The 70,642-nt window shown below is 39.6% G+C and overlaps 7 protein-coding genes across 7 annotated transcripts; 5 read left to right on the top strand and 2 right to left on the bottom strand.

Annotated features, from left to right (window-relative positions):
• Positions 1–1,409: 1,409 nt before the first annotated feature.
• On the bottom strand, positions 1,410–1,820 carry K441DRAFT_659306 (uncharacterized protein; the record flags this gene model as incomplete). The annotated part of the gene is made up of 2 exons (XM_067648504.1): positions 1,410–1,430; positions 1,641–1,820. A coding segment is annotated over one exon (180 nt), but the record flags the coding sequence as incomplete, so codon positions are not given.
• A 30,575-nt stretch (positions 1,821–32,395) lies between these two features.
• On the top strand, positions 32,396–34,202 carry K441DRAFT_659303 (uncharacterized protein). Its single transcript, XM_067648503.1, has 3 exons — positions 32,396–32,744; positions 32,918–33,443; positions 33,550–34,202. Exons 1-3 carry the CDS (start codon positions 32,432–32,434, stop codon positions 33,743–33,745), a joined length of 1,035 nt encoding a protein of 344 aa, XP_067504366.1. The 5' UTR covers positions 32,396–32,431; the 3' UTR covers positions 33,746–34,202.
• A 2,293-nt stretch (positions 34,203–36,495) lies between these two features.
• K441DRAFT_659299 (GroES-like protein) lies at positions 36,496–38,169 on the top strand. The gene is made up of 3 exons (XM_067648502.1): positions 36,496–37,167; positions 37,263–37,442; positions 37,504–38,169. The coding sequence occupies exons 1-3, from the start codon at positions 36,802–36,804 to the stop codon at positions 37,981–37,983; spliced, it is 1,026 nt and encodes a 341-aa protein (XP_067504365.1). The 5' UTR covers positions 36,496–36,801; the 3' UTR covers positions 37,984–38,169.
• A 248-nt stretch (positions 38,170–38,417) lies between these two features.
• Positions 38,418–39,794, top strand: K441DRAFT_659298 (EBDP4, emopamil-binding protein). Its single transcript, XM_067648501.1, has 5 exons — positions 38,418–38,772; positions 38,829–38,855; positions 38,912–39,048; positions 39,129–39,363; positions 39,416–39,794. The coding sequence occupies exons 1-5, from the start codon at positions 38,556–38,558 to the stop codon at positions 39,517–39,519; spliced, it is 720 nt and encodes a 239-aa protein (XP_067504364.1). The 5' UTR covers positions 38,418–38,555; the 3' UTR covers positions 39,520–39,794.
• Positions 39,795–40,205: 411 nt separating this feature from the next.
• On the top strand, positions 40,206–46,252 carry K441DRAFT_90216 (uncharacterized protein). The gene is made up of 4 exons (XM_067654526.1): positions 40,206–40,289; positions 40,372–42,972; positions 43,021–46,086; positions 46,147–46,252. The coding sequence occupies exons 2-4, from the start codon at positions 40,378–40,380 to the stop codon at positions 46,204–46,206; spliced, it is 5,721 nt and encodes a 1,906-aa protein (XP_067504363.1). The 5' UTR covers positions 40,206–40,289; positions 40,372–40,377; the 3' UTR covers positions 46,207–46,252.
• Positions 46,253–47,546: 1,294 nt separating this feature from the next.
• On the bottom strand, positions 47,547–49,359 carry K441DRAFT_610408 (alpha-ketoglutarate-dependent sulfonate dioxygenase; the record flags this gene model as incomplete). The annotated part of the gene is made up of 9 exons (XM_067645536.1): positions 49,135–49,359; positions 48,671–49,059; positions 48,591–48,619; positions 48,473–48,541; positions 48,382–48,424; positions 48,272–48,333; positions 47,971–48,220; positions 47,724–47,903; positions 47,547–47,659 (listed from the first exon to the last, which is right to left on the bottom strand). Exons 2-9 carry the CDS (start codon positions 49,029–49,031, stop codon positions 47,547–47,549), a joined length of 1,107 nt encoding a protein of 368 aa, XP_067504362.1. The 5' UTR covers positions 49,032–49,059; positions 49,135–49,359.
• Positions 49,360–68,468: 19,109 nt separating this feature from the next.
• K441DRAFT_558906 (uncharacterized protein) lies at positions 68,469–69,665 on the top strand (the record flags this gene model as incomplete). Its single annotated transcript, XM_067643425.1, has 5 exons — positions 68,469–68,536; positions 69,049–69,106; positions 69,131–69,186; positions 69,209–69,272; positions 69,405–69,665. Coding segments are annotated over 5 exons (507 nt in total), but the record flags the coding sequence as incomplete, so codon positions are not given.
• Positions 69,666–70,642: the final 977 nt, after the last annotated feature.

Raw genomic sequence — 70,642 nt, 5'->3', positions numbered from 1 at the left:
CCTATACCCTATAAAGCAACGCCCTTACCGTAGAAGGCTTAGAGAGTCTCCTTAGAGGAGCGCATTCCCTCTACTTATAAAAGAGTAGACTAGGAAGCCACGGCTAGTCTATCTAACTTTATAAGACCTTTAAAAATAATTACTACTAGGGAGTTATTAGAGTGGTTACTATATAAGACCCTATAAAAAATAAAAGAGTTAGAGATATAATTAAGATAAGTATATTAAAACTACTAAGAATAATTATAAGGACAGTTAGGAGAAGTATAAATACCCTAGACACAAAGCAGACTTAAAGGGGCAACGCCACACTACGCTATAATATTAGAAAAACCTAGATTCCGTACAAAGGAGCCTAATAAGTATAATAGTAATAGTCTTTAGAACTATAATCGTTTTATCTATTAATGCAAAACTAAGTTTCGGCTAAATCTGAAATATTACTGTCGGAACACATAACCTAAGGCTAATATCACGTAATGTCGTAATCGTAGTCTTGTTAGGTTGTATAATAATTGTTGCAGAGGATCGTAAGGATCGCGGTGCCTAAGTAGGGGGTTGATTAGTCACTATAAGGATAACTAATCAAAGACACGACGACGACACATTAACGACACGTAACTATGTAACTTCTGTCCATATATTCCGACACTGGCAGTTCTTTCTTTATGCGTAAAACAGCTATCCTAAGACACGTGACCACGTAACCTTTGTCCATATATTCCAACGCTAGCAGTACGGTGCCAGCGACGGGGTTGTATTCCAGGGAGTAAAGCTCTACCTGGTCGTGTTTAGGTCGCAGGCGTATTAGCGCGANAGTTGTNAGATTTAGGTAGCGGTACGGTGCGAGCATNGGGTGGTAATAGTGGTTNAACGTAGAGCTCGTCTATCGGTCGGTNGGTAGATCGCAGGCGCATNGGCACNATCGTTCGGTNGGGTNGTNATAGCAGGCGTATTNGCGCTATCGGTTGGTNAATNTATNGTATGCATATCGGCACGATTATTGTCTNTGTAGGTAGTAGTACGGTACCAGCGATAGGGTCGTTCGGGTGGCAGTATAATGCCAGCAACGGGGTCGTATTCGTAGGCGTATTGGCACGAATTCTTGTCTGTCCGTAGGCGTACTAGCGCGGCAGTTGTCTTATTCGTAGGTTACGGGCGTTTAGGGGCGTACGTGACCACGTAACCTTTATCGATATATTCTAACACTGGCAGTTCTTTCTTTGTGGCGCTGTAGGAAGGCAGTCAGGTGTTGGTTTAGCTATAGGTGGAAGCAGTAGATGTCGGTTGGTAATGGAGGGCAGGCTAGTAGGGCCGTCGATTGAGGTATGGTAGGCTGGCAGGGCCGTCGATTGAGGTATAAGATAGGGCAGGCTAGCAGGGCCGTCGATTAAGGTGTGGTAGGCTGGCAGGGCCGTCGATTGAGGTATAAGATAGGGCAGGCTAGCAGGGCCGTTGATTAAGGTGTGGTAGGCTGGCAGGGCCGTCGATTGACTGTATAGGGAAGGGCAGGCTAGCAGGGCCGTCGATTGACTGTATGTGGCAGGCTAGTAGGGCCGTCGATTGACTGTATGTAGTAGGCTGGCAGGGCCGTCGATTGGTAGAAGCCTAGCTTGTGGTGTTCCTGACACCAGAATTGATTAGTTCGCTGCCGTACGCTCTAAAGATCGACAGGGAGGTAGTAATAGTAAAAAGAGAGCTGCCGAACGCTCTAAAAGCTGCCGAACGCTTTTTGCCTTTCTACTACTCTTTACGACAAAGCAAGTAGCTGACTGCCGAACGTCGTACAACTTGCTCAATCCACAAGACTGCCGAACGTCTTCTTAAATTATAATCGCAGAATGCCCTAGGTCAAGTGCTTGATCTATGCGCATTTATTAATTAATGTCGGAACACATGACCTAAGGCTAATATCACGTAATGTCGTAATTGTAGTCTTGTTAGGTTGTATGATGATTATTGCAGAGGATCGTAAGGATCGCGGTGCCTAAGTAGGGGGTTGATTAGTCACCATAAGGATAACTAATTAAAGACACGACGACGACACATCAACGACACGTAACCACGTAACTTCTGTCCATATATTCCGACAATTACTCTAACGAGTATAATTAGATATTAATTACTTCTACCTTTTTATATGGCACCGTTAAGAGTTTATAAATACGCTATAAGAAGAAACTTATTATACCCCTTAAATTTAGCAAACTTAGGACCTAGTTAGTTAATTAGGTCTAAAACCCTACTAATTAAGGGATAGACTATAACTAGCGATACTACAACGCTAAATAGCAGGATAGTTAGACTATGGTCTAGTTTATAAACTACTTAGAAAAACTAGAAGACAATATACCCTACTTAAATCTATAGGATAACGCTATATAACTTTACTAGCTACTTACTAAGCTATAACCTAAGATTTAATAGGCCATATAAAAGAAGGGCGAAATTCCTACCTTTTAAGAAAAGCTTATCTTTAAAGCTATTCGGATTAAGAATACTAAAAGAGACTATCTAGGTAAGTAAAAGGAATAAGACGCTAATAATAAAGAGCGTAGAACTAGACCTAGCTTTAATAATAGGGGCAGATTCTAACCTAACTGCTCTGTAAAAGGATAACGTAAGTAGGCCTCGCAGCCCTAGAGTAACGCTAGTTAACCCTAAAATAATAATAGGTAGAGACCTAATCCGTAAAAGGGGAACTAGGAGACACATACCTATTATAACTGCGGTAAGAAGGGCTATATAAGCCGCTTCTGCCGGCAGAAGAAGTAAGAGTTAGCCTAATTAGGAAAAGAGATAACCTAGTAGATCTTTACTCCCTTACACTAGGCTAGTAAAAAAAGGAGGGAGTAAACTACTATATAGTTATTCCTATCTCTATTTAAGTTAATAATAAATAGGTAACGCGAGACTGCCTTATAGATAGCGGCGCGAGTATAGGGTTTATTTATTAATTACTAGTAAAAGAATTAGATTTGGACCTTAGCGGCTTATAGGTACGCACTATTTAAAGTATTAGAGACTACTAGATTCCGTATTACGGGAAATAGATATTTTCCGTTACCAGCTAAGACCGCGACGGTCTATAAGATACGTAGGAGATACGCTTCTACGCTATAAAAATTAAGGGGTATAACCTTATTTTAGGATACCTATAGCTTCGCTAAGTTAACCTAGACATTAATTAGCCTTTAACCTTATATTAACACTAGAAGTCTTAATCGCGTATTATAGTTAAGAATTAAGAGACTTTCCTAAGCTATATATAAAAAGAAGGGTGGGTATATACTATATATGCCACTCTTAACCCCAAGAATAAAGATATAGGGTATTTATTTTTGGATGTCCAGCTATACGCAGTTAAAAAACTAGAGATTCCATAGAAATATACAGACTTAGAAGAGGTTTTTAATAAATAGGCTGCATAAACCTTACCTAACCCTATATTAGTTAAGTATAAGATAAATATAGGGGACAAGCAACCTCCTTTTAGACTACTATATAACTTATTAGAAAATAAGCTAGCCGTATTACGTTAGTATATAGTAGACAATCTTTAGAAAGGATGGATTTGGCCCTCTATAAGCCTAGTAGGGGCACCGATTATATTTATACTAAAGAAGAACGGGACCCTTCGCCTTTATATTAACTATTAGGCGCTTAATAGGATTACTATAAAGAATTACTACCCGCTACCCTTAATAGGGGAGCTTATTAATAGGCTGTTAGGCGTAAAGATATTTATAAAACTAGATCTAAAAGATATATACTATTAAATCCGGATTAAAGCCGGCGATAAGTAAAAAATAGCGTTCTAAATATGGTACGGCCACTTTAAGTACCTAGTAATACTATTTAGGCTCACTAACGTACTAGTGACATTTTAGGCCTATATTAATAAGGCATTATTAGGCCTGTTGGATATAATATATATAGTCTACCTTAATAACATTATAGTCTACTCTAATAACTACGAAGCATATACGTACTATATGTAAATAGTACTAGAAAGACTGCGGGAATACAAGCTCTATATAAACCTAAAAAAATGCTCTTTTTATATCACTAGTATTAATTTTCTAAGCTTTATTGTTAGCGTTAATAGAGTATTAATAAAGAAAAGCTGGGTAGACGCTATTAGGGAATAGCCATACCCCACAATATTTAGAGAAGTATAGGTTTTTTTAGGCACGGCGAACTTCTACTAAAGCTTTATTGTTTACTATTTATAAATAATACTCCTAATTACTAATCTACTAAAAAGATCTAAAAATAGTAAGAAGTTAGGACCCTTTATATTTAGGGAAGCTGCTAAATAGGTAATAGACTAGTTAAAGGATTTGTTTATATTGGCGCCTATCCTAATATACTTCTACTAGGAGCTATATATATACCTTAAAACGGATATATCTAGCTTTACCCTAGGGGCAATTATATCTTAATTAAAAGACAGAGAATAGCATCCTATAGCGTTTTAGTTAAGGAAAATAACCCCTATAGAGTAGCGTTATATAACGCACGACTAGAAGCTGCTTATAATAATTACAGTAATAAAGTACTAGCGATATTATTGTATAGGAAGCAATTATCTTATTAAAGTCCTTATAGACCATAATAACCTAGAATACTTTATAACTATAAAGGTATTAAGCAGTTAATAAGCGAGATAGGTAGAGGCACTATTATAGTATAACCTTAAAATTACGTACTACCTAGGGAAGATAAATCCTACTAATAGGTTATTAAGACGTCTAGATTATAAGATAGGGAGGATCTAGGATAGTATAGGGGAAATAATCCCTATATTGTAAAATTTGCTTAAGAAGAAAGAAGACTCTTTCCCTAAAACTATAGAATTTCGCAGTAAGGTAGAGGTCCTAGTAATATAGCTATAAAGTAATATAATTATAAAGCTATAAAATATAGTTATAGACTAGGTTATAGACTAAGCAGATATTATAAAGTTAACGTACCCTAGAATTAGCGAGAATTCTATAGGATATACTAGAGGTATTACAGCACCTTTAACTTAACGGCGCATTAGCTGTAAGTTTTTGGATCTAAGGGGAATAGGCAAGATGCCTATCCGTAGCGTGGCATACTATATAATAGTAGGAGAATCTACTAGCACTAATAGTTTAAAACGTCTTATGCCACGCCTTAAGTCTATAATAGCGGTAGGCGAAATAGAAGTAAGTAATCTATACAAAACCTTTTTAGATCTTCTTCTTTAAGCTTAATAAAGGGACACCTTCGCCTTTAGGGAGAGGTAGAAAGATATAGTAGAGACTAACTTAGCTAGAGTTATTAAGAAGCTATAGTAGTAAGACTAAAGGGTTTATTGTGCTTTAAGGGTACTATTAGCGACTTAGTTAATCGAGGCATAGGCACGGCAAGAGGGACGCGCAAGCCTATACGATTGGATTGTTTATAAACGAGAATCTAAAGCTAGAGAAAGGAAAGGAGAAGAAGAGTAGCGCCGTTCGGTGTTTTATAAGACCTTTGCGTCACGTGATCGCAATATACGGCAATCTGTGGCAATCTGTAGCAATTTGTGGTAACTTGCCAGTGCGAAGTTCTGCCAAGTTCTGCCAGTGCCGTAATATTACCCCCCCCTCTAAAAAAGCCTACCCTTAGGCTTTGTCTCTAAAAGTCTTAGCAAGAGAATTTAACTAATTAGACAACTTTAACCGCCGGTTAAAGTTCCTAGATATCTTAACACCTTATATAACTAAGAAATTTCTAGGGNNTTNTTATCCTTATATTCTTNTAGTAGCTTATTATCTTTNTTATACTAGNATTCTATCTACTTATNTAGGTACTTTAGNGGTCTAGGTTTNNTAGGGTAACGGCTATAGAACTNCTANAGCTTATAGGGACTANNTATAAAGTTCTATATAGGGTACTAAGTAGGGTCTAAGTTATATCCTTTCTAACTAATATAATACTTTAATGTTCCCTTTATAAGTTTATAGGCTAGCACTTCTTTAATTTCCTATTTATTATCGCTATTAACTTAAATTAGTAGGGGAGGTTTATTCTTTTATCTAGGTAGTAGGTTATTTATAGCTTTCTATAGCTTATCCGGTAAGAAAATAGGGTAAACTTTAATTAAGTCTGGGAGCTTAACCTTGTATAAGTTGCCTACTTTATTAAAAATCTTATACGGTCCTGCTATCTTATAGTCTAGCTTATAGCTAGGCCGTTCTATCTTCTAGTTCTTTATTATAACCTAGACTATATCGCTTATAGTAAAGTTAGGCTTACGCCTATACTTATTCGCCTGCTATTCTATTAATTTTTAGGCCTTTTTTAGGTTTATACGGGCTACTTTCTAGGCTTCTTCTAAGCGCTTAGCGTACTGCTAGGCTTCCTTATAAGATAGTTTTTCGTATATAGTCTGGGGCCCTTTTAGTCTTTCCTAATTAAAGCTTGTGTGGGGTAGGTAACCTATTTCTAGTTAAATAGGGGCAAATCCGGTAGAGTTGTGGGGTAGGGTCGCTTAGGCGTAGTCTATTAAGGACAATAGTTTAGCCTAATTATCTTAGAAGTAGTTAATAAAAGGCCGGAGTCTCTAGTCTAAGTATTAATTTATAATCTCCGTTTAACCGTCTGTCTGGGGGTAATATGCTATAGAAAGCTTTAGCTTAATGCCTAAGATCTAGGTAAACTTATTCTAAAAGGCTGATATAAACTACGGCCCGCGGTCGGATATAATAGTGTTTAATAGTCCGTAAATTTAGTAGACGTAGTGGATATACAGTTGGGCTGCCTCTTTAGTATTAATATTTTTATAATAGGGAATTAAGAACGGGCGCTTGCTAAAGCGGTTAACTAGGATTATAACTATATTATATCCGTTATGGTCTAGAGGTAGCTTATAAAAGTCTATAGAGATATATTGCTAGGGGCAGTTGGGTATTAGGAGGGGTTTTAATAGTCCTAGGGTCTTATCTTGTAGAATTATGGACCTACGGCAGTTATTGTAGTTCCGTATATAGCGGTTAATATCTATAATTATTTTAGGCTAGTAGTAGCGGTCGCTAATAATCCTGCGGGTCTTATTTTTTCTAAAATGGGCTGTAGAGACCTAGGTATGTGCTTTAGTAATAAGCTAAGTCCGTAAGTTCTGTTCCTCTACTACTACTAGCCGTTTATGGTGCTTAAGTAGTCTGCTTTTAAGGGACTATAGGCTAGAAATGTTCTTTGCCTTTTCGCGGTACTCCTATAGAGAGGGGGCCGTACGGTTTACCTATAGTAGTTTATTAATAAGGGTATATCTTAGTATTTAAAGAGTCTATATTTAGTTCTGCCTATATCTAGGAGTTAAGGTGCTCTAATTATAGTAGCGCTTGGGTTTATAATAAGATCTTTACGGCTGTTTAATTATTTATATCCTGTTTACGCCTTATAAAAGCATCTACACGGTTAGTAGCGCTTAGCCTATATATAATTAGGAAGTTAAACTAAGATAAGGTATCTGCCTAGCGCGCCTATTAGGCTATAAGGGCCTTTATTATTATAAAATATTTTAAGGCCTTATAATTAGAAACTACCTAGATAGACTTAGGGGTGCCTTTTAGTTGGGCTCGCTAGTGCTAAAAGCTAGAGATAATAGCTAGTATTTCTTTATCGTAAATTGGGTAGTTTAGCTTAGCATCTACTATAGTCTTTAAATAGTAAGCAATAGGGTGCCATTCTCCGTTTATCTGCTTTTAGGAGTAAACGCTAGCTATAACACTATTTAAGGCATTGGTTTCTAGCATTAAGGGCCATTTTAGGTTAAAGTGGGCGAGTAAGGGAGTAGAGACTAGTCGTTTCTTAAGCTCGTTAAAGGCCTGCCTATATATAGTGTTAAAGTAAAAGGGCCAGTCCTTATAGGTAAGTAGGCTTAGTGGCTGGGTAATTCTACTGTAGTTCTTAATAAAGCGTTAGTAGAAGTTATAGAACCCTAAGAATAACTGCACCCCCTTTACGGCCCTTGGGGGTACCTATTAGTTAATTATAGTCGTCTTTTTTAGGTCTACCTTAATCCCGTTTATACTAATAATAAACCCTAAGTACTTTATATGCTTAACACTAAATTCTAACTTCTTAATATTGGCTTAGAGGCCAGCTTCCTAAAGCCGTTATAGGACTTTATAGATATGCTCTTTATATTCTAGTTTATTTTTAGAGTAGATTATAATATTATCTAGGTATACTGTATAGAAGTTATTAAGGTAGTTAAATAGTACGTTATTTATGTATTATTAGTATATAGCCAGTCCGTTAATTAGTCTAAAAGGCAGTACTTTATATTTATACGTTCTATAATGGGTCTAAAATATAGTAAGGTTTTCTAATTTAGGGTTTATCCTAATTTAGTAAAAAGCCTAACGGATATTAAGCTTTATAAAGATCTTAGCTCTACTTATTTAGGCTAAAGTCTTATTAAGTAAAGGCAGTAGGTAGCGGTTTTTAAGGGTTAAATTATTAAGCTTATAGTAGTTAATATAGAAACGAAGTCCTTTATTTAGCTTTTTGGTAAAGAGAATAGGTAAGTTAAAAGGGGCTTAACTAGGCTTAATAAAGCCCTTATCTAGGTTATTAATAAGATACTGCTTTATGGCCTATAATTTAGTAGTAGATTACTATTAGAGGGGGCTATAGCTAAGGGTAACTACCTTATCCGGCTTAATTTTAATTTTATAGTTATATAGTTAGTAAGGCGGGAGTATATTAGACGCTGCTTTAAAGAAGGTATCTTTAAATTTCTAGTATTAATAGGGCAGTTTTTATTCTACTAGCTCTTTATCTATAAGCTCGCCTTTTTCTTAGGCTAGAGTTTCTTTCTCTTTAATTATTTAATTAATTTCGTATAAGCTAGTTATAAAGGTAATAGTATTAGGCTAAACTAGGTTTTAGTAGAATCCTATAGCGCTAATATAGTAGATATTAACTAACGGGAGGTCTGTAGGTTTTTTTTACGGATATTTATTAGGCCGTATTTTACAGTATAGGGTTTATAGTCTTCCTTAGCTTACGTTTTATTTTCCGCAAGTTATCCTTCTAGTCTATTAGTTTAGTATATTGTTTAATATCCCTAGCCTTTCTTTATGGCTGTATAGGGCCTAAGTTCTCTATTAGGGACTTAGTTAGGCTATTACTAACTTCCTAAATCTCTGGTGCGGGTAGTGTAATATAGGTAGTCTAGGGGCGGCGTAGTATATAGATCCGTTGCGGATTAAGCTATATATTCTTCTTAAAAGCTTAGTCCCTACGTGTTGTATCGGCCTAGTAAACGGTGTTTATCTACGGCCGTATAAGGTTTTCTATTATAATACTAATCTCTTTTATAAAGGAAGGCGTTAGGGGTATAGTTTTGGGCTAGATAAGCTGCCTATTCTATATATTAAGCTATAAGCCTAAATAGGCTAGCCATTTTCTCCTTAAGATTATATTATAGCTTCTAAGGTCCGTAATAAGGAAGGGGACGTTATACTACCTTTGTCTATTAACGCGGAGGTAGATCCGCAAGATAGTTATAATAGGTAGTCCTATTTATCCGTTATAACCGTAAATAGGAACTAGTTTAGGCAGTTCTTTAAGGGGTATATTTAAAAAGTTAGCCAGTTTTATAGCGCACTTTATATTAATTAAGGTAAAGGCATTTGCTCCTAAGTTAGCTAAAGTAGAGGTTAAAACTTAATATTTATTACGAAATAAAGTATAAGGGATAGTGCAGCTTCTTCTACTAACTAGCCGACCTAGATTAATATATAATATATTAATCCCTTTTAATCCTAAAAAGGAGTCTTCCTTTAGAGTTCCTCTTTTTCCAGCTCTATACTATCCTCCTAAATTAATAGGACCTTATTTGTCTTTACCTTTATTAGGTAGTTCCTTATAGGGTAGCCTATTTAACTATATAAGAAGTAAGCTCCTTAATTGCTAAGGGCCTATATATAGGGATCGCTATATATAGGCTGGGTGTATACCGGGCCCGCAATAGGGGTAGCTACGCGGCTAGCTACCGGGTTAACTATAGGAGTTGCCGATTATGCTAGGGCACTATAGGCTATACTTATAGTACTTACGGCCTAGTTTATAAGGTTTCTAGTTTTTAGCTAGTTAGCGTGTATCTTAATTTAATAAAGGCCTTAGTTAATAGCTAGGTAATAGTCCGTAAGTTCCTTTAATATCTATACCGTAGTATAAGCTAGTAATACGGCCCGCTATAGGTCCAGGGTAAGCTTATTAAAGAGGTTTAGTAGTAGGTCTTCCTAGGGGATCTAGGCCTATCTGGCTAGGTATAGAAAGCGGGTTTAAAAGGCCGAAAAGGTCTTTGTTATTTTTATATTTAGGCTTTTATAGTTAAGGCGGGCGTTTTATACTTTAAAAGGGTCTTTATAAATAGAAGACAAGTATTTAATTATTTCTTCTTTAGAGATAAAGGGGTTTGCTAAGTCTTTAGTATATTATGGGCGTAAATACGTCTAGGCGTCTTTACTAGTACAGCCAAAAATATAGACTATTCTGGCTTAGGTGTTAGGGAAGTAGTCTATATTAACTTTAAGCTTATCCCGTAATTAAAGCTTCTAATTATTAAATATAGGGTTGGTTCCGTCTATAAGTAGTAGGGGATCCGCAACCTTTGCCGACCGCTTTAGTACTATATAGGCCTTAGTAGATCTACTAAGGCGCTAGGATAGGGCCTAAAGGACTATAGCAAGTCTTTAGTTGTCTAATAATGACTTATTATTAGATATAGGGGTATCTCTAGCTTTAAGCAGCTCTCGTAGTTATTTAATTTTGGTATTAGCAGCCGCAAGCTCTGCCTAGGGGGTTAAAACGTTAATTATTTCGTTGTCTGAAGTATTTAAGGGTCCTACAGCTGCTTTACCTGCTACTATAGTTTGTGGCATAGTAGTAGGGGTATTAGGTAATTCTAGGTAATTTCTTTAGGGGTTCTGGTCTATGTATATCTTATAGGTCCTTTCTTTAGGGTTCTATTCTTTTCTTTTAGGTCCTGTCCTTATAGTTCTAGTTATGTCCTTAAGGTCCTATTCTATGTTCTCGTAGATATATTTAAGTTCCTTCTTAGAAAGAAAGAGTAGAGTAAGCTTTATGTAACGGAACCTTGTAGTAAGAACTACGATGGGCTCGTTATTAGGCTAGGTGTGTAGGAAATGCAAGTATAAAAGTTAACAACGTAATAACAACTGGTGGAGTGGTTGCCTAACAGATTAACTCTAATTATATTCTAAGAATTACTATAAGGAAAGAACTATTTAGGTAGGGACTAAGGGTCCTTAAATACACAACTGTACTCCTATAAAATCCTTCTTATACGTAATATACGTATGCTTTATCTACTTTGTTATAGATCCCATAGATTACATAGATCACACAGATTATATTATGTGACCTTAGTTACTATTCCTCGTTACATAGTTCTATCGGCTCTATTTTGGACCGTGCCTATATTAACCAACTAGCTTCTTCCATCTCTTTTCTAAGTAGTCATAATATCGTACTTAAAGCGTCCGTAATACCATCTCCCTCCTCTTTATCTTTGTCCTTAAAGATTTGAAATATCTCTAAGTCGTTCACTAGAGGTGTAATATCCGTTTAATTAATTTGGTTAATATTGTTACTTATTATACCTAAAGCAATTTTTTCTTCCTTGACTGCTTATCGTGCTTACACTATTGCTGCAATACTATCTCTTAGTAAGATTATGCCGTCTCCGTATTCTCGCTGTTTAAGAGAGGGGTTGGTTTATATTACGTTGGTAAACCCATCTTTGTGATAACTATCCTCTTGCTTAGAGTGTACTAAAGCGAATATTCGTTTATTTTATGATGTTTGCTCTACTTCTGACGCTAAATATACGCGACCTATTACTCTTAATAGTCGTCTAGTTCCCTAATTAATTTGTCTTAGGGTCTCGTGTTTAATCTACTGCTATACGGCTAGATGATAAACTGTCTATTACTCTTACTAAATTGCGCTAATCTCGGGACGCTGAACAGGAGGCTGCCGATGCTCAGCAATAGGCTCTTAAGTCTCGTTTAGCGGCGTCCGCTTAACTAATCCGTCTTAAGAAGGTACGCAAGAAGGTCCGTTTTAAGGAGTGGAAACTTATAAAATAAGGTCTATAGGAACTTGGCAATAAAAGAACGGATTCTCTTCTAATAGAGAAGGAAATAAATCCAAGTAGTTTAGTAACTGCTCTTCTTAGGTCCCCCTTAGGTGACTTATTCTTTAGTGATCCTTCTTTATTAATGCTACTTAACCTAATTTCTTCCGATACTCCTATACCTTTCCTATAGCGTTCTTTAAATTTTCTAGTAGCTCCTAGGTAGTCTTAGTGTAGCCTATCCACTTAACCTTATACTATATTTTATTGTTAATATCCTTATAATTAATAATCTTTAAAACTTGCCATTTGTCTTTTTTTTGTCCTCTATACGTGTCTGCCTTGTAGACTAGTGGTTTAATATTCCTATATGCCGGCTCTAGCATTACGATGTGCTGTATAGGGTAGATCTTTATTTTGGCTGGTAGGTTTAACTTAAACATAACCGGTGAAATCCTCTATATAATTTTGAAAGGTCCTAGTTTAACGTAGTCTAATTTCTTACTTAGTCGTCGACTCTTAAAATTTTTGTGTAGTAGCTATACTTTATCTCCCTCCTTAAGATCTAGTCCCTTAGATCTCTTAGCATTATAGTACTTTTCTATTCTTTGCTGTACTACCTTAGCTGTCTTTATAAGGTTTGCATGAAGATTTATTAAATCCTTTATCCTTTCTTTAGCTATACTACTCGTTTTCTTTACTTGCTATAGTAACAACGATATTCTTAGCTTATATCTATAATTTGCCTTAAATAGTAATATGCCTATTTCTTCTTAAGGTGTTGTATTATATGCAAATTATATAACTGGTAATAGCGATACCTAATTATTCTGTGCATAATTAATATAATGCCTTAGATATTGTTCTAGTGTCTAGTTTAATCTTTCCGTTTAACCGTCTATTTGTGGATAATATGCGGTGGAAGTTACTACTTGAACTCCTTACTCCGCTAAGAACACTTCCCAAAATACTGCTACGAATCTTAGATCTCTATCTAATATGATTTTACTTAGTACTCCATGTCTTATAAACACTTCTTTAACGTAGATTTTAGCGACATCTTCTGCTGAGATTTCTTCTGTATATGCTATAAAGTATCCCTACTTTATAAGCTTATCCACTATTACTAAGATCGCGTCATAATCTTATCCGGTGATTAGGTCCTTTAATTTTAGCAACTTAATAATAAAGTCCTATAATATAACCTCCTATAGTCTTTCTGGTATTTCAATAGGTTATAGCCCTCTATATAGCTTATGCCTTATTAGTTTATTTCTTTAACAATCTAAATATTCCTTTATAATTTTTCTAGCTATCCTCTAAATTCCGTCGATAATGTATTCCTCCTAAAGTCTTAACACTAAGCCCGTAGCCCCATTATATCCTTAAGTTAGTCCCTTATAGAAGTCTTCTATAAACTGCTCTGCTATACTTCTTAGGATATATTTCGCTTCTTAATTTTCGTATATATCCGTCTATAGATCTTCTAGCTGTGCTTCTAGAATTCTTTATACCTAAAAGCTTTCCGGCGTCTTGTAAACTTTCTCTAATTTATTATCTTCTTAAGTTACTATAATTTCCGGATAATTATACCTAATTAATCCGTCTATATCCTTTTGTAATAAAGCCCCTAATAGCTTTTTCTTATTTTATAGTTTAGCTTTACGGCTTAGAGCATCTACCTATATATTGTCTGTTCCCTTAGTATACTAAATCTTAAAATAGTATTTTGTAAGCATCTCTGCCTATCTAACCTATTTTTAATTAAGTTCCTTTGTCGTTAGGAATCCTATTAGGTTTTTATAATCCGTCTTAACTACAAATGGTTTCTCTATGCCTTATAAGAATGCTCTTTATTCTTTTAATGCTGTAACTATACCTAATAACTCCTTGTTATAGATGTTATAGTTTAACTCTAGTGGTGTTATCTTTTAACTATAGTATGCCACTAGGTGCTATCTATCTTAATGCCTTTATATAAAGCACGCCCCTAGTGCATAGTCTAATATATCTGTCTCTACAACCGTCTCTAGTCCTAGTTAATAGATTTTAAGAACTGGCTCTTAGGTGAACAACTCTTTGACCTTTTTAAAGAGTTCTCTTTACTCTTCTCCCTATGCCTATAGTTCTTCTTTCTTTATTAACTATGTAAATAGCTTAATATCCTTTAACTACTGCGCTATAAACCTTTTACAGTAATTGCAAAACCTTAGAAATAATCTTAACTGTATAACGTTCTCTAGTTCCTACCAATTTACTATAGCCTTGATCTTCTTTAGATCTATACTAAGTTAGCCTAGTTCGATAATAAATTTAATAAAATCAGTCTTCCTAGTAAAGAACTCGCATTTCTTAATTGCTACTAGCATTTATTCTTCTTATAGTCTCTTTAAGACCCATTTAACGTGTTCCCTATGTTCTTCCTTAGTTATTAAGTAGATAATAATATCGTTAAGGTATACCATAACAAATTCGTCTAAGTGTTCTCCTAATACATTATTAATACGTTTTTGGAATGTTGCTAGTGCGTTTATAAGTCCGAACTGCATAACTAATGGTTTATATAGTCCTTCCTTTAACCTAAAGGCTGCCTTCTATTTATCGCCTTCCTTAATCTTAATCTAATGGTATACCCATCTTAGATCTATTTTTGTGAAGATTTGCGCATTACCTATCCTGTCTTAGATTTCGCTAATTAAGGGTAAAGGATACCTATCCTTCCTAGTAATGCTGTTTAACTGTCTATAGTTAATATACAACCTTAGTTTACTATTTTTTTTTAGTATAAACAGTACTAGATAACCCGCTAACGACTGCGATGGTCTAATATATCCCTTTTATAGATTTTCCTAGATAAACTCTTTTAGCGCTCTACCTTCTTCTTTAGTAAGCTTATAGATTAGAAAGAACCTTAGGCTTATTCCTGGTTTTAATTCTATCTTATAGTCCTATACTGTATATTCTAATAGCTTTTTACTTTTTAGTAACCATAGTTTTTTGCTATACTTATAGTATCTCTTTAGTATATAACTTAGTCCTTTTTCTATTTCTTTATAGGTTGCTCCTACTTGGTACTATACTAACTTAGCTTATTATTATATCTTATGGCGTTAAGTATCTCTAATATTAACCTAACCTGTAATCTAATTGATCCTTAGATTGTATTCCTATAACTAAGGCATGCCTAACACTGCCTTATCCCGTCCCAATAGTAGGATATTAAAAGATATCTTAATTTGTCTCCCTTTAATAGTTATCTAAATAGGTCCTGTTTTAAGATTAATAATCCCTCCTCTATAGGTTATTAGATCCCCTAAAATTGTAACTAATAGGTAAGGTTACTTCTTCTGTCTATAAGGTAGTCCTATTCTCTTAACTACTACTAGTAAGATATAGTTTCACGTTACTCTACTATCTATTAGCGCTTCGAACTGCTAATCCTACTAATTAATTTATGAATTTAGGTGTTGTCCTTAAATTCCTTTAAGGGTCTAAGGCTCTACCACTAGCTCCCTCTAGTCTTGTGGGCCTCTACTTTTCCCAACTATTAGCTGCTTAATCCTAGTGCACTTGGCTTACTCTTCAGCCAATGCCTAGTTTGCTTTTTGTCTTTAATATACTATAGATACGTGTTTTCTAAGTATTCCCACTACTATTGTCCATCTAAGCATTCTTCTATAAGAAATCTTCCTAGTTAAAGTATTACACTTCCTTCCTCTTAAACCTCTGCTAGATGCCATCTATACATATATTTAGCATTTCTGTACTATTATTTATCCGTTATCCAGTATATTCTTATAGGGTATTTCCAATTCTTTTCCTTCGGATTCTTATATATTTCGCATATATTGTCCACGCACGCAATCTATAATAACGTATAGTGTGCTAGGTGCTTTAGGTTAACTCTTAGCTTGTCTTTATCCCTAAGTTTAAACCTTTATCGTGCTAATCTAAACGTTATGACTTTATTTATAGGTACTAAGATGCGTCTTTCGCTTCTTTAGTCCTCTAAACATTCCTCTAGATCCTTTAACGTTATAATTAAGGCTTCTTTAATATGCGTTATGGCCTTCTCTATAATTGGGTGGTTCTAGATAACTTTTTTATCCAGCTATATATAGAAATCTTCCCACTTATTATTGTGTCTTTGCCTATACCACTTTTAGTACAGCTACTAGAGTGTATACGGTTTATCTATAAGGAAGTATCTTCTTATTACTGTATTGTGACAGCCTTTTATATATTATTCTTTAAACCTAGTTAAAATCCCTAGATCCTCTTCATTTTCTAGTTTAGTAAGCCACTTAGCTCTTAGTATGCCTGCTCTTAGCCTATTGGTGATTCTTTATACTAGTGCTCTGTCCTTTGTACGTCCCAATATGCTAGATCTCTTATCTAGTTTCTGTTCTTACTATGCGATAATTCTTTATCTAAATTCTTCTATGGTTTCTTTTGGTTTGCGCCTTACGCCCTAATCCTTAAAGTCGTCTTACTTTTTAATCCTGGTATTAAACTTTCGATCTTTAGGCTAAATACTGTGTTCCCCTAGTAAGTCTTCTAGGTTTATATATCTATCTCCTAGTTTAACTACTGTTTGTATTATAGATTCTCTAATCTATAAAGAAGCTCCTTACCTCTTATCTATGGGTGTCCTCATTCGTACTCCAAAATCTTAATCCTTTGGATTCTTTAATCCTAAGCTTACTCCTAACTTAAGCTTAGCTCCTGCCTTAGTCCAACTAGGCGTCTATAATATTCTTATCTCGTCTTAAGAGTCTTAAATCTTACTCATCTTATCTTAAGAGTCTTGTGTCTGTGGGAAACTTTGTCCCAAGCTCATTTATATGTTTTTAAACTGAGCTACTGCCCTGTTTCATTGGTTTTCGTCCGTTATAGGTCCTAGGGTGCGCCTTATCTCGTCCTAAGAATCTTAAGCCTTTGGCCTTTTGCCTTTATTAAGTGCCGAAGTGGTTTACTATCCTACTTCTCTTACGTCTCGCGAGGCGATAGACATTGTATCTAGTAGGGTTTCGATCCCTACTGATGTTCCCTATTCTATAATAGAATTATCCTCTACCTCTAGTATAACATCTTCAAGGTCTACTTACTCCTAGTAAGCGGCCCTTATTGCCTTATTGTTACGGAATGTTTCGTTTAGGTTGAATTTATTGTCCTTAATATCCAATCTGTAAACTGGTTTATTAGTTCCTCTGTATCCTACAGGTGCTGGCTCTTATAGCTAATAGCTTACGCCATACTTAGCGTCCTTATAAATTTAGTATGCGTTATTATAACAAAATGCAAAGCTTTTAATTAAACATTCCTTTGTTCCTCGCAGTATATTATTGTCCCTCTATACGTATATATTGTTTACTGGTCTTATGCCTTTTACTACGTGGTAACTCTGCCCGCTTTTACAGTCTTTAATATAATAACCCTATTTTCCGCAATTTATGTAAGCTCCTTCTTTAAACCATTTTTCTTGCTATAGAGTCCGCCTGAATGTCTTCTGCTATTAAGATCCCTAATTCGGCCTTTGCTTTTTAGACCTTTAATCGCTTAATCCTTGTCCTCTGGGTTTCTATAGTTTACTCCATCTCTTATAGGCTTCTTTAGTACTACTTAGGTCCATTAGCTCTGCGCCATACTATAGTTTCTAACTTAGCTTTTGTTATTGCGTACTTTGCGCCTTATACAACTATAGAACTCTATCCTAGCCTCTCTTAGCCTATTCCCTTTGGTAGATCCGATTATTAATCTTAATTACCTAATCTATTAGTTCCCTTAGGGTGTCCGCATCTTCTATTAGNATAATTANNTNNTAGACTTTAGCCTTAAGTCCCTNTTTATACTNTGCNNTAAGCGCCNTATTATTCNACTNTACTTATATTACTAGTGTCTGGAACTATATTATATACTTAATTACTAAAGTTCGTTGCACGAGGTTCTAAAGTTTTCTTTTTGTTATAGTTATTTCTTCTAGGTCTTTAAATATCTGCGTAAGTCGTTTTATAAATCCTTTCTAACTTAAGAATATAAACCGCATATCTTAGTTAGTGGTCGTTATTCCATTTGCCTATATCTTTATAAGATAAGGTTTAAACCACTTAAGTGCTTTCCCTAATAAGAATAGTCCTGTATAGGTTATCCGATCTACGGGTATAGGTAACTTTACTTCTTCCTATAAGACCTTAAAGTGCATTTGCGTAAGGAATCCTTTAAGCTTTAACCTCTCTCCTGTGAATCTCTTAATTAATAGTAGCTTAATCTTTACTGCTCCTATCCCGTTAAGTCTTTTTTCCAACATTATATTATTAGCTGTTAGCTAGTCGACTATTTCCTGTAGCTGTCCGACCGTTATAGGTTGCTATAAGTTAGTATCTACTATACTGGTATCACCTCCTGTTCCTAAAGTAGTTGCTGCCGTTAATAGCATTATAGTGGCTGCTTTTAGTGGCATGTTATTTAACTTCTTATATTAATACCGTAACTAGGTAGTAATTATGTAACGGAACCTTATAGCAAGAACTACAATGGGCTCGTTATTGGGCTAGGTATATAGGAAATGTAAGTATAAAAGTCAACAACGTAATAATAACTGGTGGAGTGGTTGCCCAATAGATTAACTCTAATTATATTCTAAGAATTACTATAAGGAAGGAACTATTTAGGTAGGGACTAAGGGTCCTTAAATACACAACCGTACTCCTATGAAATCCTTCTTGTACGTAATATACGTGTGCTCTATCTACTCTGTTACAGATCCTATAGATCACACAGATTATACAGATCACATTATATGACCTTGGTTACTATTCCTCGTCACATGGTTCTATCGGCTCTATCCTGGACCGTGCCTGTATCAACCAACTAGCTTCTTCCGTCTCTTCTCCAAGTAGTCGTAACATCGTACTTAAAGCGTCCGTAACACTTTAGATAATATTAGCGACTTAGTTAATTAAGGTATAGGCACGGCAAGAGGGACGCGCAAGCCTATATGATTGGATTGTCTATAAACGAGAATCTAAAGCTAGGGAAAGGAAAGGAGAAGAAGAGTAGCGCCGTTTAGTATTTTATAAGACCTTTGCGTTATATAATCGCAATATATAGCAATCTGTGGCAATCTGTGGCAATCTATAGCAACTTGCTAGTGCGAAGTTCTGCCAAGTTCTACCAGTGCCGTAATAGGTACTATATATATATCCCAAAGAACTAAGCAATTTAAGATAAAATTCTAAAGGTCTTTTATAATAACCCTTTTAAGAGTTACTATAGTGCTAATAAAACCCTTAAGGCCGTTTAAAGGAAATACTTTTAGAATGGAATATTTAAAGTGTTATAGAGTAAGTATAAGCGACGATAATATATAGTAAGGTAGATATTATTAAGCTATATATATAAACTGTATAAGGAGGTTAAGACGTTATATAAGGAAAGAAGGTAGGAAAACGGGAAGAAAGGGCATATATTATTAACTTAGTTACTTAGTTAATATGTGTATAGGGCAGAATAGGGTTTAGGTTATAGTCCTAGCAGAACTTAGCAGAATTTAGTAAAACTTAGCAGAATATAGCAGAATGCCGTAGATTGCCGTTAGATTACTATTAGATTGCCATTAGATTGCTATTTTATAGTTGGTCTCTAATTACTAAGTTAGTAGAAATAGGTGGACGTGTATAAGGTATTACGAGGGTGTCCCATAATAGTACCCCCCCCTTTAAATTTAAGCTTCTGCGAGATAGGGCTGTAGTAGTTCTAGGTAGAGTTTATAAAAGTCTTCTACGGCTTATATAAGTCCTATAGAGTTAACGGGTTCCTATAAGGACTTAGTAAAGCCTTTCTATTTTATAAGATATATATATTAGCGTTTCCGTTTATTGTACTTAATATTATTAATTCTTTTAATAAAGTACTCGTTCTCACCATCTACTTTAACTAGTAGGGGAGGGTCCTATATCTATTTAGGCAGGGCGTTTAATACGGGGGTAGTAGGATAGAGGACTGACGTATAGAATACGGGGTGGATTTTAACCGTATTAGGGAGCTTTAATTAGTAGGAGTAAAAGGAGACGACCTTCTTAACCTTATAAGGGCCAGTGTTCTTCTAATTAAGTTTCTTAGCAGGTTGTTTTGTGTTTAGATTTCTTATATCTAGCCAAATAAAGTTACTAATTTAGTAGGCCGGTGCTAGGGTTTGTTTCTTATTTACTGCGGCTTTATAGACAGATTAGGCCTATATTATTTCGTTAGTAAGGAACTATTATAGTTCCTCTATCTTTTTTACAAATTTATTTGCTTCTATAACTTATAAAGCTTAATAAGCGGGGCGAGGAACATTGCTAAAGGGTTTAAAACCTATTTATAGATGCTAGCCGTAGTTAGCTAAGAATAGGGAGACCTTTATAGTTTCTAAAACGGAATTATTTACTGTAAACTCGGCGAATACAAGCCAGTTAATCCAGTTATCTTATAAGTACGACGTGTATATCCGAATATACTACTCTATTATAGTATTTACACGTTCTGTTTAACTATCTATTTCTAGGTAGTATACTATAGATAATAGTGCTTTAATACGGAGTTGGATAGTTAGTTCTTCCTAAAATATAGAAATAAACTAGCTGCCTCTATTAGAGATAATTATTTTAGGGAGTTTATAGAGTTTTTATATATAATCTAGGAATAGCTAGGCGACGGTAAGTGTTAATATATTAGAGTAGGCGATTAAGTATCTTATTTTGGACAGTTGGTCTATAACTACTATAATATTTATGCAGCCTTTACTTACAGGGAGATTAACAACAAAGTTAATTAAGATATCCTTCCATCTTCGGTCTGGAGTAGGTAGTGGCTTTAAAAGGCCGTTATACGTCTTACATAAAGCTTTAGCTCGTCGGCAGATATAGCAGCTAGAGATATACCTTTATATTATATTATATATATTCGGCTAATAGTATTCTTATTAGAGTAGTTCTAGGGTTTTTTCTTAGCCTAAGTGGCTGGATACCGGTAGATTGTATACGTGTTTAAGGAGCTTAAGCTTAAGCTTATTATAATTAGGGATAATTAGATGGTTCTAGTAATATAGGCGGTTTTTATAGGTTTTATATTTACTTAGAGAAATCTTTCTAGAGCGTCTAATACTATTTTACATTAGTTTAAGCGTCTCTTAGATAAACTTGTTATTTAGGTATTTATTAACTATAATCTATTTAATCGATTAATTAGTTATTTTAAGGACGTATACTATAAGATCTTTAGTAGGAGGGTTAAATAGTTTAGGGCGAAGTAGGGTCTAATTTTGGTAAAAGCATACTTCTTCTAGGGCTAGCGCGTCTTGCGAGCGTCGGGTTAAGGTATTAGGCTTCTAACTTTAGACGCCTAGGCGGTACGTAATTAAGAATTAGAAGCGTAATAGATATTCTAACTAGTAAGCCTAATAATAACTTAACTATTTTATGGTTATAAAGTACTGTAGGTTCTTATGGTCGCTAAGGACCTTAATTAAAAATCCGGCGCCTTCTAGTTTGGGTCGCCATTGCTTAAAGCATTTAATAATAGCTAGTAATTCTTTATCATAAATCTTATAATTATATTTGGTAGGGCTTAGTTACTTTAAGAAGTATACTACAGGGTGTAATACTCCTTCTTTATTGTATTAAGACAGAATGCCTCTAGTAACGTAATTGGATGAGTCGGCTTCTATAACACTTATTCGCTCTAGGTTAGAGTATTAGAGTATAGGTGCAATAGTAAATATAACCTTTAGATAAGTAAAGGCCTTCTTATATTCTTTATTAAAGATAAAGGTCTTATCCTTTTAGGTTAGAGTAATAAGGGGTAAGACTAGGGCGGAGAAGTTATTAATAAACCATTAGTAGAAATTGGCAAATTCTATAAAGGCTCTTACATCCTTAACGTTCTTAGGTTCCTGCTAGTTTATAATTACTTCGACTTTCTTTAGGTCCTTTTATATACCGTTTATAAAAATAAGGAGTTTAAGGTATAGGACTTCCGTTTTATAGAACTTATATTTATCTATATCTAATTATAGACCAGCTTTATACAGGGCTTATAAAATAAGATTAACGTATTTCCAATGTTCGGTTAGGTTATTACTATATATTAGGATGTTATTAATATAAGCAGTACAGAAGATGTCTAGGTAGGGACGTAGGGTATTATTTATATAATGTTAGAATAAGCTTAGGGCATTTACAAGGCCGAATAGCGTTACTAAATATTTAAATAATCTATACCGAGTACGGAATGCAGTAAGCTATTTATCTCCTTTTGCTATATAGAGGCGGTTAAATATAGAGATAATATTAAGCTTTATATAGTAGCGAGCCTTACTTAGTTAGTTTAGTGTCTCCTATATTAATGGGATCGGATATTAGTTTTTAACAGTAACGGCGTTAAAAGCTTAGTAGTCTATATAGAAGCGTAGACCGCCGTTAGGTTTCTTAACGAAGATCACTAGTATAGCTATAGGCGATAAGCTCGCTCTAATAAATCCTTTATTTAGGTTCTTATCTAGATACTTCTATAGTACTTAGAGTTTATTTTAAGACATTCCGTATAGGGGTCCAAATCTAGGCTACTTTCCGTCTTTAAGTACAATCTTATAGTCGTACGATCGGTGTTTCGGTAGCTTATTAGCTTCCTTCTATAAAAATGCCTCTAGGCGGTTATAGTACTCTACTAGTACCTTTATAGTAGGGTCGGTGTGCTTTTTCAATGCTAAGGCCTTCTTAATATTAGCTGTAGTAATAGTAAAGATTATATATTTAGGTTTCTTAGCAAGTTATACTAATAGAGTAGCTTTAATTATGCGGATATCTAGGGTGCCGAGCTTGCTTAGATTGTCTATAGTTTCTTATTTAGGTTTAGGTTCGGTATTAGGTATAAAGTTAGTATTAGATTTAGGTTCGGGTTCTTTAAAAATCCTTTTTATAGTAGAATACCAGTCCTTCTAGTATTTTCGCGTATTAAGCTTAAGCTTCTACTTAGCTTAGGGCGGTATAGTACTTAGTAATAGCTTATAGAATTTAGTGGAGTTTTCGGATCCTTAGTGGATGTCGGTGGAATTCTTATATTAGTGGAATTTAGTGGAATTCCTAGGTTGGTGGAATCTGGTAAATTCCTTAGGTATAGGGTGGATAGTCGTGGAAATTTTAGACTAGTGGATCCTGGTAGATTTTTTAGATTTTAGTTCTAGGTCTAAGCAGCGAGTAATAAGGCACTTTTGCTTATAACGGGAGGCGGTAAATAGAAGCTTAAGGTTGTCCTAATTAATAGTTACCTTATATAGCTTTATCCAGGGCTGTTTAAGGATTACTAGGTAACCCAGGGTAGTAATAAAAAGCTTAATTAGTTCTTTGTGGTTTAGGTATTAGAGTCTTAGGGCTACTACGTAGGTGATACGGCCTAAGATAATGCGTTTGCCATTAAATCCAAATACGTTAATATGCCGGTTAAAAGGGGTTAGGGTAAAACTATTATCTTACATAAAGATCTTATTAATAAATCCTATGCCGCTGGCTCCTGTATTAATTAGGATTTAAGCGTTAGCCTATTAACCATTCTGCTAAAGATAATAGTTAACGGTTATGCTATAATCCTAAGAGTTAGAGTTTATAATATCTAAAGCATTTAATATAATCCTAAGGTAGAGCTGTCCTAGAGAGCGACTTAACTCTAAGATATACCTTTTAGTGGCGAGCGGGAAGGGGTTCTTATAGAATATCGGTTGTAGCTTTACCCTTATAAGTAGTGCTTACTAGATATAGGGCTAGAACTAGGTAAAGATTAGAGGCGGTAACCGGAAGATTAATACGGTAAACAGTTACTAGTATTAGCCGTTTATAAATTATTTTAGGGCGTAGGTAAGGGGACGAGATAGTATTTTAAGATATGGTTCTTACTTCCGTACTTAAAGTAAAGGCTTAGCTTAATGCGTCTTTCTTATTTAGGGGACCCTAGTAGGGCGTACTCTAGGGTTCTAGTGTTAATATCTATGGCGTTAGAGTGCTTAGGCTAAGATAATAACTTAGTAAACGTTTATGGGGTTACGGTATTATATTAGGGGGCGGACTTTAGTATTAGGCGTAGTATATTATTATACCATTTATTAATGACGTTTGCGTAGGCATTAAGGGCTCCTAGTAAGTCTACGCCTATTAGGGAGGTTTTTAGTTTAGGGCTTAGAGACTTAATAAGGCTATTAATTAGTGCGGAGTTATTCTAGCCTATTTCTCTTACGTAACGGTTAAATTTAGAGAAGTATACTAGGAAACTTTTCGTTCCTTAAGCTATGTGGTTTATCTTTCTTTAGATAGTAGCTTAGCGGTTTAGGTTACTATATAAGGCTTTAAGAAGTATAACTAGGCTTTATACTAAGGTTGGCTAAAGAGGTTTAATAAGGTTAGCTGCCTCTTTTTCTAGTTAACTTAGGGCATAATAGAGTTAGTTAGCTTTAGTTAGGTAACGGTCAGCGTTACTAGTTAGCTTGTTTTTAAGCTAGCTTAGGAATAATTGGAGTTCTTATTATTTACTAGTAAATATTAGGGGATCTAGTAGTCGTTTGGATCGTTTTAGTATAGTAGTTAGTTTAAGGTAGATAGTTACTATAGGTTTAGGGCTCGCGTTCCGCGTGTTTATCTCTAGAGATAGTGTTTGGTCTTAAGGTCCTATCGTAGGCATCTTAAGTGTACGGATTTCTTCTTAGAGGTCCTTAATTAATCGCTAGTGTTATACTTCTTATTCGGCTTATTATTAATTTAAAGTAGCTTAGTTTTATACAAGGGCGTCTATAAAAGACTTTTATATTTCTACTAGTTATTCTTAGAGTGTGGATATAATACTAGCGGCCGTTATAGGGGCTTTAGGGTCGTTCTGTATTTCGGAGGTAGTATATAAAGTTAACGCAACGTAGTGTTACGGAGTAAGTATAAGCGACGATAATATATAGCAAGGTAGATATTATTAAGCTATATATATAAACTATATAAGGAGGTTAAAACGTTGCATAAGGAAAGAAGGTAGGAAAATGGGAAAAAAGGGCATATATTGTTAACTTGGTTACTTAGTTAATACGTATATAGGGCAGAATAGGGTTTAGGTCGTGGTCCTAGCAGAACTTAGTAAAATTTAGTAGAACTTAGTAGAATATAGCAGAATGCCGTAGATTGCCGTTAGATTACCATCAGATTGCCGTTAAATTGCTATTTTACGGTTAGTCTCTAATTGCTAAGTCGGTGGAAACAGGTGGACGTGTGTAAGGTATTATAAGGGTATCCCGTAATATAAAGAGGTTAAGGACTATATATTAAGGTATAATATATACTAAAGGATATAGATATCTAGGCATCGCCTATATGGCGAGTTATTAGTGCTTCCTATTCTATAGGGACCTATATTAGAATTAATAATAGATTTTATTATAGGCTTAACCCCCACTAAGATAAGAACTAGAGAGGTTACTAACGCTATTTTAGTAATTATTAACAGGTATATAAAGTTTTTAGGATACTTTACTATTATAATAATAATTATAGTAGTAGAACTGGCAGACCTATTTTTAGAACGGTGGCTCTCGTTTAGTATACTAAGGGGAATTATATCTAATAAAGGTACCATATTTAATAGTGCATTTTAGTCTTTATTCTATCTCTTATTAAAAATATAGCAAAGAATAAGTACTGCCTTCTACCTATAAATAGATAGGCTAATAAAGCGTTTAAATATATTATTAGAATACTACCTCCGCTGCTATATTAATTATTAACAAGATAATTAGATATTATAGTTAGCTCTAGCGTAGTATGTGTATAATATAAGCATCTATAGTAGTATAAAAATAACCCCTTATAAAGCATTGTTTGGGGTAAAAGTAAATAACCCCTAAAATATTAAGGATATTATTCCTAAAAAAAAAGGCACTAGTAGTGTTTAAAAGAATTAAGCAAATAAGAATTTACAAAGAGAAACTTAAAAAGTACTTACTAGACGCCTAGGCTATATAAAAAAGGTACTATAATAAAAAATATATACTAAAAGAATTTAAGATAGGAGACGAAGTCTTACTATTTATAAAAAATATCCAAATAAAATGTATTAAGAAGAAGCTGGATCACTAGTAGCTTAGACCCTTTAAGATAGTTAAGAAAACCAAAGAAAACTAAGCCTATAAATTGGAATTACCAAAATCTTATCTAATATATCCTATATTTTATGTTTCCTTACTAAAGCTATACTAGAGAAGAAATAATGCGGAACCGCCCCTACCTAGCGAAATTAATAGGGAACTAGAATGGAATATAGAAGACATTTTAGACTAAAGATGGCGCTAAAAAAAGCGTAAATTTTTAGTTTATTAGGAAGAATACTCTTAGGCGTATAATAGTTAGGAACTTAAGGAGTACCTTTAGCTAAGATACGATACTATAATTAAAACCTTCCTAAGAACTAAAGGTAAAGATTTAGAAATAGTTCCGGATATACTATAGGTAAAGCAATAGGGAAAACCCTATAAATTAAAACTATAGGATTAAGTATAGGCACATCGGGAAAATATTCGCAGGATGAGATTCAAGTAGACTTTGATTTTCGCGTTTCACGTAATTGACATGCAATTTAACTAACTCGACACGCAATTAACCAACTTGACACGCATTTAACTAACTTAACACGCAATTTAACTAACTTAACACGCAATTGACTAACTTAACACGCAATTCGACCAACTTAATACGTAATTAACCAACTTAATACGCAATTCGACCAACTTAATACGCAATTAACTAACTTAACATATTTAAAAGTTAAATAATACGCAGTTGACCTACTTAGCAACTTTAAAAGGTAACTATATATTTCTTGACATGCAATTAAGGTAAAAGTTATATGCTATATATTTAACTATTATATATTATCTAATATATCTTATACAATCTTTATATAGTCTTATTACTTAGAGGCCTCTGCATGAGGCTCTGCACGAGGCTCTACACGAAGCTCTACACGAAGCTCTGCGTACAGAGGCTCTGCACGAAGCTCTGCGCATAGAGGCTCTGGCACGAAGCTCTGCGCATAGAGGCTCTGCACGAAGCTCTGCACGAAGCTCTGCACGAAGCTCTACATACAGGAGGCTCTGCACCGAGTCTCTGCGCGAGGCTCTGCGTACGGAGGCTCTGCACGAAGCTCTGCACGAAGCTCTGCACGAAGCTCTGCACGAGGCTCTGCGCGAAGGCTCTGCGTACGGAGGCTCTACACGAAGCTCTGCACGAGGGCTCTGCGCGAAAGCTCTGCATACGGAGGCTCTACACGAAGCTCTACACGAAGCTCTATACGAAGCTCTACGTACAGAGGCTCTGCACAAGGCTCTGCGCGAAGCTCTGCGTACGGAGGCTCTACACGAAGCTCTGCATCGGGTCCCCGCTATATTCCCGATAGCGTCTACACGTGTCTCTGCCTATGTAGCGCCTTATTTTTTACCCTTTCCTTCCTTCCTTACATCCTCCCTACCCTAGGGAGGCACTAGAACGGCAGCCAGCCAGAGGACCGTTGCTAGAACTAGATGACTATCGCTAGAACCAGACGACCGTCGCCAGAACCAGACGACGACCGTTACCAGAACCAGACGACCGTTACCAGAACAGACGACCGTCGCCAGAGCCAGACGACCGTCGCCAGAACCAGACGACCGTCGTCAGAGCCAGACGACTATCGCCAGAGCCAGACAACTGTCGCTAGAACCAGACGACCGTCGCCAGAACCAGACGACTATCGCCAGAGCCAGACAACTGTCGCTAGAACCAGACGACCGTCGCCAGAACCAGACGACCGTTACCAGAACCAGACGACCGTTACCAGAACCAGACGACCGTTACCAGAACCAGACGACCGTCGCCAGAACCAGACGACCGTCTCCAGAGTCAGACGACTGTCGCCAAAACCAGACGACTGTCGCCAGAGCCAGACGACCGTCGCTAGAACCAGACGACCGTCTCCAGAGTCAGACGACCATCGCCAGAACCAGACGACTGTCGCCAGAGCCAGACGACAACGACTAGCCAGCGAACACTATAAACGATTCGATCGATTGATCGAATCAAGGTAGCACAGACAGGTAGGCACAAACAGGGAGATGCTGACGGGTAGGCAGATGCAGACAGGTAGGCAGATGCAGACAGGCAAGCAGATGCAGACAGGTAGGTAGATACAGACAGGTAAGCAGATACAGATAGGTAAGCAGATGCAGACAGGTAGGCAGATACAGATAGGTAAGCAGATGCAGACAGGCAAGCAGATGCAGACAGGTAGGCGATACAGACGGGTAGGCAATGCAGATAGGTAGGTAGATACAGACAGGTAAGCAGATATAGATAGGTAAGCAGATGCAGACAGGCAAGCAGATGCAGATAGGTAGGCGATGCAGACAGGTAGGCAATNTAGANAGGTAGGCAATGTAGGCAGGTAGGTAAGTCAATAGGTAGATAGGTAGAAGAGAACCATCGCTATATTATATTAAATTATCTAAAATAATAATATTTATTTTGCTAGCCTTATAAATAGCTTTAAAGTAGCTTTTATTTATTTAAAATATGCTATTAGTATAAAAGAGGTAAATATAATTATAGTTACCAAATGCGCAGATTGCTGGCAGGTTGCGCGCAGGCTGCGCGCAGGCTGCGTGTCAAAAAAACACGACATAGGCTAGTCGGTCGAGTTGCCAAATGACCTTAACTGCGCGCCAATTGCGTCAACCACCAACCATTGAGGCCATTGAAAGGGTACCATATTTTCCCGATGCATTAAGAACAGAAACATTTCGCTATTATAATAAGGATCCTAAAATCTTATAAGAGGAAGCCTATAGGGATCTATAGGAGAACCACTAGGGATACTGTTTAAAGGAGATACTGTTTAAGAAGGAGCAGTAGCACTATAAAAAGTGGCCTTAGGGATTTAGAAAAATCCCCTAGGGATAAAAAGAGAGTATTTGGCCTAGCACTAGAGATATATAGTAAAGTTAATAGTATAAAGAGGAGCAAAAGGACAGCCTATAAAGAATTAGAAATTTTAAGGAATTATAAGGCACCTATAGGAATACTACCCGTTTATTATATATAGAGATTATAGTAGTGCACTACGTTTATATAGATTGTCACTAAAGCTTAGAATAAAGGCATCCCTAAAGTATAAAGTTAATTCCTAATAATAGGGCATCCTAAAGGCACCCGAGAAGCACTATATAAAGCTATTCTATAAAAAGAAGAAAAGAGCTAAGTAATAACTTAAATACTAGCAGCAGTAATAGGAGCCTCCTCTTCTATCTTAACGTTATTATTAATAGTATTATTAGCTTCTCTATCCCTAGAAGCATTAGCACTTCTACTAATATTCTTCTTAGAACAACAGGTACTAAAAAAACTAGTATAGGCGGGAGACTAGCAAGGAGAACGTTTATCTTAACCTTTATTACTATCCTTAGTATCCCTAAGTTCTAAATTGGCGTCTAAGCAAGAATTAGAGAGACGTTAGCTATAAAAGTTAGTATAGTTCCTAAGTAAGTCACTAGAGAAACTTACTTAGCTAAAGTAGCTTATATAAAAGTACGAATATTATTATTAATAAGGACGAGCTATTCGTATATACGCTCCTAGACACTATATATCTAAGATTATTATATCTCTATAGTAGTAGAAACCCTTATTAAATTAAAGAGTCTATAAGTAAGGGAAGATACCTTCTATTCCCACCTATTACTATTAGGATATTAGCGGAAATCTTAGATAGCGCGTTAGAGCCTACAAGTCTTATATATATAAATAGCGGGAATCTAGTATAATTAGCAAAATCTAGAATAGGACGGAATGGGAAATACTAGGATATAGGTCTTTCTCCTACTGCGGTAATAGGAGCACTTAGATTTATTTTCGCTGGAGTAAAGCATCTTATAGACGTGGAAAGGATCCTATATAAGAGCATAAACGTAGTAATAATAGTATTTTAGGGAAACTACTATAGAAGTAATAGACGCTGTCTAGGGCGTTACTAAGAGAGGAATGATACTATTGCCAGTTTAGGGACGCGTAGAAGGACTATAAGCCATTATAAGAGAATACTTTAAGAAGTTAGCATTATTATAAGAAGATAAGGTGGGGATTCTATTACTTATAGATGCGTTAAAAAAAGATAATAAGGTAGTAATAGAAGTACGGCTAGAGATATAGAAGCTAAAAGGCAAGATATAATAAAAATAGCCTATTTAAGAACGAGATAAATAGTGTTATTAATAGAAGAATAAGGGAGAGATAATAACTTATAAATAGAAAGAAATTAAAATAAAAGACGTTATTATTAAAGCCTATTTAGGTAAATAGGGATAGTAGTTAGTCAACGCGTCGCACTAAATAACCTCTAGATCTATTTACAACAAATTCCCAAAATTAGAGAGGTAAATCCCACTAAATTTTTATTACTATTATTAAAATCCTATTATAAAAGCACTATAAAAAGCTAGGGTAGGAGAAGAGTAAAAAAATAAAAGATAAAGTAAAGTTCCGCGCTAGTAAAGAGCTGGCAATAAGTTATATTATAGAGTACCTTTCTACTAAGGGTTTCCTTAGTGGTTTTAGCCGGAACTCTATAAAAGCTTAGTAAAGGTAAAGTCTTAAAGGACTAAGACCCTAAAAGGGGAGGTAATTATAACGGAATCCCCTAGAAGGTATATATCTAATAAGATAGTAGGAGGTTTTATTTATATCCTATCTATATTCTAGAAGATATAGTTAAATAGGTTAGGGGCAAAAGGTTTTACTAGCGTTTTAAAAGAAATATATAGGAAGCTAGTTCCCCTCTAAAGAAGAACTAGCGATTAGTCTCTAAATAGAAGTAGTTAGAAGTATTTGTCCTTTAATATATAAAACTTATTATACCTTTAACTTACCTTCTACCTACCTTTAACGTACCTCTAACTTACCTTCTACTTACTGGTAACACTATTAATTAGATAATTATACGTTTTAGTTAGGCTGGCCTCTTATAGAATTAGATATTAAAGAGTAAAATACTAAAACTAGAACTTCCCTAGCATTTTAAAAACGGGCTAGAGTGTCCACTTAGTTACTAGTATATATTAAGCTGCCTTAGAAGGATTTATATATATAGGACTATAGCGCTATAGCCTAGAGCCTATATATGTAATATTATACGTAATATAATATAATGGATATATATATATATATATATATATAATAAAATATTGCGACTATTATAGTAGTGGAAAATATTGTAAGTATTATAGTCGTAGGAAATATTGCAACTATTATAGTTATAGGAAATATTATAACTATTACAGTCGTATAAAATATTGCGACTGCAGTTATATGTCACGGGACTGCCGTTCCATGCGCTACGCCGTGCGCGTAGCTGGCGTCATAGGATTCCCTTCTTTGTTAATTTGTTTGTTTGCATCGTTCGGCAAATAGTTTATCCGCCCTATTGCCCCTATATAGATTCAGTTGCGGCTGCATTCCTGTTGAGTTCTCCAGCAATCCTCTTGAATCTCCACGACAGCCGTGCGTAGCTATCAATTCTTCGAATCCGATGCTTGTTCATCTAGCGTTCGCACGTGATACATCGTCCTCGTGACAGTAGTTTAGCTAGGTAGGTAGCTTAACTAGGTAGCCAATACGTTTTAACTATTATAGTTATAAAATATATTATAATTTTATAATATAAGACTGTTAAAGTAGCCCCAGGCTGGTGTAAAGAAGTATATATAAGTAGATTAGCGGATCTAGCTAAAATAACCCCGGGCTAGTCCTGGGCTAATCTCTACTACTTTCCCTTTTTCCTAACAAAGTTTATATAAAAATTATATATAAATTAGCCGCGAGGGATTAACAATTTTCCGAACCGTATACTAGACGATTATTATATAAGCTAGTTAATCTATTATGCAAGCAGCTTATGATTGGATAATCGTCTGGAACCGAGATAAAACGGAATCACGTCTAAGCTTGCTGAGGTAATGAGCCTGCTGAGGTAATTCTTTTGGAGCAACCGGGTCTTGGCATCGGGCTTTCCGATCTCCGGAAACGGCAGCCTCAAACAGTCTCACCACAATCAAGAGCTCCATCCCCATCCACGCGACCTTCTTGGACCCGTGCCTACACCATCAGGCTCCCATCTTCTTGTCATTCTTTCAAAGGACTACACCTTAATTATTCTTCTACTTCATCCACCTCCACTTCTATATCTCGCCCCCTCAATCCTCCATCCGTATTAGTCAATATGCGGTTACGTCGATCATATTCCGCTACAAGCTCTCCATCTTCGTTCAATCTACCTCTTTCCACATTTACTACGCTACTCTTAGCCTTTCCGTCCCTGATATCGGCATCCCTAGATTGTGGGAGCATAGTCGTCAAAGACAAGCACTTCGATTTATCGCCGCTCGATGGCGCCCATCAGGTGCACTGGGTACGGGAACCAGAAGACACGCCAGGGATGGAGTTCAATACAACATTCACCATCGATCTCTGCAAGAAGCTTAAGTGGACAAAGGGTGTTCCGCGTGAGCAGGAGTGTCCGCACGGGACAAGGAGTGAGTAGTTCTATCGATCCGTTCGTTTACTTTAACTAGTAGCTAAACCAATAATATTTCCTCCATCGCTTTCCAAACCTAGAGGCTTCGAAACTGTTTTGAGGGGGTTACTAATAATTCGACGAGATGTGAGACTGGGAGTTTCACACATGCTGACTTACGTTGATTTACAGTATGCGGCGTCGATTTCGAAAGAGACATCCCATCCAACACATCTAAATTCCTAGCTGCTAGGCCTATCGCCGGGGACTACACTCTCCAGAACCACCGCACTATCCAGGCGACGTGGACTCTACTCCGTGATTCAAAATCTAATCTGGACGCCGGCAGAGAAGGCATACGCGGCGAGCTCCACGGTGGAAGATATCCCGATAAAAAGGATGGTACGGATCAGATGGCGATAATAGAGTTCGTCTGTGATAAGGAGAGAACTGGTTTAGAGGGTGATGAAAAAGACGATCGAGACAAGGATGAGGACGATACAGAAGACGAGAAGTTTAGGAGGGAAGAGGGTGATGATATGGATAGTTCAAAGGGAAAGAGTTTGAAATTCAATAGCTATAAGGAAGAGGAGCTAGATAAAAAGACGATTGGGGTATTGAGGCTGGAGTGGCGGACAAAGTACGCATGCGAAGATGCAAACGAAGGCCCTGGAGAGTCATCAGGGCGGTGGGGTTTTTTCACTTGGTTTATTATCATGTGAGTATTCGCTGTCATCAATGCAGTCTCTCTGAGATGCATATGGTCTTTCTGTTAGGAGAAACGAAATTCTGGAGTGTAACACTGACACGTGAGTGCTGCACAGCCTCTTTCTTGCAACGGCCGCCTACCTAATCTTTGGTTCTTGGCTCAACTACAATCGATACGGTGCCCGCGGTTGGGACCTGCTTCCTCACGGCGACACCATTCGCGACCTACCATACCTAATCAAAGACTGGGCGCGGAGAGTAGTTAACACAATACAAGGGCCAGGAAGCAGGGGGGGTTACAGTGCGGTGTAAGCATATACGTGGGTTCATGCATGATACTTTCCCTGTTGTTATTGGATAGGAGTCCGAATCAAATTCTTTCGTGTCATACTAGAAGCTTGCGAAAATATTGAGGTAAGATTTATTGAATCTAGAGACTCGATTCTCCTTATTCGAAACACGTCTATCTTCATATGCCAGGCATGGCCGCTGTGGTTCGTCATTAATCGTCGTACGTCATCAAAAACCCGTCTTTTCATTCTGTCGCCGCCGAGCTTTCGTACAGTGATCTCCCACCTTTCTCCATCCTGCAGCTCAGAAATCATACAGAAAGGAAACAAATCTAAACATAAATCCCAATCGCCGCACTAATGCAATCGTAAAATCTCACTCCGCCTCGGCCCTTGTCGCCACCACCGCCTTTCCCGCCGCGTCACTACTTTCCTTTGCCACCCCCTGACCCCTGACCTTGCTGCGACCCAACGCCGCGCACGTTGGCGTTGTCAGGCATGCGGAAGGGGAATGGCGCGTACGGCAGGTGATAGTACGGCTGCCCTCCTGCTGACGCAGATGCGCTGCCAGCTGGACCCGCTGTGCCACTTGTGTTACACGGCGAGGAGTTGGATGACATGGTGTACGGCTGCGTGGTCAATGCGGCTTGCTGGTGGGATTCTGAGTGTAGGGGATCGTCTGTGGGATCTGAGAGCGGTTGGGGGTTGCTGGTGGACTCTGAGGTGAGCTGCGGTTTGCTGGTATTGCTTGGGTCGACTTCGCGAGACTCGCTGGGGTTATTGCAGTTACTAGGGCCTGTTTTACTCAGATCCGAATTACTGAGATTGCTGGTGGAGTTGGGATCGGGGTTACGGTTGTGGAGGCGGAAGAGTGTTCCCAGAGGTGTGGTAGAATGACGGAGCGGGCTTGCTGGAGAGTGTGGCGTCTGTGGCGTTGCAGTTGGTTGATGGTTTGGGTGGAGTGCTTGATGAATTGAAAACAAATTGCGGGTGAGTGATGTATACTTTGGCAATGGAAGGTAGTGTTGCTGAGTGTGTTTCTCAAGGTCAAGTTGATTTGTTTGATGCCGTGGATACTGATACTGGACAGGTCTTTATACCGAACAGCCAGGATCCAACACACCCAGACGTGGCCCTGACCCGAAACCAATGTGACGGTAATAGCACTCGTGGCCAGCAAGCAGACGATTGCATAAGCGTGAATGTAAATGTGCTAATCGCGTAGTGGGCCGTCGGTGGAATCAAGCCACTTGGCCCAGAGTGGAAATACCGTAACGATTTCCAACGCTTCGGTCAGGCTCGCGTAAAGCTTGACTCGCGGACGGACCGCCTTTTTTAGGCCAGTTGGAGATCAAAGAGAGGCCGGGAAAGGCGTGAATCTGGCAGCGGGATGGCTGCTGCTATCGTCAGATGCTTATAGGGAGCCGCATCTGCCGCAAAGGCCGTCGGGGAATACGAGCAATTTCTGCTTTGGGATTGGCAGTGGGAGGGATATTTGGTCTGAATTATAGTGGGGGGTGAAACGAGGATTGGACTGGGCTTATGCGTTTTCAGGGTTTGAATGGGTGATTGGTGAAGGGCATCCGGATGGTATGTTGTTTCTGATTTACGATTGGAACGGGGACAAAAACTCAATTAACTAGCGTGGTACGTCTTGGCTCAGGGAGAATATTTATTTGAATTGGTGCTAGCTAACTTGAGATGGATTTGATAACTAAACTAATCGTTTTCTCTGACGCCAGCTTTTCGTATAGGAGATAATCAAAACGCCAACCTACACCAACGCTTACACCCAGGTGGATATTCGGTCCCAAACGGCGGGCCGAATTATGGCTGTTTTGTGATGTAGCAGAGCAGTGTTTCTGCCAGTGTAACAACACCATATTTGATTAAACTCACCGCTGCAAAAGGTTGAGGGCATAATGAAAATTGTCATCTTCGCGAATAGTTGAATGTTAGAATAGAGTTTCTGTGCCCAGTCTAAACTTAGCGGAATTTACGGACATTGTTCGGAAGTGGGCGTTACTCAGCTATAGTGCGCACTGATAGGGTGAGCCAAAGATGGCACACAGACGACTAAAAGAGAGCTGATGAAGCCATGCGTAGTGTACATTCCCGATTCTGGCAGCATCACTTTTAGAGTTGAAGATCGGGTTTGTCAGCTGCGATTTCTCGGATAGCCGGTTGCCCTACCAGGTTTTCCCCTTACTAAAATCATGGGTCTCGACTGCAGCCCTATAAAAATATTTCTAGAATATTGCGGAATCCGGCGACGCTGAGGTCAGACTGCATATGCAACTTCCCGTGCCTCTAGAAGGCCCAGCAGACTGGGAACCGCTGTGGGTACACTTTTCTATTGTTGTTCATGGGCTGAGGCTGTGCAGTGTAGTAAGCAGGGAAATGAGAAGTAATTAGCGGAAATAGCACTGTATTTAACGGCCTTAGGAATAAATTAGCGGATACCAGAAGTATTTAGCGGCAAGGCTGCATGGCACTAGACAATACTAAGGAAAATAGCATCGCTACAAGAAGAGATTTATGGGATACCGGTGCTTGCGTGCGTTTGCGATACGAACCCGATGCAGGTTTTGGAGCCCCATTTGTGCTATTTTCCGCTCCTTCGCTCGTCCCGGTCGCTTACTCCACGCTTACCCCGGCCATGTCACGATGCATGGCGTAAAGCGCGGAAGTCGGCTCTGAGAACGGTTGCTTACGCAGCACCTGACAGATAGCTTATATACCACTTCACTCGTGCCTTCACTGGCTACTCTTCTCTGCACGGTTCGCAGCTTCTTGTCTACCAGTGAGCTTTCGTTCCGTTTTCGGCTAAATTAATCGTATCCACCTTGAGTCTGCATATAATTCTTTAAATATCGCAATGTCCAGACAAAAGAGTAACCTCACCTGCGTTTTGTCCCTCACCCTCTTCTTGCACGCTTTCATTGCTTTTGAAAGCCCACTGCCCTCCAGACCAAAGAAATTATCTAAGACGCACCAGAGCCCTAAAGGCTTTTGGAAATCTGGGCCTCCTATTTTAAACCTGCATTCAAAAGACGGATGGTTGAATTATTACCCATTATGTCAGAAAACGTGGCTGCTCTAGTCCCCGGTCCCGCGATGGCCCTCACTCTTACTCCCGTGCCAGTTAAACGCCCAGCAGCCGGTGAGATTTTGATCCGCAATTACTGTATTGCGATTCAGCCATTAGATGCCAAGATGCTGATCTCAGGGTATGCGGGTGCCGGGGGCATAAAGACGTACCCAAGTCTTCTCGGAGCTAGCGCTGCCGGTGTTGTAGAAGAAGTTGGTGAAGGTGTAGACGAATTTAAGATTGGGGACAGGGTGGTTGCCGATACGGGTGCCTACGTCAAAGGTGGAGACGCAAATTTAAGAGAGGGTACATGGCAGCGATTCGTAATATGTGCTGTTGAAACCGTTGCCAAGGTAAGTGAGAGATGTCACGTTTCTCCCTGATGCAACAACGGACTTCTTACTGCTTCTGTCTGGTAGAATATGGTGGTCTGACAAGTAGCCAATAGATTGGCGAATCTCAATTTGAGCAAGCGGTCCTACTGGAATTCCCCCTTCAGACCGCGGTTGTGGCGCTGCAACTCTTCCTCGGTATGGGCAAACCCAATACCGGGAATGCAGACGAGAAAGTCCTCGTGTGGGGCGCTGGAGGTGCTGTTGGAACTTACGCTGTACAATATGCTAAGAGCGTGAGTGGTTTTACAGTGTCAAATGGTAACTGTGACTTTATGAAAGCTCATTTGCCAGCAGGTTGGTCATACTATTATTGTAACCGCGTCACCTCGTGATACAGAGCGCCAAAAATCCATCGGTGCATCTGAGGTTTTGGATTACAAGGCACCTGACACCTTGGAACGACTTCAAGCCCTTGGCCCTTATAAATATCTCATTACTGCTAGCGGGGATCCAGCTTCACAAAAGGCACTTGCGAGCCTGCTTCAACCGGAAGGTGGTAGTTATGTGTCCGTCCTAGGAGGAGATTTTGAGCTGCCAGCAAATGTGAAGCGGGTATATGCGGCATTCTCCCAAGCGGCACAGAGTGACGAAAATGCCGAGTTCCGGACGTGGTGGTATAAAGAATACGTGCCAAAGGTGCTAAACGAAGGGTCGGTCCAACCGGTGAGCTTTACGAAAAGGAGCGGCGGCCTCGCTGCGTTGCAAGAAGCTAGTAAAGATGTAGTTGACGGAAAGGTTAGGGGAAAGATTGTCGTCAATCCACAAGAGGGCTAGAATTATATTAACTTGAAGAATAGAATTCTAGCACAACTCAATCCAAAAATGAAGGAATATGTTCCTTTCACATTCCACGTGCCGATGGTAAATGGTACATGCAAAGTACTATTCGTTTAGCTCTCGCCACACTAAGCCAGTTTTAGATAATTGCCTGAAATCTCTAGAAATAAAAATACAAAGAGGCTTTCTTAAGATGCACCTAAATGACGCGTGAAGTTAGGAAATCTATCCCCACACTTGCCTAGCAGTGTAAAAAAAGCGAGATTCTGACAATCAAGGTTAAAATCATGGAGATAAACTCTCCTCTGCTTTTCATGCAGCTTAAGTGGTGGTGTGGTGACTTTTCGTTTAGCGGAGATTCTCCGCCTTGGCAAACCCTAGGATTCCGCCCGTGAATGTTTGCCAAGAAAATCAGGAGAGAGAGCTCCCGTGTCAGGTTGACACAAGGGGCACACCACAAACATTCGTTTGTTCCTCATTTTTGCTCGCGCACACTTTAGTGTCTTTAAATGGATGCGATATTGAAGCAATTCGAGTCTTTCTTTCCGCCTTCGCATACCGTTTCAGAAATGGCCTCCAACGCGCCGAAATTTCCTGCACATCCCTACTATCCGGAGAAAGTAGAGATTTTGGGATACCTGGGAAATGAATGGAACACCCTAGAACTACTCTCAATGTTTAGCGGAGGCTGCGCTGTCATATTTGCCGTTACTTACATACTTGTGAAGAGGGTGCGGCCAAATATTTCTACAGCGGATTTGTCCACCGTCTTATGGTTTGTTCTATGTACGGACTCCCTCTAGGCTTCTCCATTTTAAGCCAATTGCTGATGCGACGTATAGGCGGGTTCATACACCTGTTCTTTGAAGGTACAGGATTCCTGGCGTGTCCGCAAACCACAGTCGATCGTTTCTGACTTCGTTAGGGTACTATTCCTACAACTTTCGACGCATGGGCGGAATGCAGGATTTGTTTGGACAACTCTGGAAGGAATACTCTTTATCGGATTCTAGATACCAAACACAAAACGCGTTTGTACTGTGCATGGAAACGATTACTGCTGTAAGGCTCCGGTTTGGAAACAGGTTATGGACGACCCTTCATGTTCATATCTGGCTAAATGTTCTCCTGCGTGTTTGTAGGTGTGTTGGGGACCACTATCATTTATCGTTGCCTCTATGATCGCAACTGACCACCCCTTCCGGCACCCCCTTCAAGCCGTTGTTTCCCTTGGGCAGCTCTACGGCGATGTGCTATACTACGCCACCAGCATGTTCGATCACTACATTCTGAATCTCTCGTACTCGAGACCGGAGGCATTCTATTTCTGGGGATACTTCGTATTCATGAATTCGTTCTGGATAATAATTCCGCTGAGTGGGTTTTTGGAACACTGGCATATGCATATCCTTGTACTAATTGATTGCAGAACTTCTATATGACAGCATCGTGAAAAGTGGCAGGGCTTTTGCTGCGTTAGATAAGATGGAAAGAGCGTTGAAGGCGAACGGCAATGCAAAGAAAGCGTTATAGAGGATGAGACGGTTCCATTGAAGAGGCAACCAACACACAGACACTAATCGGTCCACATTGTGCGCCGGGAAGCCCCGTATCAAGGACTGTGAGCGCTGTTATTAGAGTTGTTTGGAGAATTGGTCCAAGCGGCCTTAGCGTATCTGCAGGCGTCCAAGGTTTAGAGCTAGATGCGTGGCGATCCATGAATTGACCAGTTAGAGTTATTAATAGTAATGTCTAACCAGACGCTCCGAGTATCCAGAGTTTGTTTTGGGTTGACTGAAGCTTCGAGTAAGGTTTCTACAGCACATGCCGGCAGACGTAAAAGTGAATTAATGAAGCCTAATGGCCAAAAATCAATACCAATAGTGTATCATCCAGGCTGTGGCGCAGCGATCGGCTCTTGACGGCCTGGGCGGAGTGTCAGTGCTTTAGAATGGGTTGTGCCCAATCGTCAACAAACCGGATAACGACAAAACAGAACTCCCGGATATCTCCCAGCTGCACCACATTCCCTCTCGATATTCGATTTTGCATGTCGGGGAGGATCCAGGCCTCTTAATATTTGCCGATTGCGCAAAAATTGACTTAGTTGTCGTCCTGCGAGCCATCATCCGTTGTCCCACAATTCATTCACCACCTCTACTCAGCCCACTAACAATACAGCTAGCCTACCTTCAATTCACGTTCATGGACGAATTCTTGACAGCTCTGTTTCAGAGATCATCCTACACCACTCCATAAACATATTATACTGCTGCAGCGGGGCTGAATGTAGCTGTTCAAAGGTACTGTCGTAAACAAAAACAAATTGCAATATGCCGCCAAATTTCCATAGAACGCCTTTCTGACCTTTTATTTGTCCTGCAGACACTCATGCCAGCTCCGCCGACTCCGCAGAATCGCCGCACTTCAAATAGACGCGACAAGGACGGATCGCCAGTCAAGTCCAAAGCTGCAGAAGGCAAGACAACCCCGGGAAAACGGCAGCCCAAGGCAAAGCCTCTGGATTTCGGCAAGGCCATCGGCATAAATGAACCTGTAGATATCCGTGGGAAGATTCAGAAATGGCAGACGCAGGATGGTGGCATAATAACACTAGATGATGTTGTCGCGGCTGCTCCAGAGGAGGAAGTCGAAGCACCGCCGTCACCAAAACCACGGACAACGCCGAAGCCCAACCCCGCCGAGGCGAGCCCGAGTCCGAAACCTACAAGTAAACTAGGGGAGGCTATACAATCGCCAGCAGAAAAGCCGAAGGTCACGAAGCCAATCGCGCGTAACGTGCTGGATGATGACGTACGCATTGCAAGCGCGCCCAAGAAGAGAGTGGTCAGTGATTCACATTGGCGAAAGAATAGGTCTCCACCGAAGGGTGATACTCCACGTGCGGAGGTGAAACCTCTCCCTACTGCGTGGGTGAGACCCGCGAAAAATCCTTCTCATTCGAAATCAAAAGGCCCAGCTGAGACAAAAACTACACCCAAAGCTATCAATAAATCTGCGCCAATTGGGGCCGCCCCAAGAGTAAATACTTCCACGAGGAAGAAATCAAGGCCATCTAGCTCCGGAAATGATGAACGGCCAAGCACAAGAGAATCAGAGAGCGCTCCCGCGGAAAGGAGTGAGGATGAAGCCAGCTCGCCAACGCCGTCTAACCCAGTTATCAAAAATGAGAGAGTTCGTAAGCGTGGTAGACGTGTCAGGGGCAACTCTCCAAGGGCTTATCTATCAGCAGAAGATGCAACACCGTTGAAAAGGAGATCAGCAAGCACGCTTGACGACATCGTAAGAGGCGAGCCAGCTGAAGAGCAAGACTTAAAGGAAAAATCATCACCACTTGAGGTTTTCCTCGATGATGGAAAGCACAAAAAACGAAGGTCGGGCCACACAAGAGAACATGCAGAGATCTCTCTAGAGCCAGAACAAGAACCAGTGCCTGCGGACCCATCGCTAGCAGATCGACGGCACTTAAGGCATAAATCCTACCAGCAAGCAATTCCCGGTGCCTCAGACCCTCAAGAGCCTTCAGTGATACCTGAGACACCTCCAAAAGTGTATGGGAGTCGTATCGAGGCATGGCTCACAAATACTCCGGATCCGTTCGTCGGGTCAGAAACTCGGTCACGGCGAACTTCAAAGGGCTCCGTATCGGTATCAGATCTATCACAAACAAAGCCAGAGAAATCACCTCATACTGAGAGCGTCGGCGTAAAGGATGAATCCCTCCACAATGCACCAGATCGCAAAAGCGGGAGTCGAAATCGAACGCGTAACCAAAGTGTGAATATACGTGTGGCCACAGAAGACCTAGAAGATAAGGAGTCTTCGCCTCCTGCCACTGAATCAATTGAGATTTCTAAGCCATCTATCGGGGAGGACGGATCCCCAACACTTTCGCTCAAACGCCGTGGCGCCAAACGGAATCAGCATTCGCCCACCAAAGACCAGATAAGGTCATTACCACTACGAGATCTCGTGCAAGATGACGATGTGGCATCGTCAGCGCCCTCATCTTCTGTAGATGCTTCAACTATTGATCTACCCAGTCTTACTATCAGATCACGCCCAGACGGCTTTCCCATGAGGCGGGCGTTCCCATCGACTGGCAAACGTCTTTCGACCATTGCATCAGTGGAAACATTTGCAACGAAGATGCAAGCTGCGCCACCGTCCATTGCTGAGGGCTCTGAAATCGCAACGCAAACCGAAGCTGGACCGGAAGATGCTCCCGCTTCGGTATCTGAGGACACTTTTGATCCAAATACTAGCCTTACCCTTAGCCGGAGAGGACCTAGCGCTAAACGGAAACTTGCTAGTCATGCCGACCTCATATCAGTGCTTTCAATGCCCAGAGGCGGCTCTAAGAGCATTATGTCAGCTCGAAGCATTCGTACTAACCGAAGTCGGCTTGCAACTGCTACCATTGGAGATCTAATGAGAGAGCTGACGTCCGATGAAGCAAAATACATGCGCGAACTTCGAACTTTAGTCGATGGAGTCATCCCAGTCCTATTAACGTGCGTACTATCCAAGTCGGATTCCGCGGTGGCAGCAGGTCTGTTTAGTCGCTCTGCGGCAAAAAACGACCCTAGCATCACAAAGCCGATTGTCGACATGNGCATTGCTCTCCAAAGACTGAAGTCTCTGCACAAACGAATCCCAAAGGATGATTCGAATGCTCTTCTCTCGTGGGCTCAGAGTGCTCAAAGAGTATATGGCGATTACGTCAAAGCGTGGCGGCTAGGCTTCCAGGATGTTGTCGTCAACCTAGCACCAGCCACTGATGATTCATCATCTGAGACTCCTGCCAAGACTACGATAGTCTTAGACGATGCTGCTGCTTGGGATGAGGGCTTACCTCGGAATGAAGAAGGCTATGTCGTTAACGGTGACGGCGAAAGAGTCGACGTTGCTTTTCTACTGAAGAGACCTTTAGTGCGGCTAAAGTACTTGGCTAAGACGCTCAAGGTAAGAGAGAATAACTTACTTTACCTTACTCTTTCTAACAGTGTTTAGGGAATCAACTTTATTAAACACTCTGAGCAAGCTGAGAAAATGTCGACCGTCTTCCAGAATCTGGTCATTGATGCCCGCAAGCGATCAAACGAAGAAAAGGCTAGATTGGAAGATGACGCTGCTGCAAATATTGACCCCACGAGAGCACGAGACCCACACAGTCTAGCGCCATTAGCAGGCGTGAGCATTGATTCCACAAGATGTGTGAGAGCAAGAGATTACTTCGATATGCATCTACCCCATTCCAGCGGGCAAGAAGTCGACTGTCATGTTGAACTCATCCTTCGAGATGACGCGCCTGGGAGAGGTAATGGAGGAGATGTCCTCCTTTGCGAGGTTGATAACTCAGGTCGTTGGCTCTTCTTCCCTCCAGTCCAGCTTGGGCGCATGTCAGCTCGAAATGGTGACCTCAAGGGTGAAATCGTTGTCATGATTCAAGGCTTCCATTCTGGCGGGCAAGAATGGAGTGAGGTGTTTTCACTGAGATCTAGTGATGAACAAGCTGGGTTTGAATGGGTTCAAATGTTAGGCTTGACGCCCATACCCCCACAGCTTTCACAGATCGTGAGGGAGAAAAGTTTCGCGAGCAAACCACCACGCCCAACGAGTAGTCACACGTCCTCCTCGCTGCTTTCAGCTGGCACAGAGTCTACGCCTCCATTGAAGAGTAGAACACCTAGCCCTCGTGAGATTGAGATTCCTATTGGAGAACGTGCGAATCCCACCTCGAAGAAATGGGGCTATGAGACCCCAGACAGGAAGATTAGTAATAGGAATTCTCCTAACATTTCTCCAATCACTCCACCTAGTAGCGAGCGGACAAGGCTCCAAAAAAGAAATAGAGCTAGCCCTATATCACCTCCATCACCGTTGGACGCTCAACTGCAACCTAGGCCAGAGCCACTCTCCCCATCATCCTCGAAGCCTATTAGCGGTGATGTCGAGACGCATAGAGAACGTACGCCTAGAAGTTTTAATGAAGCCATGAGTATGGCTGGTAGCAGTTCTCCAGTGAGCCTCAAGAGAGCCAAGGCAAAAAGATATTCTCGAAATCCTCCTCATTCTCCGGTTTCGCCCAGGGCATCCCGGCAAATAGTTCTAGACGACGAACCAGAACCAACTCCGGCGGAGGTCAAACCTACAAGGAAATTCTCTAGGCGACAACGATTAGATAAAGCTCACACTCCCACTTCATCTTCTTTGCCCCATAACAGTAAACCCTTCAGCGTGTGGATGCCATTATCAGAGCCGGAATACTCTGATGAATCAGATGAGGAATACGAGCCAGTGAAACTATCACCTGAATCTTCGAGACCTCAGCCACACAGACGCGCATCGTCTGTGCCATCTTTAGATCTCCCAACCATTCCCAAGTTGCGGAAGAGCAGTCAACCGAGTACCCCAATCAAAGAACCCACTCGTGCCGAGCGCTCCAAATCTTCGACTGAATATACAGCCAAGAAGATACCAAGCTCTGCCCCATCAAAGTTACAAAAGAAGCGTCCAGAGCCTGCCGAGGAAGAAATCGAAGCGCCCGAAGAAGACAAACCACCCCCACCCCCACCGCATCGATCCCCGAGTCCAGCAACCCCAGTTACATTGAAAGCTTCAAATACACCACAATTTACACCCACACTTCCCGGTTTTAAGACTCGCAGGCGATCTTCATCCCCTCTTAAACATGAATATGAGCCATCCACAGCCACTGAGTCTTCTGGAGAAAGCGAAGAAGACGAGCCAGTGGACGAGTCCTTTACATCTGAATCATCCGAAGACGAATTAGAAGACGATGTACCAACACCTCTATTACCAATCGGAGACCGAAATAAATTCCCCAAAGTTTCTCCACCCGCCTCAATATATACTCTGCCAAATGGAACAATATCGCCCTCTCAGTCTGCTTCGCAGTCTCCATATAGAACTGTCCCTCATGGATCCGACAAAGCCTCGAAGACAATTGCATCAATATTTGCATGGTCTGACAAAGGATTATGGGAGAGCCTTCATCCTGATGAATGCAGCATTGTTATTACTCCGGGTCTGATCGAGGCTTTCGAGCTCACAGCGGCGCACTCCAAGCCGCTCATATCAGATGAAGACGAAGTAACGACAGCAGATGGACAGCGACCCCTAGTTGCCCTGGAACTCACGCCACTAGTACCTCTTCGTCGAGGCACCGCTCTTGACATCTCTATTCGGTCTCCACCAACATCCAACTCGCGTATCAAGACAGGAAACAATATCATGTTCCGCAGCCGCAGCCTAGAAGAGTGCGAAGCTCTCTACGCCATGATCAACACTTCCCGCATCAACAATCCCACCTACCTTGCGCTTCAAAACGCCCGCGGACCTTATGGCCAAAGCAATTGGGCCTCGGCCATGGATCGCCAGAATGCAGCACGCTCTACAACTGGATCTTCAAGCAGCTGGTGGAACATTAGCAACGCTCTTGGTCGTAGAAGCTCTTATCGAGCGTCTAGCACACGCGCTGCTTCTGTCTCTGCGGCAACTGATTCTTCCGTCGGCACAATGGCATCCACCTTCTCTGCCCTCAAACGCTTCAGCAGCGGTAGTCGACTCTTCAATGTTGCGAAGTCCACCCTCAGCTCCCGCGATGGTACCCGCAGTACAGGTAGTTTGGATTCCGGCTCCGCAGGCTCTGGATCTGGCACCAGCACGCCAAACCCTGACGGTACACCAAGTCGCGCACCTGGTGCTCCCCTCGGCATAACCAATACCAAGATCCGGCTCTACGAGCGCGAAACGCAATCTAAATGGCGCGACATGCTTCCAGACCCCAACACGCCACGTTCGGCGACTCGGCAAGGCCAGGGTAGCCCAGGCATTAGGCAGCCAGGATCAGAGAAGCGCATCCTTGTCCTAGGAAAGACAAAAGAAGAGACACTGCTGGATGTGACGCTGGGTGAGAGCTGCTTTGAGCGTGTGGCCCGGACTGGTATTGCAGTGTCTGTGTGGGAGGATGTCGTGGGGCCAAACGGGGAGATTGGGAGTGTGGGCGCTGTGGGAGGTGTTTCAGGCGCGAGGGCAAGGGTGTATATGATACAGGTAAGCCTCTCCTATCTATACCCAGATGATCGCTTTTGCTAATATGAGTCGTACCTACAGATGAAGACGGAGCGCGAGTGTGCATATTCGTTCTCTCTACTTGGGAAGCTGAGATATTAAATCAAGTTTCCTGATAATATCGGTACTCTTTAGCCATTCCATCCCCTAGCAGAAGCTCTACATCCTGTCCAAAATTTCGACGTTCTACAGATTTACGGCTGTTGCTTTCTCTGTTCCATGCATTCCAGCACAACACGGCGGCGTTCCGCGTTAGCGCAGATAGAAGCGTTTTCTCTTCTTGCTCTGAGCGTCTTTAAGTCTTCTTTCTTCTTTACGCAGTCATCGGTTTCGGGTTTGATTTGGTGGCACATACAGGGCGCGGGGAAATAGGATGGAATGGAATGGAACGACGGAGATCATAATGTCTCAGCGCCTTGAGGCCTTTTTAAAGTGCGGATAACCTTTTTTTTGGTGATAGCTGGATGACAAAGGGGATCTGGCTTGCTATGAGTGGAAATAATTAATGCTTTATTTATGTGAAGTCCGGGTGTGGGTGCTTGTACTATGGGTGATTTTGCTGGAGTGTCACTTTTGAGAAGCGACTCGTTTAGTTGGTATGAAGTGCTCACAGAAGATGCATTTTGTACGGGCGCTTGATGACATGGAAAACAGAATGTATAGAAGAATTTGCATCATTACCCAAAAGTTTTATCCAAGCTGTACTCGAACTGCTTCTATTATAAGTTATTCGTGAAAGCATCCGTAAGACTTTGCACCATGCAAATATGATGTTTCAGCATTTATCAAGCTAGCTTTCGGCGGATGAGAAATTACACCGATACTGTGCTATCAGGGTTTCGGTATTCCCCTTAACCTATACCGCCTATATCTCCGTACGGCACTGGCAGACTCCTTATCGCGCTCCCGAGCCTTGTCCTTGAGCCTGACGGTATCCCCTAACCCGTTGAGGCGCAACACCAAGCTGGCTTGTGCATGAACACCGGTATTAAATGTACATGTAAACACCGCGACTTTATTAGCAAAATTATGTACCCAAAATGCTAATAAAGTCGCGGTGTTTATCTGATGCCGGTGTTCATGCACGAGCCTGGCGTTGCGCCTTAACGGGTTAGGGATAGTCGTGCGAACCAGACACCAGCAGCTTGCCGTCCAGCGAGAAGGCCATGGCGCGACCAGAAGAGTGATTCTCCAGTGCAGTAAGGCACTTCGGTTGTGGTGAATTTTAACTTCAATAAAGGTTTGAAGACAATTTCTCGTTCTAATACATATCCCTTGGACAGGTATATCTGTTCCTCCGCCAACCAATGATGGGGATGTTGAAAATTGCATCGCGATATGGACTTCTCATTCATAGGCCGGGAAAGACACCAGCGGCAATTTCAGAATAAATCATTTCTTACTTCATACACGACTGAAACCAACGCTTTACTTACAGGCCTTTAAGCCGGTGTCTGGGTCTGTCCATCAGTCGCGCCGTTTTCGCCATTGATCATGCTCTCTTTTTCTTGCTTGGCGCGTTCATTGCGACTTTCACTGTTCGGATCAAAGTACGCTAGTATTAATATCCCGTCAGTCTCGTTTCCTACACCGTTAAATTCAATTCGATGAGAACTCACGCTTCTCCCCAAACACAGTCGTCCTTATCCCTTTCCTCGGTGCCTCGTACGTCCCAGGAATCACGCGATGCACCACGCACCGATTATCCCACATCGCCACAGCCCCAACAGTCCATTTCCAGCGCACATAATGGTCGTCTGCGGAATGGATGTGGTAGGCGAAAAATTCGAGAAGCTTGTCTGCGGCAGCAAGTCAGCAACGCTCCTCTTAGATTTCATGCAGGAAGGAAGTAAGTAGAGTGCACACCGGATTCCTGTTTCTTCAGTTCCGCGAAACCGGTTACGAAGCCGGTGTTTACGTTCAGCGCTTTCAGGCCTGTGACTGGGTGAGTTCGGACGGCCGGATGATGCGTGTCGATTGGAGGGCGGTTGGGGCCGGTTCCCCAGAGGTCGAGGATGGTGTCGTATTGTAGCCGCGAGGTGTGGACTGCGTGCAGGCCGTCGACGAATTTCTTCATGGCGTCACTTAGGGCATCGTACAGGCCGTATTGGGAGACCTTTCTTGCTGTTTAATTTGAGGTATGGAAGGAAAGCTTTATGCTAGTTACCCATGCAGTGTCACCTCCGACCGGGGGATGCTCTTCCATCCGAAGCAGGGAGTAGGATGGAGCTGTGGACGGTTTAGACTGGGCAATGAATAGGTGTTTCAATGACCTACGGTTGATCTCGAATGAAGTATCTGCGTGCCATTCTCCAGAAGGCTGTTGTTGTGAGCTCGATGCTGATGATTTACGGATGAGTTGGCTTACCCAAGGAGTATACTTCAGAATCTCCCGATGATCCTCTCTGCTCCCGCGGATGATGACATGTCGTTGATCCTAATTCTCATTTAAGCCGTGCTTCCTGACTAGCATCACGAAGTCTAACCTTCTGCGCAGGATGCCTGTCAAGTGTACCTATTCAGTTTGTGAACCCTGAGCAATGGTCCAGCGAACCAGCGGATATACCATAATGCTCAAAAAGCTTAACTTGACCCTCAGTCGTGAGGTCCTGATCACGGAAGAAAACCACCCCCCGTTCCGCAACGAGTAGAGCCAATTCATCCAATTGCTGTGGACTGAGCTGTGAAAGTTGAATATTTTCAAGCCGAGTTCCAATTAATTCCGTTAGGTCAACTCGTTTAGCGATGGAGAACAAAGCTTTCTTCTCGGGATCTGCGAACGAAGCCCGGTCTTTATCAGGATGGAACTCCTCCCGAATTGGATCCGGAGGAACATAATCCTTGATCTTTGGATTGAAGTTGGGATGGAGTGTGATTGGAAAGCCCGAGTCGGGAGAAATGTGCTTGCGAGATTCAAGATGTGCCATGATGTCCGTATGGTTGTTGGCGTGAGTTCTGAAAATGGATTAAGAATGGATGAAGACTTGAAGACGAGGTTGGAAGAGCACTGCCGGAGGGGGTTTGGCATACGATGGAAATGGCAGCTATATCCCTGACTAGTGAAAATAAGAAATTCCTTGCGTATATTAGTGGTCTTTTCTGACGGGTGGTGTGGAAGAGCAGTGATCTAATTGGACTGGGTTAAAGTTGGAGCTCCAGCGCGGAGCCAGGTCTGCATTGGAGGTGGATCCTGTTAATTTAATTGGTGGATGGAGTGGGTTTAAAGCCGCAGAGCTCCTAGAGCTCCAGTTCTCTAACCCGATTTAAATAGGTGGAGTAAAAGGATAGAGTGTAGAGGTGTTAATGCATACAAGTAAGCCAATTAGCTGCTTTAATGATGAGCTCCTGTCTTAAAAGTAGTATATTAGCCATACAATCTAAAGACTCTGATGTATACACCCGCCGTCGTCGTCGCTCCTGTCGTCGTCGTCGCTTCTATTGAGTTATCCTTACCTTTTACCTTACCTCCGCCATAGATCGATATTTATTAATTCGTGGCCCGCCTGCATCCGACGACGTTATACTTATACTAAAGAGTATTAATCCAGCAGCCGACGAGTTAAAAATAATTAAGGAGTTTAAGCTCTATGGTGAGCAATACGTTTAATATAAAGCCTTAATAAAAGGCCCAAAACATACAAAGTAGCAATCCTTATTAATTTGGAAGTGGGGTAAGGATATTTAGTTAAAATCTTCTAAGGATCGCCGAATGTTCTACTACTGTTATATTTATAAGCGATTAAAGTATAAGCAGGAGCTCTGCGTAGTGTTATCTAGAAGGTCTACAGCCATAGATTACTTTATGGAGGATTACTATATAGATAAGATAACGGGCAAGCTTTCTACTAAGAAGGAAGTTAACCTAAATTAGCTAATACTTAAAGGTTATCCAGAGGCCAGATTACTTAATTTAAATTATAACTTTAAAGCCTTTAAAGCTCTCCTAATCTAATAGATTGTTTATTGCTATATTACCTTCTTCTAGTTTAAGAATACCTACTTTTATTAACTCCTCTACTTCCTCTACCCGGGCTTTATTAAGTTCCTCCCTTAAGCAAGCCAAATAATTTATAAATAGGTAATATAATTGTTTAAGAAGCAGAAGGAGTTACTAAGGGAAGAGTTAAAGGACGCCTGTAGTATGATATTAGTGTCCTTTAATCTCTAGACGTTACTAAATTTATATACAATTCTTAGAGTTATAGGCCACTTTATTAACAAAGACGGTAGGCGTCACTAAGTAGTTCTTAGGCTTTGTAAAGTAGTTAGCGAATATAGTAGTAAGAATATAGCAGGCGTCCTTATAGATCTATTTTAAGACTATAGGATTTCGGGCAATATTAGGTATTTTATAGCCGATAATGCGGAGTTAAACGATACTTATATTAATGTAATTCTTTAAGCCCTATATCTAAATATATTAGCCAAGTTACGTAAAGGATGTAGGCTTCGTTGCTTTAGCTATATTACTAACCTTTACGCTTAGGCCTTTATTATTAGAAATAATATAAAAGGAACTTATAAAGAACTGGCAACTATATATTGCGAAATAGACTTTAAGAAGATTAAGGAGTTATAGAGAAAGCGCGGAGCTATTGGATTACTTTACAACCTTATATAATATATTTATATAACACCCTAGCGTTATAGCTTTTTCCGGGGAATTAAAATGGGAGGGCCTTTAGCGGAATTTAATAGATTAGAGGTAAGTAATAAGATTTTATATAGAGCTTTGGTGTTAAGATTTAATAGCTTGGCGCCGGATTTTATTTTTACTAGTAGAAAATTAATAAAATCTTACTAGTGTTAAAAAAGTTAAACGTTTTCCTATATCTATACTAACTACCTACTAGCTTATTTAAAATAACTAGACGCGTTAGAACTTATTATTCTTAGCTATATTACGCTTTCTAAACTATAAAGAACGTATTTAAAAGTTCTGCACGGAGTATATACCTACCCTAGGCGCAAGACAGCTTTTTAAAGACGACCTTCTCCAACAGCGCCACTGGTAGCAGCTTAAACACCTATATAACTACCTAGAAACATTCTATAAGGCAACTATTATAGTAGAAGGCCAGAAAACGGGCCTTGCTAACCACTTTTAAACACTTAATTGGCTTTTACTAGAGCTTAAAAATACTAAATATAAGTTTATTAAGCTCTTAACGTAAATACGGAAGAAGGCTAAGGTATAAGGTTATTGCTACTTAGTAGGCTACGCAGGTGCAGCCTAGTAGAAGTGTAAGAAATACTACCTTAAAGCAGATAATACAGTAGCTTACTATACGGTAATTGTTCTTAATCCGATACTTAAGATATAATAGTTTACTAATCGTTAGGGCGACTATGTGGAAAAAAAGAAGTAGATCTTAAAGGTAGAGGAGGTAGTTAAGGTCCTCTAGCTTAAATATAAAGGCAAGAACTTTCTACTAGATTAGTTGCTTTTATCTATATCTAATTCTACGCTATAGCTGCCCTCTACGAGAGAGACAATATACACCTCCGCTTAAGCTTATAAACGCCTTAAAAGGACCTATAAAGCACGAGACGAACCACTGTTAATTAATTGCTTTAAGGAATATCTTTCCACCAATTGCGTACTTATTAACAAGAATTAACACTTTAACGTTGTATAATACTAGCAGGATTAATACAAAAGCCAGCCCGATCTTACTCAATTTGCCCTTAATATATTAGCCGTACCTCTAATAAGCGATAAATGCGAGTAACTCTTTAGTAGTTATAAGATCCTTATTAAGGATCGACGCGCCCAATTATAGATGGATATAATTAAGGCAAATAAGGTTCTTTAGCACGCGTATAGGCCTCCGCTAAAAGGCACGTTTAATAGTTAGGAAGTAGGTAAGGTGGAAGGAGAGCCTTGCGAAAGGATACTATTTAAAGCTGCCGCCAAAGCTCAACTAGCTGCCGTAGTTGCTGCAGAGGCTGCCGCTTAAGTAGAGGACGACGGGGTTAATGATAAGGAGGATCTGGAGGATCTAGAGAATTAATATACGGCTATTAAAGCTGATTAGGATGTGGTGATTGATAAGGTAATTAATAGGGTATAAATAGTTATATTACCATTACCTTTCCTATTATAACACTATACTGACGCTAAGCCTTTCTATATATAGTATATATATACATTAGAGCTTTATAGAGCTCCTAGAGTCTATCTATTTACTAGCTAGATGGACTGGAGCTGAGCTCAAATCCACTCTAACCTAGTTTAATTAAATCACTGCTACGGAGGTTAGGTAATTCTCTATTATAGGGTTCTTAGTTATAGGGTGCTTTCGGGGACGTCCTCGACTACGTTTTACGGCAGGTTTAATGGGTTTAGTAGGTTTGCGGGGGACTTCTATAGCAGGCATAGGTGCTTTTAGTTTATCTAAAGGTAAAAGTGCTTCTAGTCTATCTGGTTCGGCGGGTGCTTCCGGTTTATCTAGTTTGATAGGTGTTTCTAGTTTATCTAGCTTAACGTTATAGTTGTCTTTAGGCCGAAAGTAGGGTTTTACGGACGTGCTTCTAAAGCTAGTTGGCCCGCTAGGGAGTTATACGCAGCACGTCTCGTTTTCTACGGCTAGTAGGCGATAAGGTCTATTCTAATTGCCGCTTTTACGCCATATAAGGACTTTAGAGTTAAGCGGGAGGTCGTATACTAGGGTTGTATTAGGTCCGTTACGATAGTATAGGGCGTTATTAACAGTTTGTTTGGCCCGTAGCTTAACTATCTCAGCCATTACCTTCCGTATTGCGGCTGCTTGTTCTATAATAGACGGGGTAGGAGGATCTAGTTTACTTATCCTTGGGTAGGCTCCATAGACCAAGAGGGTAGGTACTAGTCCGTCTAGGCCAGCAGTGTTATTAACGGCTTTTACAGCCATTTGTAGAGCTAGTTCCTTTTAAATGTCCTTACATTTGTCTGTAATAATCTAGTAAGCTCTCTATAAGGCTAGGTAAGCTCACTTAATAAGCCTAACGGACCAATACGCCTTAACTAAAACGGCTTTTATTAATATAGCTATGGCCGTAGTATACTGCTAAAATTCCTTGCTAATAAAGTTCCTACCGGCGTTATAGGTGATATACTACGGGGGTCCAACATATGTATCGATCCAGCAGGTCCGTAAAATATCCTAGGTATGCTTTACGGATATATTTTATAACTAATAGGCGGCTTAATAATGGGTTGCCTTATTAATTATATATAGTACTAGGCTGCTATTAATATACATAATATCTATATACACTAAGTGGTTAAAGTTAAGATTCTTACGAAGGGTGAACTTAAATCGGCCTGGAGAACGTCCGTATTTCTAGCAGTAGAAGCAGTATTTAGTTAGGTGGTTAATTGCCTTCCTATTAACGTCGTTATGTCTAGAGCGTTTAAGGACTCTATACAGCTTTTTAGCTAACAGGTGGCCGAAACGGCGGTGCAGGCGGTAGATTTCCGTACTAGTAAGGTAGCACGGGTTATAGTCAAAAGATTCCTAAATATACGTCCGTAAGGTCTTTCCCTATATAAGGAACGGGTGTCCAAATCGTTGTGTAATTGGTAGGGTAATATGCTTACTTCCTAGGGTAGTTACAGGGCCAATTAGGGTGTCCGTAACGTTATTATAGTACACCTATAACCTATCTATATCCGCAAGGCAGAGTAGGAAAGGGGTGTCCGCTTTTACTATGTGGAAGTTAACTAGGCCAATTAGAGTCTTAACTGCTACTGATCCGATTAATGCAGTTAAGCCAATGCCGAATTAGACGGTTACGGCCCCAGTTTACGTAATATCAATATCCGTATTGTTATTTGTGGTGGTCCTATATATAAGGTATTGTCCGTAGCCTACGGTAGACTTTTTAGAGGTACCTATATCAATTATAACACCGTAGAATTCCTTAGGGGTATAGCGTTCTATAGTAATATATGCAAATAGGTCCTGCTTATAATCTATAACGTCCGTAACAGGGGTGCTTATAGAATAGTTTTTGGGCGCAACTAAGTGTATAAAGAAACGGTTAGTTAATACGGTTGTGATATTAAAGGCTTAGCTGTCCGTAAAAGGTCTAAAAGTGGTTAGGAATGTCTCTAAGGTCTCTTATTCCTAAGCGTCTAAATTAAAGTCAATTATAAGGGCTTCTATTAACTTATCAGGGGGCTCTTCTACTTCCTCTCCTTTATATTCTAAAATGAACTGGCTAATACGGCTATTAAGTCTCTTCCTAGACTTATTACGTTCTTCCTAGGTATACCTTATAGACCAACATCCTTTCTTACCGTATATAAAGCACTTCTAGCTAGTCCGTCTATAGGGGTATATTTTTATACGGGAGTTGCTATAGGGGTTACGGGTAGGACTTAGTCGGTATAGGTGCTGCTAGCGGTAGCGGCGGTCCGTAAAGTAGACGTCTAAGTCTGTTTGCGGATATTAAATATCCGTAGTAAAGGCTTAAGTGCTGCCTAGTAGGTTTAAGACTTTGTACGTTACAATAGAGGAGCGTAGATTATTAATAAGGCCAGCTAAGGTGTCTATAGGCTTATAATAGGCGTACTTATAGGGCTCTACTTCCTAGTAGGCTGTAATAAGTTTGTTATACAGGAAGTCGTCTGTTTAAAGCTTAGTATTAAGGCCGTGCTATAGGTGCCGGAGGTCTTTAATAAAAATTTACAGGCACTCTATAGTCGATTTTTTAGTGTTCTTATTAATTACGGTCCGTAGCTTAGTCGCATTCTATTAGGTAAGGATATTACGCTTATATTCTGGTCCTTCAAAGTAGTTACGGGTAGCTTCGTATAGCTTATTAAAGGGAACACCAAGGGGGTTACTTTTGAGGTTAGTGTAGTAGTAGTCAAGTATTAGGCCGCGCAGCATAGTAGAGTAGGCTTAGCTAAACTCTTATTTAGGAATATTAGCCTTTTAGCAAAGGTCCGTAAAGATAGTTAGTTTAAAGTTAAAATTATCGTTTTCACCGCTGTACTTAGATTTGTCGGTATAGAGCTTAGCCAGGTTAGCTAGTTCCTTACCGTAGGTTTTCACTTAGGTACGTTACGGATCTATAACTTGCGGATCTGTGGCTTACGGATATATAGCTTGCGGATATATAGTTTGTGGATATATAGCTTGCGGATCTATAACTTGGGCAGGTTATGGATCTATAGCTTTATTAACGGAAGGGTTTTAGTCCGTATTTTGGTTTACAGGGGTATTACGGTCCGTAACTTAGGTACTAGATATGCTTTGGCCCGCAAGATTAATTCCAAAATTACTTAGGTTTATAGGATAAATTTAGTTAAGTAGGTTAAGTATAAGGCTAGCGATGCCATTAAGTTTGGGAGAAGCAGAGAGATTATTCATGGCTTTAACTTAGTCTAGGATTTTCTCTTTAGTCTATTTCATTTAGTTCTCCTTCTATATTATATTGTATAAGGACCGTATAATAGTAACTCGTTTATCTTTTTTAACCCATACACCTTAGTAACGTAAAAGGGTTTATAGGTTACGGATAGTAGTAGGGTTATAAGTCTTAAGAATAGCTTCCGTAAAGTCCGCAAAGTCTTCCTTATATTACTCCTATAGGTTGTTATTTAGAAGCTTATAGTGTCCATATTTAAGGATTTTGAAATTAATATAGTTGTTAACGTCGTCCGTAGACGTAAGGTCGACTCCTTAGCTCCACTTCTTTTAACCTTTACTGATTTGCTTGCTTATATCTGCTATATTATGTAGCGTTGTATGTTTATATAAGCTGTGGCGGGTCGTAGTAGCTTATAGCGGGTGGAGGAGGTCTTATAACGATCCGTAAAATTAATTAGCGGGTCCGTAATAGTTTAAGGGGTCTTATAGTAGTCTGTAAAGGCGATTAACGGGTCTATAACGGTTCGTAGAAGGGTAAGGGGTTTCCATAAGGTCCGAAGAGGTTTGGGGTTTAAGGGGGTTAAGGATAGGGGGTTCCGTAAAGGTCTGTATTCGCGTCTATAACTTCCGGTAAACCGTACTAAGACTTAAATAAGTATACAGAGTTAGTGATAGTCCGTAATCCCCAACTTCCGACCTTCTAGCAGGTTATACTAGGAGTTTAAATAGGTGGTCGCTATCAAGTATCGCTTAGGGGAGGTATTAAGTGATTGCTAATCTGTGCGCGCTTACTAATTAGTATTTGTACTAATTTAATAGCACGAGTGAGTTATATCCTGGGGCACGAAATATATATAGTATCGTATGCTCTTTAGGATAGTGGTGACTGTTGATTATATAAAGCAGACTACGTGGTCTATATACTAATGCACCTCCCCCCTAATTAGTTAGTGCTTTATAAGTGCACTAGACGCGTAAGTAAGTGGTTGGTGCACTGAACGCGTAAACGCATACCTGGTGTACCGAACGCGTAAGCACGCGGTTAGTACAACAGGTGCTGTAATTATACAATTTCCTTCTCTATTAGAGGAAAATCCGTTTTTTTATTACTAAGTTCTTATAAACCCTATTTTATAAGTTTCTACTCCTTAGAACAAACCTTTTTACGCACCTTCTTAAGACGGATTAACCGAGTAGACGCTATAAGATAAGACTTAAGGGCCCGTTGCTAAGCATTAACAGCCTCCCGTTTAGCATCCCAAAAATAGCGCAATTTAGTAAAAGCAATAGATAGTTTATTATCTAGCCGCGTAGTAGTAGATTAAATATAAAACCCTAAGACAAATTAATTAGGGAACTAGACGACTATTAAAAGTAATAGGTTATATATATTTAGTATTAGAGATAGAGCAAACGTCATAGAATAAATAAATATTCGCTTTAGTGCACTTTAAGTAAAAGGATGGTTATTATAAAGATGGACTCGCCAACATAATATAAACCAGCCCCTCTTTTAAATAGTAAGAATATAGAGATAGTATAATCTTACTAAGAGATAATATTGCAGTAATGGTGCGAGCACGACGAGCGGTTAAAGAAGAAGAAATTACTTTAGGTATAATAAGTAATAATATTAACCAAATTAATTAGACGGATATTACACCTCTAGTAAATAACTTAGAGATATTTTAAATCTTTAAGGATAAAGATAAAGAGGAGGGAGATGGTGTTACGGACGCTTTAAGTATAATATTATAACTACTTAGAGAAGAAACGAAAGAAGCTAGTTAGTTAATTTAGGCACGGTCTAGGATAGAGCTAATAGAGCTATATAACAAGGAATAGTAACTAAGGTTATATAGGGTAATCTATATAATCTATAATAGAGTAAATAGAGCACACGTATATTATATATAAGAAGGATTTTATAGGAGTATAGTTATATATTTAAGGACCCTTAATCCCTACCTAGATAGTTCCTTCCTTATAGTAATTCTTAGAATATAATTAGAGTTAATGTTATAGTGCTGTAATAAAGTAGACTAAATAACTATGTTATAGTATAAAGAGGGGAAGAAGGTAGAAAGGGGGTATTGTATATAAATAGTAGGGCCGGCCGCTAAGTCGCTAGTAGTAGGCCAGCTAATAGTAGGAAATAGTACGAGACAGTATGAAATAGTATGCGTTAGGTCAGTGCCGTAATAGTACTCCTCTTCCCTAGATAGTTTAGTCCCTAAACTAAATAGATAACTTAAAAATAGGTAGTATACGGGGTTGCCTATTTTTTACCGCGAAGATATTAGTTTCGCTTACCGCCCTTAACTAAGCTAATAGCGATTTTCTATACCGGGCATAGAAAATCCTAATTGGTTAGTTTAGTAAGTAAGGTTGGCAGAACTCCATACTGCCACCCAAATCGGTCCGTATAGCGTTTCTTAGCGAGAATTTGGCTAATTAAATAACTTTAACTGCTGGTTAAAGTTCCATAATATCTTAACCACCATTAATTTTAATACGGTGGTCGGCCGTAACCTTAGCATAACTTTTCCTTATCTTATACCTAGTCTAGGGGTCCTAGCTTCTTAGGGTGTTGCTTATAGAAACGCTATATAGCTTATTCGCAACCCTTTAGGTCTTCCTTTAGCTGCTAGGTTATATCCTTATAATATTTCCATTTAATCTTATAAGTTAGGCCCTAGGGGTCTTCGTTATGTATATTAAGGATTTTCTTAAACTCCCATTTGTCTTCTATATTGCCGTTATTATCTCTCTCTACTACTCGTCCTTATACATTACGGCGCTCTATAGTATTAATATTTGCTTAGCTAAGGATCTCTTTAGTAGCCTAGAGGCGGACCTTAGATATATAAAAGGATTTATTTACTTAGATATAGTCTAGGAGGTTTACTATAACTACCCCTTAGTATACTGCGAGTATAGGGTATAGGCCGTCCCATTTATTGTCCTATTTCTTCTTAGATTTATTTATCTTTATATTTTCTAAGCTAACTATAACTATATCGCCTTCGTAGAATAACGCGCTCTTATCCCTATAGGTATTAATATTATCTTTATAGCGTTGCTATAAAATCTAGGCTAGGGCCTTAAGCTATATTAATATCCGCTTAAAGCGGTTAGCTATAGAGTCTGCGTAAAAAAACTCCTTCTTTACTTATACTAATAGTATTAGTAGGTAGGGGCTAGTAGGCTTAATTCCGAGGTAAGGGTTAAAGCTATAGTTTGCAAAAAACGGGGAGATGCCTATACTCTTATTAACTTAGTTATTTATAGCAAACTTAGTAAGCGGTAGGTAGTTAACCTAGTTATCCTATATAAAGCTAACAAAAGTATAGAGGTATTTATTTACGGTAGCGTTAATAATTTCGGTTTAGCCGTCCGTTTCTAGGTATTAGGCTAAGCTTAGTTGCAAGGTTATCTTAAGGCGTTTACTTAGTCGTCGCTAGAAGTTGCTAATAAATTATATGCCGCGATTAGAGATAATTATACTTAGTGCACCGTAGAGCTTATATATATTATTAATAAAGCTATTAATTAGCTCCTCTGTTAAGAGTCCTGTTACTAAAACAAGGTATTATATTTTAGTTAGGCGGTCTATAATAATAAGGATATATTTATATACCTTACCGTAGTATTAGTATACCGGCAGCGTTATAATATAGTTAATTAAGATATCGGTCTATAGGTAAGCGGGTAATTCTAGTAGCTTTAAAAAACCGGGTGGGGTAGAACGGGGGGTCTTAGTGCGAAAGTATAGGGTATAGTCTTTAATAAAGGTAGCCGTGAACTAGGAGATTCCTAGCTACTAGTATATTCGGTTTAAGAGGTTAAGAGTCTTAACCCGGCTGGGGTAACTAACGGGGCCATTGCTATAAGAGTAATGGGTAACTTTTAGGCGAAGGTTTAAAAGCTTCACCACACATGCAACCTTACCGAAAGGTGGCGCCGCACTTCAAAACTTACGCATACCCATCTTACCATCAAAAACAATCGATTTCCTAACTTTCAAGACCTAATTCTCACTGCCTAGCGAGCTAGAGNTGGATTTATTTGTCATTTTACCCCCTTTCCCCTAGCAGAAAATTCTTCTTAGGGGTGGTCCTAGCTTATAAGCGAGGCACGGANAGGAACACNAAAACTACNACTACTACTACGAATACCAATAGGGGCTAGTCTTTCTACTACCTTTTAGCCTAATCTCCCCAGAAATCTTCTAGTAGGATTAGTAAGGAGAAAGGGTATAAAGATAGTAAAAACTAGAANCCCCCCTATAAGATATAAAATGCCAAGGCCTAATAGGTCTAAAAAAAAACCTCCTATAGAAATAAGTGATGAAGNTTCTACATCTACTTTTTCTCCCCCTTCTCCTTCTCCTGGCCCGTTTAGGACAGGAGAAAAAAGAGGACATCCTNAGTCTTCTCCTGAAAAAGAAAACCAAAAACCTNNAAAAAAGACAATAAAACCAACGACTACTACAGATAGTATGCACAATATACCTCTCTCTTCCCTTTCTCCGGAGGAACATCTATGCGAGGCTTTAAGAAGCCTAATCCAGGCCTATAGAGGGCTANAAGGAGAAGAGCAAGAAGAACAAGTTGGANAGCTAGTAGACTATACACAAAATATCCTAATAGGAAAAAACCCCTTTNCAAAAGAAGAAGAAGAAGAAGAGGCAAAAGAGGTCCTAGAAGGACTAGTAGAAGAAGTAAGAGCTCTCCGTAAGGAGGTAGCTTCTACCAAAAATACTTACGNAGAGAGACTGAAGAAGGACCTCCCTTCTTCCTCGTCCTCCCTACCCTCCTTATTATTACCACCACTACCTTCTACCCCTTCTCCTTCTAGTAGGGGTTCTACTTCTACTAGAAGTAAGAAAAAGCAGCTATAAGAAAGGAAGCTAGTCCTAATTATAAACGAAAAGGACCAACCTCTAGATACCTTCTCTATACGAAATAAAGTCAATTAACTATTTGCATTAAAACTGCAAGTAAAAAAGCCAGTTCTAGCATCTATAGCTAGAACTAAAGGAAAAAATATTCTCCCTTACGACTACAGAAGAGTATAATGCAGATTTCCTAGTTAAATATAAGGAGAGTTCTGGCAAAACTGCTTTACCTTTTAAAGAGAACAAAAACTAGAACCATGGGTTCAAATTATAGCCCATGGGGTTTCTCTACCCTACCGTTCTTAGAAGAAGGAGGCTCTAAGCTTCTAAAAGAGGAAATTGAGAGACTTTTAATTCTATAAGGATACAAGGACTACCTAGATGGATCTCATCTAGCGTAAAAAGACACGATCCACAGACCAGAATTTGGCTCTATAGTTTTTACTATAGAGAACGAAGAAAAAAGACAAGAAATCCTCAAGCAAAAAGAGATATCAATTGCAGGTACAGCTACTAAGGTAGTAAAATACCCTCGAAGCTCTCTCCTACTACGGCAGTGTAATAGCTGCCAAAATTTGGCCATATAGGAGACAGATGCTCTACTAGGGCCTGTAGATATTGTGCGGCTGCACAATCTATCTAAAGACCACTGGCTGTCCTACTTGCTTAATAAGCGGCAGGCCTTGCAAGCATACCACCCCTCTTTGCATTAATTGTAAAAGAAAAACACTTTTCTAATACGTAGAGACTGCGAGAATCTTAGAGCAGCTAAACTAGTACATAGTACTAGCGTAGAAGACTCTATAGAAGAATAAAATTAATAGGAGTCTAGAAGGAGGTAGCTCCTACTAGGCTCTTAGGTTAAAAGACAGTAGAGAGCAAAAGGACAGAAATAAATTGCAAAAGGACAGGGATAGGGGTTAGGATTTCTTATAGTTTTTCTTACCATTTTCTCATTCCCTAGTAGTTGTAGTATCTTAGTATTTTTACTAGGAAACTATAAACTCCTAATTTAGGGGTTTATAAACTACTAGGACATAGCTACTAGTACATATTAAGCTGCCTAAGAAAAGGATTTATGTATATGAAGAACTATAGCGCCATAGCCAAAGGGTGCATGCGCAGTATTGTACGTAGTATAATACAACGGATAAAAAAAAAAAAAAAAAAAAAGGCGAAGGTTTAGGGCGTTAGGGACGAAGAGACGTTAGTGAAAGTAGATCTGTCCGTTAACGATACTATATTCTAACTTATCGTAATAGAGTAATTTCCTAATCTTTTTTAGCTAATAGCGAGCTTTCTAATTACATAGGGCTGCTACTATATCTCTTGCGAGTTTATTCTCCTAGTATTTTAGTTAGATTAACTCGTCTAGTAACTTTTTAGCTATTTTAGGGTTTAAAGCGGCTATAAACTCCGCGTTATTAGAGTTACGGGACTTATATAGTAATTCTTCTAAGATTATAGGGTTAACTTTCTAGGGCGGTATAACGACTTAGGCTTAGTGGCGGAGGCGTTTATTATTGGCGTCCTTAGGCCTTATTCCTAGTAGCTAGCTTAGGGCGTTAGGGAGCGTGGCTTTGCTGCTAGGTCTATATATAATTATAAAGTTAAACTATAAAAGAAACTCTGCCTACTAGACTTGGCGCTAGTTTAGCTACTTAGTAGTTATAAACGTCTATAGGTTCTTATAGTCGGTAATAATTTTAAATAGCTCCTCCGTCCCTTATAGCTTAGGACGCCATTCCTTTAAAGCCTTAATAATAGCTAAGAGTTCTTTGTTATAGATCTTGTAGTTATACTTTAGCGTAAAGTGCTTTACGGAGAAGAATACGACCGGTCTTAATTTTCTATTATTATTATACTAGGAAAGGACTCCGCTAAAAGCCTAATTTAATATATCTATCTCTACCACTATTTTCTTCGTGTAGTTATAGTATGCTAGTACTAGTGCTAAAGTAAAGGCTCCCTTAAGGGCCTTAAACGATTTGGCTTGTTTTAGTCCCTATAGCCATCTAATATCCTTCTTTAGGAGTTTTGTTATAGGTATAGCAATAGTAGAGTAGCCTTAGATAAATTGTTAGTAGAAGTTTGCGAAGCCGAGAAATTGTTATAGTTCTTTAATTAATATTGGGTCCTTTTATTCCTATAAGGCCTATACCTTCTTAGGGTCCATAGTTATACTATTAGTTAAGATAATTAAGCCGAGGTATTTTGTTTTAGTAGAGTAGAACTTAGACTTATTAATATTAATTTAAAGTCCAGCATTACCAAGTCTTTAGATAATTTCATTTATATACTTAGTGTGCTTAGTGCGTGTTTTAGAAAAGATAAGGACGTCGTTAAGGTAGGTAGTATAGTAGTTATTAAGGGCGTTGTGTAGAATATAGTTAATATAGTTTTAGAATATAGCGGGTGCGTTATAGAGGCTAAATAGTATAACTAGCATCTTATAGAGTCCGAACTGGGTAATAAATGCTATAAGCTACTTATAGCCCTCCGCAATCCGGATCTGGTTAAACACAGCAATTATATTAAGTTTAGTAAAGTACTTAGCACTATAAAGTGCGTTAAGTGTCTCGCGGATTAGTAGCAGTAGGTATTAATTCTTAATAGTAACTATATTTAGGCCTTAGTAGTTATAGTAGATTTATATATCGCCGCCAGGCTTAGTAGCGAGAAGGAGTAGTGCGGCGGCTAGTAAGGTTAATTCGCGGATAAAACCCTTATCTAGCATCTTATTAATCCACTTCTTTACATACCTAAGTTTAGCAGGTAAGAGTGGTCTATTTTTATAGTATAGGGCCTAGTTTCTAGGGGTGATTTTAATTTTATAGTCCCATAGTCGGTAAGGGGGCAGCTTATCTATATTTTTAGGGAGGAAGTGCTTAATATATTTACTAAACTCCTTTAGTAGGCGTTGTAGAATATCTTCGCAGGTTAATCCTGGTTTGCTTTTTAGGAATTTTTTAATATTAGTGTTGACTATCTTTTAACGTAAAAGCTTAGGTTTAGTTTTTAGATTTGTCTTAAGGAAGTTATAGAAATAGGGGGGGAGCACTTTACAGGCTTCCTTTATTATATAGTTGCCTTCCACTAGCCAGCGGAAAGACCTTTCTAATAGGTTTAGTACTTCTATTAGGCCTATAGGCAGCTCTTTAAGCAGCTATTGGTATTTATCTTGTTTAACTAGTTCTACTAGCTCCGCTATATAGATCCTTATTACCTTTACGTCTTTTTATTTATAGAACTAGGTAAAATTAATAGTATAAGTATATTTAATATCATCTAGGTTAGGGCGTATTTAGTTCTCTGGTGCTACGGCTAGGCTAATATAGCTTAGTTGGCCTAGGGGGGCGGAAACGAGGCGGTGGCCCTATACGGTACGCGCGGGAGATGGGTATAAGGTTAGGCGTTATAGTAGCGCGGTTTTTATTATCCGGGTCTTGGTAGTTCTATAGCCAGTCCTTGCTATAACGCGAGCTATAGTGTATATATATAGTATATAGCTTAGTTCCGGGTATCGGGCTGGGCGGCTGGGGTTTAAATGGTGCCTAGGTTAGGGTTAGATTTTTAGTAGTAGCGGCGTAAAGCGGACCTTCTTCCTTAGTCTCGGTGGGGCTAGCTAGCCCGTTATTTTGGTCTTAAGTACTAGGGTAGTCTAGTCTTCTACTATCTTGTTTCTTTATAGCTGTATAGGCTCCCCTTTATTAGGAACGTCTTCTACTATTAAGGCTTTATATATAGTCCTAGGCACTAGGCTTAGTAGTGCTAAGTATCCATATAGGGCGTCCCTACTAATGTCGGTTATTCCCTACGGGAGGTAGTACTTAGAGTAATAGTCTAAGTTAAAGCGGATTTTAAGTTTCCTAAAGCTAGGACGGGGCTTATGCTTCTAAAGCTAGGGCATACCTAGGATAATTAGGGTAGTAGGTAAGAGTTTGGTAATAAAAAAGAGTATGGCTTTAATATAGAGGCCAATTAATATTTAGGTAGTAAAGTAGTCCGTAATAAGCGAAGTTAGGATACTATTTGCGAGGCGTAATGGCCTAGGTGCTAGCAGCTTCTTAGTTATAACGTTATACTTTCTTATAATAGACTTTACGTCAGTAAATGCTATTGCAGTACTACCAGAGTCCACTAGGCTTACTATATTAATATAAACTTAGGGGTGTAGGTTACGTAATAAGGAGAGTTGGGTTTAAATAAGGATTAATTTCTTATTACTATTTGCTAATCTAAAATTAAGTAGCAGTTTACTAATAGAAAGGACTAATTAATCTAGTAACAGGGACCTAATCTTCTCGTCTTCCTCCTTATATAGTTTAGACCCTTAGACGCAACTTAGTCTAAGGGTTTATCTTTTAATAACTGGGGTATAGGGCTGTCTTAGCGGGGCGGTCCAGTGTCCGTCTGGCTAGTGGTGTTAGTTTTAGTTTTAGTTAGGGTATAAGAAGACAATACCTCACTAATAATATAGCTGTGTTTGTATTTGCTAGCGCGAAGTCGCTAATACTAGGCGTTATTAACGGGTTGGGCTCCTATATAGGGTATAGTTTAGAGTAACTAAGCCGTAGGGTTAAAGGGGGGGGGTTATCCGCCGCGGCTATAATAGGCTCCGCGATCGCTGTGTCTATAATAGACTCCACGGTTACTGCATCCGCGGTTATTAGTTTATATCGTTTAATAGGGTAGTATTAGGACTAGGTTTGCTATCTTAGTGGGGTTATAGGTATCCTTCTAGTGGCTGGGTAGGCTATAGGTAAGGTATAGTCTATTATTAACGCGGCGCTTACGCTCCGTGTCTAAGATTCTATTAAGGTCTATAGGTTCTTTAGTTACTACTAGGGTTAGGGTTAATATAGAGGCAGGGGCTTAGGTAGGTAGGTAATAGTTAGCGTTCTTCTTAAGGTTAGCTTAGTATATATAGTTTATAAGGTTTTTAGCGAATATATCTATCTGCTTGCTCTAACCTATATAGTCGCTATTATTAATTTTATGGGTAAGTCTAAGTACCAGCTCTTCTATCTTTAGAGAAATAAACTTTTAAAGTAGGTCTACCTTCTATTCGTTTATCTTCTTAGCGCGGACTATTAGCTTATTAAGCTCTCCCTTTTAGGACTAGTAATTACGCTCGCCCTAGGGGAAATAGTTAAGCTTATTCTTTACGACTTGGGTTATATTAAGGACCTTATAGTAGGTAATAAGGTCTTTAAGCATATTTTCCTTAGTAGGCCATTTCCATATAGATATATTATTTAGGTTCTTATATATAAGCTCTAGGCCCTACTTAATAAACTTATAGGCCTTGTCCTCTAGTATATCCGAGATGTAAAGGATCTAGAACTAAACTATATTAAAGTAATCCTAGTCCCGGTTAAAGACTCCCTTAATCTTAATATGCTAGGTCTTAAAATTAGCTTATTATTTTAGCGGGGTACCTTTTCCACTAAATATTAGCGGGTCTTTAGATCTCTGTTTTTTTTACTAGGTTACTACCATTATTATAGGGGTTAATTGTTTTAAAACGGTAATAGTCTCTGCCTAGGAGTTAATAGTTCCTATCTAAAAAGCAATAAGGGCACTAAGGTTTTCGTTAGCTTTCTTGTTAGCGGTGTTTGTGTTATATATATACTATAGTCCTACTTTAATATTGCTAAGGAACTCGTTAGTATAGTTAATAAGGGTAAGGTAAGCTTTACTAGGCTTAAAGGTCTTAGGGTACGGTAGGGAGTAGCGGATTATCCACGTGATATTAGGGTATGTCTCTATAAAAAGGTCTATAAAAACGTCGCGGGGGTTCTAGGTTTCGGCTATTTCGGCGTTATTAGTGTCGCCCATCTAGGCGCTGGGTAAAAACTAAGGATCATTCTAGGACTATGCTGGGGATGTGTTGGTTTTAGCAGGGGCGCGTGTAGGTCGCGATTGCTCTAGGGCGGAGGTCAATTGGCTAAGGTACGGGGAATTAGTGATCGCGATAGGGCGTAAATTAAAGATACCACAAACTGTCACAGTGCTGCAATAAAGTAGACTAAATAACTACGTTATAGTATGAAGAGGGGAAGAAGGTGGAAAGGGGGTATTGTATATAAATAGTAGGGCCGGCCGCCAAGTCGCTAGTGGTGGGCCAGCCAACAGTAGGAAATAGTACGAGACAGTATGAAACAGTATGCGTCAGGTCAGTGCCGTGACAGTTAATCTGTTGGGCAACTACTCCACCAGTTATTATTACTTGTCGACTATTATTACTTGCATTTCCTATACACCTAGCCCAATAACAGAACCCACCGTAGTTTTTGCTATAAGGTTCCGTTATAAACTGGCTATATAGTAGCCCTAAGGATTCTAAGGATTTTGGTATATAAGGCCTTATAGAGGACCTCTAGCTAGAGGAATATAAAGGTAAATATGCAGCCGCGGCTGCCTAAGAGCTATCTACTACTAAGTTTATACAGGGCGAAACTTTTAGTGGGCTACACTCGCATAAATGGATTAAGGCTATGCCTACTATAAGAATTAACGCCTACTAAGCCTATATTCGAACTAAGCTTAAGCCTACTCTAGATTCTCTGGCTTATTAGAATTCGTAATATTTCTTACAGCCAGAGCTCGCTTAATTTACCCTTAATATACTAGCTATACTACTTATAAGCACTAAGTGCGAGAGAGTATTTAGCTCTATAAAACACCTAGTTATTAACACTTATAATCGCTTTAAAGCTAATATTATTAAAGCAAATAAGTGCTTAAAATCTTAGTACGGACGCCCGAAGCCAAAGGCCTTTAAGAAAGGCATTAATCCTAACGTTAATAATTTATATAAGGAAGAGGCTACTGCTAAAGCTACCGCCGAAGCTGCTGCTAAAAAGGATTTTAATGCACAGGGCAATATAGATCAGGAAGCCGGTGAAGGAGGTAGGCAAGAAGGGCAGGGCAATGAGGGCGATAAGGACGATGAGGGTAATAAGAGCAATAAGAGCCAGGAGGAAGACGAGGGCGATAAGGAAGACACTGTCAAATATATCGTTGTCGACGATTAATTATAACTCAACACTATGCCAAGCCTTACAATATATTAAATATCATCTGGTTAAACCGGTTAAACCGGTTCGCGAACCGGTTCGGAGCTTTAAATGGGTTATCGGTTGGTTACAGAGGTCAAATTTGTAACCAACCAGACCAGTTACATCACTAAATTAGAGTGTCGCGGACGAGAAGAGGCTAGTTAGAAAGTACCTTAACGACCTTAAACACAGCGGAACTTCCTGCTGATCGTAATAGACTTGATCGAATTGTGATACCGTTACTGATGCTGGCATTCTTCTCGCTCTAACTTGATCAAGGAAATATATATAAGAGAACACTTAGTATAGTTCAAGGACATCCCCATGCTAACGAACTCTGACAGCGGGAACGCCTTAACTGACTTCTTCTTTTGAGACACTAGAATCAATCAAACCTAATTTAATATTGGGCAGCAGCTTCTCTCCGTAGGCATTGTTGTCCTTAAGGTATTTGTGCTAACGCCGTTTATGTATGTGATGAACTAATGCAAATGAATTTAGATACCTAGTAATATGGCTCTATTGGATCGGACTGACGCTATAGATTAGCGGTCAAATAATTGCCTGGCGAGTTGTCCTTATATAGGCAGTAGAGGATAGGACTAAGCTTGCCTCTAGGAGCCTTGTGGTAATATTCTAAGCATTCCAACACAGGCTGGCAGCATACCTCGTAACTAGGCTTTTACCTGGGTAACTATATTCTTGAGATAAATCTAAATGACTTAGTGTACTGAGACCGTTAGACTGTGAATCTGGATTTATTCCGGCTAGTCTCTACACTAGCACATAATGGTACACGCGAGATGTAAGTAATTCGCGCGGTTCTTTATTGGCAATATGTTCGCCCAACCTTGTAGCGGCCTGGTCGTATATGGAGTATTAGCGAACGTGTTATTTTGCCGCAATTCCCTCTGAAGCGCTGACATGGATTAAATAGCCTGCACGTGCGAGGTATCTGTGGTTTAGGAGGCTGGCAGTGGCTCTTCACAGTACGTCGTGACTACTTCGTTAGTTGTGAGAATAGCTAACTCGCTTAAGCTTATAAATTGGAGACTGTTACCTTATATAATTCTGACAATCTCTGGACTTGCTCCTTCCAGTACTATGTGATCCTATCCCCTAACCCGTTAACTTGGGCACGTAGGTTATCGATAAGAGCCCACCAATCAGATTAGTAGGATTCGTTAGCCGTGCTCGGAAATACACAATTTGGGGAGTGGCCAAGGCTTCGAGGGGCTTTTTTCGCCGTCTTATTTAAGAGAATCTTATATTGAGTCTTCTAAACAAGATCTGCATCAATTCTAGCGTAATTAGAAGGCATGGTGGTGGTATATTTGATGGTTGAATTCTATGTCCCTTCCGCTGGTAGCGCCCTGCAAGAGGCGGACCGTGCGTGAACACCGCTATCCCTTCCGCTGGTATATTTCGTCCTACTGTTATTGATAAGAGCTGGCCAATAAAATCAATAGGATCGAGACTCCGTGACTATACGCGTACTTTTAATTTTGGTGTTTACGCACAGTCCGCTTGTAAGGCGCTACCAGCGGAAGGGATAGATAACGCGTTGTTCTGGTGTTCGCGTACGGGCCTTTCCCTCTGCTTGCCCTGACGGGTTAAGGGATACTCCGACTATCGTTAACGGTCTTGGCTATGGCCGGCTGAAGGCTAATGCAATGGTTTTAATTGGATAATAGCTTTAGCAAATTCTTAACGTTACCTGGGGTGTTACAGCGTGCGTATTCGCCTATTTAGGAAAGTGATGATGCTAATAGAAACAGAGATAAATGGGGTAGAAGAGGCCCTAAGGTGGTTTTCGGTTTGCTTCTCTGGTGGGGATTTACGGTATAAGAAAAAGTTTATTGCGCTAACTTTTTTGCTTCGTGCTCGGAAGCCGCCTGCCAATACATTCTTATGACGATAAGTTGACATTCGGGATCGACAGCAGCCATTGCCTGCTCCAGTATATGGCGTAAGTACTTAGAATTAGAATCTGAACCGCTATACTTACATAGCCTAAAAGATCCTATCAATGGCTCCTGGATGGCGCTAAATGCTTGCTCTGTAGGCGAAAGGTCGATTACCTTGGCGATTTTCATCATGTCGGCAAACACGTTAGGCATAATTGGGAGTCAGCTATTTCAAGCCAAAAATGCACTATTGTACAGAGTCGGCTGGACAATTATCGTTGCTTTGGTATCACTGGCAGTGGTCTTTGCCGTGGTCGCCAATGTGTAATATTGGGTGCTAAACGGACGGCTTCGACGTAAAGGGGTTGAAGATGAGGGGAAGCTATATCGGCTTTGAACCCGACGCCAGCTTAAAGGATTCACTTATAAAGAGTAGTAAGTAACGGCTTCACGAGTGAGCGAGAGTCCGCAAGTAGTCAAGATGCTACTTTTAGTTCCACAGCGGTATCTGGGAGACTTTGGTACAGAGTCTAGACTGTTAGCAGACCTTTTAGAGGCGTTACTATTGGTTATCGCTTCCCTGTTCTTGCTCATTATTTAAGAACCTCCCATTTGATAAATTCTTAAAGACCAGTAAAGCCATCGGAATTCGCTTGTCTAGAGCCCACGCGATATAACGGATGATAAAGATGTTGGGTAGCCTCCTGACCTATTTTAATGCGACTAATAATAGTAATTACTAGGAGCTATCTTAAGGGTGAAGACTATCCCTTACACCGATAGTGTGCTCGGAGTTGTGGCCCGTATACGAGAACACTAAAATCGACGTCTAAAAGTATTAAAGCCTTAGATAATATAATATTCGTATATACAAGCTTAATTCTTGGTATTTAGTTAATTAATATGTTCCTGCTAATAGCCTCCTTCCTTATAGAGCGGTATTTAATAGAGCCTATAGCCAAAATAAGTCCTTAGTGCCTGCTTCCCCCTCCCCCTATTATTGCTATTTAATGTCCTCCTTACCGTATTATTTAAAGGCTCTATAAGAGGCTTTCTGCGCCTAATCCTTGCGATTAAAGTTATCCTTTTTACCTATAAGCATGCNGAATAAGTAAAAAGCTTGTNNCTTATCCTCTCTGGCTTATATTTATGTTCCACTATAGGCTGCTATATAATTTAACGAGGGACTTAAGGATAATTTAAGGCTTAAATTAATTACTTAAAGAGGGCGCGGATAAGCNTCTTAAGGAAGGCTTTNTAGCTAGCCTTATANAGCTATCTAGGCGTGGCAAATAACGATNATTT

Source organism: Cenococcum geophilum (genome assembly GCF_001692895.1).
Source record: "Cenococcum geophilum 1.58 unplaced genomic scaffold K441scaffold_19, whole genome shotgun sequence".
In the NCBI taxonomy this organism is placed as follows: domain Eukaryota; kingdom Fungi; phylum Ascomycota; class Dothideomycetes; order Gloniales; family Gloniaceae; genus Cenococcum; species Cenococcum geophilum.
The sequence above is the reverse complement of the archived record's forward strand: the minus strand, read 5'-3'. Positions and strand labels throughout refer to the sequence as shown.

Excerpts from the sequence above, each read along its gene's own strand:
- K441DRAFT_659303 (XM_067648503.1), top strand. The coding sequence starts at position 32,432 with ATGCGGTTACGTCGATCATATTCCGCTACAAGCTCTCCATCTTCGTTC. Across the intron at positions 32,745-32,917 it reads GTGTCCGCACGGGACAAGGA|TATGCGGCGTCGATTTCGAA; the intron begins GTGAGTAGTTCT and ends GTTGATTTACAG. Across the intron at positions 33,444-33,549 it reads TTCACTTGGTTTATTATCAT|CCTCTTTCTTGCAACGGCCG; the intron begins GTGAGTATTCGC and ends AGTGCTGCACAG.
- K441DRAFT_659299 (XM_067648502.1), top strand. The coding sequence starts at position 36,802 with ATGTCAGAAAACGTGGCTGCTCTAGTCCCCGGTCCCGCGATGGCCCTC. Across the intron at positions 37,168-37,262 it reads CTGTTGAAACCGTTGCCAAG|ATTGGCGAATCTCAATTTGA; the intron begins GTAAGTGAGAGA and ends AGTAGCCAATAG. Across the intron at positions 37,443-37,503 it reads CTGTACAATATGCTAAGAGC|GTTGGTCATACTATTATTGT; the intron begins GTGAGTGGTTTT and ends ATTTGCCAGCAG.
- K441DRAFT_659298 (XM_067648501.1), top strand. The coding sequence starts at position 38,556 with ATGGCCTCCAACGCGCCGAAATTTCCTGCACATCCCTACTATCCGGAG. Across the intron at positions 39,049-39,128 it reads GCATGGAAACGATTACTGCT|GTGTGTTGGGGACCACTATC; the intron begins GTAAGGCTCCGG and ends GCGTGTTTGTAG. Across the intron at positions 39,364-39,415 it reads CTGGATAATAATTCCGCTGA|AACTTCTATATGACAGCATC; the intron begins GTGGGTTTTTGG and ends AATTGATTGCAG.